This window comes from Electrona antarctica (genome assembly GCF_951216825.1).
Source record: "Electrona antarctica genome assembly, chromosome: 5".
Classification (NCBI taxonomy): Eukaryota; Metazoa; Chordata; class Actinopteri; order Myctophiformes; family Myctophidae; genus Electrona; species Electrona antarctica.
In genome coordinates, this window is record NC_136810.1 from 38009711 (window position 1) to 38081799 (window position 72089).

The 72089-nt window shown below is 44.0% G+C and overlaps 1 protein-coding gene across 1 annotated transcript; it reads left to right on the forward strand.

Annotated features, from left to right (window-relative positions):
- Positions 1 to 6005: 6005 nt before the first annotated feature.
- sema3d (sema domain, immunoglobulin domain (Ig), short basic domain, secreted, (semaphorin) 3D) lies at positions 6006 to 54123 on the forward strand. Its single transcript, XM_079501627.1, has 17 exons — positions 6006 to 6188; positions 11464 to 11624; positions 16005 to 16067; positions 16215 to 16334; positions 17298 to 17391; positions 19537 to 19665; positions 21410 to 21546; positions 23995 to 24109; positions 27778 to 27847; positions 28795 to 28939; positions 31198 to 31420; positions 33180 to 33268; positions 35454 to 35495; positions 38170 to 38327; positions 41061 to 41125; positions 43586 to 43725; positions 53287 to 54123. The coding sequence occupies exons 1-17, from the start codon at positions 6017 to 6019 to the stop codon at positions 53761 to 53763; spliced, it is 2400 nt and encodes a 799-aa protein (XP_079357753.1). The 5' UTR covers positions 6006 to 6016; the 3' UTR covers positions 53764 to 54123.
- The last annotated feature ends 17966 nt before the right edge of the window (positions 54124 to 72089 follow it).

Sequence of the window (72089 nt, forward strand, 5' to 3'; positions counted from 1 at the left end):
TGATAGGTGCGTTGTGCAATAGAGATAAGGATAAGGACTCAGTAATGTAATGTTCCTGATTAAAAGCCAGAACAATTTCTCTCTCTATAAGAGACACTTTGCTGGTTTGTTTTTTGTTAAGATTTGAGTAAACAAGGCAAAGTATTGCGGGAGACTGATAGTCTATAAAAGCCTTTGTATCATGCCGCTCAAGGCAGTTTCATGTCCTGATCTGAGCCCAAAATAATTCCTACAGAGAGCTTATGGCAACACTTAGTAACTCTCAGTCAAACATGTGGGATGAGGGGAATTATATGTCACCATGCCGATAACCACAAGATCACTACTGTGGACAGGAGTAGCACTCACCCACAGTAAGTAAGGACAGACGCACACTCGCACAGAAGAACACATGCACGCAAGCGCGCACACACGCGCGCGCGCACACACACGCACACGCACACACACACACACACACACACACACACACACACACACACACACACACACACACACACACACACACACAGTCAGAGGTTCAAGAGGTGGAATAGCGGACATTCAAGGTACATATTACTCAAGTGCTTCTGAGTGCCTTTTCGACATGTTAGCAACCCCAGCCGGTTTGGCTTTGTCAGTCCCATTCTAAGTGTATTTGTAAAAGGAGAAACAATTATCAGCCCTTTAAAATGTATATTGCAGCCTCAAGGCCATTAGAATATGGTATTTAAGTTACTGCAATGTTATTATGCTCTTCTGTACTGTTATGTTTTCTTCTTTACTGCTGTCTATAAGTGGAGCTGCAGCCAATAGAGACAATTTAACGTTCCAGTTTATGCCTTAGTTTATGTTTTGTCCAAACACAAAGAGTACAGTCTAGTGCATTTTCCCTCCACTAGACATGAACTCACACAGACTCACAGGGGAGCATGCTTGCTTAAACCCAAGGTAGAAAAGAGAGAAAATGGATGATTGACTGTTGCCAAGAAAAACAACTAATGTCCTGAGAGCCAGAAACAATTACCTAAGTTATTATGCCAGGGCAGCGCCTGTGGTCTGGGAATAAAGACAAATAGTGGGACTAATGTGCTCTGTCCTGCGGAGATGGAGGGATCCGATAATGGCGTACACTGCAGGCTACCTCAGTGGTCGCTAAATGCCTCATTAAGGGTGGTCTGTCTGTGGGTATGCCCCCTGGATAGTACACATCTGCCCCCATCTGCTCCTTCCTATGACCGCTGACAAAACAGCACGGATCCTGAGCGTTCATTTTACTCGCGTAAAAATGGGCTGTATTAGCACTCAGCAAAAAAAAGAAGAAATGAGCACTCAGTATTTCGCTGTGATCCTCTGCTGGCATTTCAGTGCCGCGGCTCCTGGGAAGTCGGGAGGCATTTCAGTTTCCTCTGCGTCCACTGGGTCTTGCTGTAGGTTGGCTAAAGGGCTGCGTTGATGAATGATTGTGGTATGCTGCTTGAGCCAAAACTGAGAATGTCTAAATCTGAGGAATTGTCCACTGAAAAAGAGATACTATCGTGTTCAACGAGAAGCCAGCAGCACTGTAATTGGTTGTTACCGCCAGATCTGTCACCATGCAAGGCCATCGTGGTCGATTCCCCCACAGAGCGCAGCCCGTTCTGCCAAACACAACACACACTGTAGACCTCCAGGAAACAGGGATGTTAGCTTAACACACTAACTATAGCTGCCTAAATGTTTCTCCTTTATCTCACCTTTCTTTCTGTCTTTCTTTCTCTCTCTCTCTCTCTCTCTCTTTCTCTCTCTGTCTCTCCCCCCCTTTTTTCTGTGTCGCTCACTCTCTTTTTCTTCATTGTCTCTATAATCCTTTTATTTATTTTTGCTCACTCCCCAAAAATGTCTCATCCGAGCTGCGTGGCAGTGCGTCTTGCCCATATTTCCAGTTGATCTCCGGGTGTCAACTCTCTCACAACAGATGGAGTGTGTTGATAAGCCCCCCTCCCCCCCTCCTCTCTAACACTAGAGCCGGCTCCTTTGTTAGGGGCCCCAATCTTCTCGAGGGCCACTGCACGGTCTGTGTTGCTGATAGATGTGTGTGCGCTCAGCGGTGGTGGAGAGAGATACATTACATGAACTTTCCTCACATGGGCGCAATCGTGTCACCGTTTCCACCCCACCCTGACCCCCACCCCACCTCATGTTAGGGAGGATGGCCCTCATTAAAGTTCTCAACGGGCCCAAAAATTATGGCCCGGCCCGACCCTACCCTAACTGGGTCGGCCCGAGGCTCGGCCCGACCCTAACAATTACCATAATGTTAAGCCCGAAGCCCGACAAAAGCCCGACAGAAAAAAAAGAGAGAAAAAAAAAGCAGCGCGACGCGCTGTGAGCTTGTAGATCGGCGTTGCGGCACAGCGGCGCCGTGTCTCAGTGTGAAAGTGAGAACGGAGATCAACGGATTTATCGAAATAAAGGATGTATGTAACTCACGTTAGAATAGGCTATTAATGTTCCATAACTTCCATTTCCAATCATTCTAATGGATTCCATACAGTGGTGGTGCATGGTGACTGACTGGTGAGTAGGCTAAACACGAATAGCAGCTGCAGCTCCCTCCCTTAGTTTCCTCTGAAGTGAAGTTGCTATACGTGTAGCGTGTAGTTATATATCACCATGGATCGTTTGGTGACGTTGATTAATAATTAGGTTTTATTTATCGCAGCCAGCTGGGTTAACGAGACTCAGTGCAACATGACGAAAACCTGACGCTTCTTCAGCTGTGACTATCCGATTGATTTTATAAAATATTTAAGCATATGGCAACTTTGCAAGTTAACTGGTGGTTAGTAGCTCGTTTGGTGCGCAAACCAGAGGGAAACCAGCGGTAGCAAGGCAAGCAAGCAAGTCTCACACCGTTCACTGTTCTCTCTACTGTACTGCCTGCGCGCAGTGCAGGACTGCGGGGCAGGCTGCAATTGCTGCTCTGGCCTCGTACACACATGCCGGACGGACATGATCTGTTCTGTCTGTGTTCATGGCCGCCTCAAGCTCAATGCTTTTCCAATGGAAGTCACGTGGTTTGACATGTGTGTAAGAGGCCTCTGAGTCTGAAATGCCAGTGCGATGCGACCCCCGTCTCCAGTCCTCCTCCTGTCACAAGTGAATCGACTAGCGCAGCCCTCTTCATAATAAATACATACAGTACAACACAATAACATTACACAAATAACAGAATTGCTATTTTTATTATAATAACTCTTTTAAAAAAAGAAAGAAAAAAGAACAAAATCGCGGAAAATCACCGAGCCCGAGGCTCGGCCCGGCCCGACTAATTAGCATAATTGTTTGGGCCCGGCCCGGCCCGAAAACGTCGGGTCGGGCCGGGCCTGGTCGGGCCTGGTCGGGTTCGGGCAGAGTTTGAGAACTTTAGCCCTCATAACCTCACCATCAGTCTCACACACACAAATGTGCCCTCTGCGGAGACGCATGGATGCCCATATTTAAACATCGCACGCACGCACGCACGCACGCACGCACATACACACACACACACACACACACACACACACACACACACACACACACACACACACACACACACACACACACACACACACACGTAAGTGCACGCACACACACACACACACACACACACACACACACACACACACACACACACACACACACACACACACTCAAACACACAGTGCTAAACAGTTGCTGATTGACCATTCATCAGAAACAGCCCTGTATCTCTGCTCTCTAACCCCGAGGGCTTCTCAATTTGTCTGCCTAAATAAACACAAGTCTATTTGTCAGCGTCTGATCCTCTTCAATTTGTGGCTAGCAGTGTGTAGAACAGGGGTGCCCACACTTTTCTGACTTGAGAGCTACTTTCAAAATGACCAGCTCAACAAGATCTACCCACCGAAATAATTATTATACCATTGCTGAAAATAGTTTAAATATGTACCTGAGGGGGCTTCAGAATAGCGTAGCTGGCGTTACAAATGCAGAGCGGGAGAAATGGAATAGGTAGGGGTTTTTATAATTTTATAATTTGTAATGCTACCAACGTTTTTGTGCACAGCAACACTCTTGAAAACGAAATATTGAGCTGATAGGCCATATTTATATCCATCAAGTCACCTTGATTTAAATTAAATATTCTTTAGGCGCATGCCATGTGATCTACAGTATACCTGCACAGCCTTTGTGATCTACTGGTAGATCTCTCACGTGGCGTTGCCTATCATGTTCTCTGGCATGATCTCTGATCTCTGTCACGAAAGGGACCAAATGAGAATAAATGAGGTGAAATGGTGTCTCTCTGACGAGGGACAGCGTACCAGTTTCATCATGAACTGCAAGCGTATGCGGTTCAGTCAGTGTGTGCTGCCTGGTGTGAGTGCCTGTCGTGGTCGATGTGAGTTTTTTTGCGGGCATGCCGGGCAGAAGTTTTTGAACATGATTATATCTGGCCACCTACCATCATTTCCCCCAGCCACACACGCACACTATTTGTCAGAGGTACGTGTGTGCATTTGACATCTCTGGCCCAAGTGTCAAATTTCCTTAGGCGTTTTCCCAAATACAGCTAATATTTGAAACATGTGAGCCATTAATTTAGTTTGGACACTGTTTATGCTGTCCATGGACAGGTTGATGTATGTTATCTATGCTAGAGGGGTGGACAGAGAGGAGTGAGGGCAGAGAGGAGGGAGGACGCGCATTCTTCCGATGCATTCATTCCGTAATTCCTCACCCTTGATTGGCTGGTTAATAAGTAGCTCGATAGGTCATGCGGAATGTGTGGTGATGCAGTTCTATAAGCCAAGCCAAGCCAAGCTATACTGCAATTTTGCACAGCAGAAATTGTTGGACAAATTGGAGAAAATGGCAACGGTATAAATTCACGTTATCAATTAAACTCCCTCCAAAAAAATCGAATGAAAATGTACCTCACTGTTTTTTCCATCTTGTAATTCCTCATACGTGTGGTGTAGTGTGGCCATTACTCAAGTTGAACATGCTTACAAAAAAGTCAATGTCCCTTTACAGAGCATGTGCTGCTTGCTCCATTGATGCTGGCCATTTTTCAGACAGTGTTGACAAATGCGGTACTGCCGGATCTAATGCGGCGTGAAGCCCCAGGCAAGACCCGTCCCATTTATTATGGCACATAAAAGAGGAGCTGACGGGGTCATCGGGCTAACGCTGAAACTATTAGCCAGAATCATTTAGGTAAAGAATTTAAAAAGCGAGAGAGTATAAGAATGAAAGAACTGGCATGGTTTTACCATGTGAAAGGAGGAAGAGGTGCCAGAGACGGATAGAGAAAGCGCCTGTGAGAGAGAGAAACCCGTGAAAGAGCAACAGTTGTCTGAAGGATGGTAGAATGTCGGCGTTTTGTTGGCCTGACCTTTTGTTTTGAGCAAACAGATTTAGACGCGACACAAAGGGAAAGTGGGCAACCGGCAACAGCTGATAGGTCTGGTTGAAGAGAGAGGCATGCCTATAGGGAGCCATGGTGAAACAGCTGAATGAATGCTCACAGCCGAGATGGTGTGTACATATCCTGCTAGGGGTTAGAATAGACTTTACCCTGGCTGTGTGAACTCACCACACACGCACACACATGTGCACAGACACACGTACAGTACTCAGTAACATGTACTGCACGAAGTGTCCTTGAGCGAGGCACAGGAACTACTCCTGATGAGCAGCTTGGTGCCTTGCATGGTTACTTCCACCGCAGTTCTGCTGTCGTGTGCATAGGTGAATGTCATACACTTTCTAAAGTGCTTTGGAGAAAAACACTATTTAAAAAATGAACCATTTACGTTTTACGCATGCACACACACACACACACACACACACACACACACACACACACACACACACACACACACACACACACACACACACACACACACACACACCACAGAGACACCACACGCCACATCAGCACCTCCCTAGCGTGACCCTTGACTGATGTTCTCCTTTCCTCTACCAGGAACATAGACCAGACTGAGAGCGCTCTCTCTCTCGCCTCACCATGAAGACAGATGACTCCGAACGGAGTCACCAGAGAGGTGGAGGGAGGAGCCAACAGGCACCATCCCACCCAGCAGGGATACCGTTGATGGGACTGATGTTGCTGCTGGCCACCCTCCCTGCTGAGGCTAGCATCCAGCAGAGTGTCCCCAGAGTCAAACTCAGCTACAAAGGTACGAGTTGAAATACTGGACATTTTGGATGTATTTAGGATTTAAAATGAAACATTAAAAGTCTTAGAAATGTAACATCATTCACGGGTGGTGTGGTTAAGATAACCGTGTTGACTTTTTTTTTCTTTCTTTTTTTTTGCTCAGTTGGTCTGTCTCTCTCTCTCTCTCTCTCTCTCTCTCTCTTTCTCTTTCTCTCTCTCTCTCTCTCTCTCTCTGTTGCACTCTCTTTATGCATGTCTTAAGTACCAGGTCTTATTACTTAACTTAAGACCTGGAGGCGTGATCAATGCCATTTGTCTATTCTGAGTGGCCAAACAGCATTGACCACGCCTCCAGGTCTTAAGTTAAGTAACAAGACCTGGTACTTAAGACACGCATAATACTGCCCTTTGTCTCTCTCAGGTATTAAAGTTCTCAGTTGCTGATTGTGTGTGTGGCACACCCGAAATAGGCGATACAAGCTATGAGCTTGCTATTTTGGGTGCATGTCATGGCACAGACCCAAGAATATATCATGCATAAGTTTAACCTCTCTCTCTCTCTCTCTCTCTCTCTCTCTCTCTCTCTCTCTCTCTCTCTCTCCAGAAGGAAAGGGAAACAGAAGGAGATAAACACACATTAATGTGTGATTAAAGTAAATGGGGTTTAAAACAGGACTGTAAAACAGAGTGAGAGATTTAAGGCTGCCAGTTGGGTTAATATGCTAACCCCCCCTACTAATTCTTCTGTCACCGACTCCTGATGGACCTGTGAATGTTCTCTGGGCTTCTCTCGTATAAAAAAAGAAAAGTACGGAATCCCTTAATCCTCCATGGTGATGTAAATCTTCATTGCGTAAACCTGCAGTCAGGTTTACGCTTTGACATATTTATGTCGGCACTGACCGAATGGCAAATATTTGTTTTTAAATAAATATGCAGCTGATGTATTGTGGTGATATATTTCTGCGTTAATGTACACACACTCAGTGTGCATTTCATTCTGATGCTCCCGGCTCCCGGGACCCTGTCTGTTGTTCAGTCTGTCATAGTGTGTGTATATCAGCCTGTCCCAGTCTACGGTGGCAGTGTGCATGGTGCCATATGTGTTCAGTGTTAAGTCAACGCAGTCTGTTTGCTTTGTGACACCATGGGAAAGATATGTTATTGGTCCCCTAAAGCCTATTCCAAACTCGGGTGCAAACTCTCCATCCATCACTGGCCACAATACAAACTCTTCATTTTTTTCGAAAGAAGAGGGCCGATCTGAGCACTCAAAAAGAAAAAAGGAGAGAGCGGGTGTAAAATCAGGGTACTTTATTCATATCAAAAAGGATAAAAATCCAACATGTTTCGACCCACTGGTCTTCATCAGGGCAAGTATAAAGCAAGCAAACAAACACTGGTCCATATATAGGCCTACGTGAGACAGGCTAGTCAGGCAATCTTGTCCTGGCCCGCCCTCTCCTTTTTAACCTTTTTGCGTGCTCGGATGGCTCATTTTCTTTCAAGTTTTAGTCTCGTTGATCCTAGAAGCACCAACCGTATGTTTCTAACTCAACGTGTAGTCGTGTACCTCCACTGAGCACCTGGTTGTTCTCTCATTTTTTTACTCGTCGTGCGTGAGCCTGATTTATTCTTCGTCATGCGACGGAGTATAAATTAAGCCTTTAAAGTAGCGCCTAATACGAAGCACGCAAATGAACCGTACGGCCCTGCTCCGTGAAATTGAATCCATGCTGTGACCTAAAAAGTAAACTTGCTCTGACTGCAACCTCCCGACTCGACGGTCGACGGCCTCCCAAACCCAGCAGGTCTGAAAATAGATGCACATTTACGTCCTAAGCGTCCATTGCCGTCCAACATAAATATGTTTAAGTAGCAGCAGGGAATAATGGAGTTAGTGTTTATTCAGCAGTTCAGGCCAACGTCTAAGCTCTGTGTGGTTTGTCCCATTTCATGTTGGTTCAAAAGCAGAGAACTCGATAAAACAAAGATGATTATTTGTTCATTTCACATATGATTGCACACTAATGGACCCAACGTTCCCAGACAAATTTGTTTCTCCATTATTCTATTTGGAATGTTCCTCAACAGTGAGGAACTTGAATTTCTGTGCCGAGAGGTGTTCTACTGTATATCGCCCATTCATTTGTGAGAAAAGGCCATCGAAGCAAGTAAAAGTTGCACGCGGACCTCATGGGCGCTACAGCAACAATCTCCATGTTTGGCGCTTGCAGTGTGGTTGACCGAAGTGCAGAAGAATCCATCCAAAGTGAAATCATGTCTGGCCCGGTGCACACATCATGCGTATATATACGTCTTGTCATCGTCTCGTCAGGACACGCTCTTCAAAAGCCAGCACCCGCCAGTGGGGATCATGCACTTCAAACATCACATCAGCCGCCTATGGAAACAAGGCTCACGGTGAGTGAAGGGCCCAGTGATCAAAGTGTGGAATCATCCCTGATTGAGTGAACACCTCCAAAACAACCGTGTGGACCTAGAGACGGATGAACTTTCCTCTGGATAACCCTGCATGTCTCACCAGTAGAATCTTTTAAGAGCTGTCCAAGTTCAGGATTTTTCAGTAGACATGACGTTGCAAAATTTGGCAACGAGCCTTTGAAAGTTTCAATATTTCGTGTGTGGGCTGTGCCTACATAGAAAGCAGAATCATCTGGTCTTAATGTAAATATTTTCATTATGCAGCTCTGCGCAGTTGTTTTTCATGCCTTTGTTCTTGACGTGCAATGAGAGGAACAACGTTCGACCACATGTGCACATATGTATATGAATATAGGCTCTGTGGCCTATAGGCTATATTAGACCCATAAACCATGGCTCAGAAATCATAGGCTATATAGGAGGAGACAAATAAGATGAAATGCGGCTTCTTCCTGTGAACTCGTTTCAATCAGCTGTTCAATAATAACTCATACTGCATAGGTTGACCTCCATCCGGCATACCGGTTTGCTTGTAGATATGAATTACATGCAGTAAATCCTGTTTCGTAACATATGGAACATTTCGAAGCATGGGTAAAAGGGAGGGAGTGGCATTCACTCTAAATTCTTTATTTTATGTACTACAGTAAATGCAGAGTGAATTATTAGAATATATAGGCTGCCATATTGTTTGAAATGAGACCAAATACATTTATCATATACTGCCTGTTCTTAAACCAGGCCAGGACAACGGCCTGGTTTGACATCAGAGGCTATAGCACATGTCAGCTGCCTGTAACGTTACATTGTTTATTTTTCTGAAACCGTGGACTGAACATCTTACACTCAATATTCATAACAGAGCCAGTCTGTGTGCTCATATGGAACATGGCAACAGGTCTGTCGTCTCAACTTTGCCTGAATGCAGAGGGCTCCAATTTCACAACAGCTACATCTAATAAATAATATGCTAATGTATGTTAAAACCTTTGTCCCGAGGACATGAGATTGATCCATACACTGCATCATTAGAGTTGTTGTCTGTATAGATCATGCATAACAGAAAAGGTATAGCATCATGTGGCTTGATCGAGGCCTAGTTTTCAACATCAGTAGCCACTGATTCCTCCTTACTCAAACCAGTGGACGATCGAGTGCTCTCGATCAGGAGATCCAACATTGAAACTATCAAACTAATGAAGAGCCTGAGGGTTCTCCTCACCGATGAAAGGTGTGCAGCTCTAAGCTATGGGCTAACGGCTCAGATGGCCGTTTCAATGGGCTCACAGTGCTAGGTGTTTACAGAACAGATTAGCGTTAACCAAAGGCTAGCACGGCTAATCTCTCTGTGAGGTTTAGCATGAGAGGGCACGGGGGGATATGTGTGTGTGTTTGTGTGGGTGTGTGTAGGCCATGCGCATGTGGAGGGGGTGAAAGATATGAGCATGCGGGGGTGATGTGTGTGAGCGTGTGTATAGGAGGAGGTATTAAGCCATGGCTGCGTAGGGTGGGGGGTCCCTAGAAGTTCAAATATTGAAGGTTAGTAACCTCACCGATCCTTCACGCGGAGAGGGCAATCACAATGTCAATCCTTTCAGAAAGACTCCCACTGGACCCCCCCACACTGGGCCAGTGTTTACTCTAGGCATGTTGCTATACTGCCGCAGTGAATGGAGTCTGGTGATTGCAGAGATTTCCTCAGATCAAGGACACGGGGGTCTGTGTTGAGAATGAAGTCCGCACTGAGCTCCCACAAAACTCACCATCTGTGAATAATGGACCCTTGAAGTTGAGGACCAAAGGCCCCTGTTTACCACAAATGAAAACATATTGTCATATATTGTTAATTTGTGAATTTAACATGTGTGTGTGTGTGTGCGTGCGTGCGTGCGTGCGTGCGTGCGTGCGTGTGTGTGTGTGTGTGTGTGTGTGTGTGCGAGTGCACACGTGTGTGTGTGTGTGTGTGTAATTGGACATTTCCCGAATTCTGTATGTTTTTTCTTTTAAATATCAAATCATATTTTTGCCATATAAGTCATAAGATAGATTTACATCATACCTTAGCTTAGAGTCACAAGATGAGGTATTCAAGAATCCCTATAGCTTGCCCTGACCTGCATCTCAGATCACGGTTTAATCTCACATTGGTCTTGACAGTTACTGTATATTCCGTAGCAACTGCTCATAATGTTCCGTCAACTGCAGGCGAGGTCTTGCTAGGGGCAATAAGGGTGTTGTGATGTGGTTTTAGAAACACTATCAGCCCATGAATCTAAATCTCCCTCATTTGCTTTTCACCAGCTTGCCAATCAAAGAAAGATATTTTCTTCATTGTTATTATTGTAGCTATGATGATGACACCTTGATGATACCTGCTAATGCCCCCATTGAACATGTGTGATACTGAATCCTATTTTGTCTGTCTGCCTGTCATTGTGTGTAGCAGAGGTGTTGAACCACAGAGGATTAGACTGTTTTTTAGCCAAGCCAGGGCATGCTTCATCTTCACGCAGAGGCCACATGAGGCTCTGCATCAATAAGACAACTTTGGCAGAATCTGCAAAATATTTTCTCTTCACCTAGGTTGTTAATCGTGTTGCGGGTTGCGGGTTCGATTCCCAATCCCGACGACCTTTGCTGCATGTCACCCCCCATCTCTCTCCCCATTTCCTGTCATTCTACTGTATAATATCAATAAAGCAATAAAGGCAGAAAATACCCCAAACATATAAATCAATACAAAATGATCTGTGTACACAAACTGCAATGGTTCAATGATGTCTTTCTTTGTCTCTGTATGTGTCTCTTTGTCTCTCTGTCTTTTGTCTCTGCATGTGCCTCTCCATCAGAGTTGGTAAATGGTGGCAGTGTGTCTGTGTTCCTCGGACCCTCTGATGGCCTCCACTCGCACACTCTGCTTCTGGATGAGGAGAGGGGTCGTCTTCTTCTGGGGGCCAAGGACCACGTTTATCTGCTGGACCCTGACAACCTGGCCAGGAGCCCCAGAAAGGTACAGTACTGATGATGAGAAAGGCTCAAATGTATCACTTACACAGGGCTCCATTGGCCTATATAGACTGAAAGCACATTCACTTTAGATCAGCAAAACCCAGACCTAAAAATAAGTACAACACAAGAAAAGTCCACTTTTGGTGTCAGATTAGGTCACTATGGCTGCACTCAAGAGGTTGTTTAAGTAGTAGTTGTTTAAAATGTTTATGCTGTGTTCACATGGGCAGATGCAAAGATACCAAGTCTACCATTCATTCTCAATGGAAGTCAGTGACATGAAGATGCAAAGATACATCCGATGTCTGTAGCTACTGCAAAAGCCACAACAGCTACAAAGCTACATAAAAGTTGAGCTAGTTTCGACCTCACCTACAAAGATACAAACCTACAAATATGCTGTGTAGCTTTATATCTTTGTATATTTTGTCAGTATATCTGCCAGTGTGAACGCAGCATCAGAGTCACCCTTCCGACATAAGGGAGATTCTGGAAGAGATTCAAGTCTGAACAGCTGAGTTGGGAGTGTCTCCCCTGCGGACAGTAACTGTCCCGATCCTCAGGCATGCAGACTCATGCTTAATGGAGTCACCCGAGACATCCCAATAACCTCAGCTATGCGTGCTGAATGGCTCATTATGAGAGAGCACCACTTAAGTTCTCATCATGGCACTTAAACATGTCTGGCAATCAGCAGAGGGCATAAGGTCTTATATGCCAGGTATTATATTCTTTCCAGTGCCCCGTGAATGAGGAATGCAATCAGTCATGTATTGTTTTTGGAGAAGCACCCATTCACCATTCAGTCAACAACAATAATGCAACTGATCTGTCTGCTTGGTGAAGGCCAAAGGTCATGATCTCGGACTGCTACTTTCTCCTCATGCCGCGTTTGTACGCCTTTCAAACATGAAGGCACTCACATGCACGTACATAACAGCATGTATACGCACACACAGACTCTCGCGCGCACACGCCACAGGATTCGGAGGGAACCCATATGTTAAAGTTTGTGGATGCGAGTGTGTGTTTACGCAGCTGCGGTTGATCCGCGAGCGAGACGACATAATGTTTATTTGATCTTTATCTTGTTGCCTTAACTCTTAGGCCTGCTCTTAAAGTGTTGCATTTCTGTTGCCTCTCTGGTCACCGATACCGATGCCGGGGGGAGATAGCCATATATATACGTCCAATTCTCCTCTTCTCTGGTCACCGATACGATGCCGGGGGGAGATATACGTCTAATTCTCCAAATGCTTTCTGAAATTGACATTGAACCTGATAAACAGTCGGAGACCGGTTCGTTACGGAGCCTACCTACAGTGTTCCCCCAGGCACAGAAAAAGCAAGTCAATTAGTATCCTATTACGTTGTGTGTGTGGCCTTATTCCAGGTAGATACATGCCAACAGCATGATGCAATGAAGTCAATCTTATTCCAGGTACGTAGATACAGGCCATCAGCATGATGCAATGAAGTCAATCTTATTCCGGGTACGTAGATACAGGCCATCAGCATGATGCAATGAAGTCAATCTTATTCCAGGTACGTAGATACAGGCCATCAGCATGATGCAATGAAGTCAATCTTATTCCAGGTACGTAGATACAGGCCATCAGCATGATGCAATGAAGTCAATCTTATTCCAGGTAGATACATGCCATCAGCATGATGCAATGAAGTACATCTTTAAACTGCGGTCAGTGCATGGTGAGAGTATATTTACTTAAGGTCTGTACTTAACTCTTATGATGCCATCAACAGGAAAACAAGATTGATTTGATTATGCACAGGTAGCCATAAACGAGAAGGTGAGATTTGATTAATCCAGAATTAATAATAATATTTTTACCCTATTTTAGCTTCCGTCGCTAGCCCCCTTAGGGCTTCCAAGGTAGAAACGTCCAAAATCATAATCCTCGGTGCACGCGCCCGCAGTCTTTAGTGCTTTTAGGGCTCATACTGGTATAAAGTACCATAGTATATGTTCGGAGCTTAATAAAACATTAATTCGAGCTGCCGCTAAACATATCAATGGATCAATCTCTAAAACATGGCCGTGACCCATAGTAGAACATGGACGACTAACACTTCCGGTTCAAAACACCATTACATGGCTCTTCTTCTTTGCTTATTTCGTGCATTTCACTGACACTGCATGGGCACTCATCGCCCCCTATGGTAACCAGCGTTCAGTAAAGACTTTTAGGTATTTGTATACTTGAGTAATACTTTGACTTCTACTCCAATCTCAATGAGAAATATTGTATTTTTATTTATTTATTCCACTACAATTGTTTTATTAAACTTTAGTTATTAGTCACTTTGTAGATTTAGATTATTATTACAAAACATACATTAATCACTTCAGCCCTATATACATTTTGGCCATTTTAAAAATAGCCAATCTACAAGCTCACAGCTTGTAGATCTGCTATTTTCAAAAGTTTTATATACATTGGAAAACTTGAAATGAGACATTCTGCATAATGAGTATTACTTTTGCTTTACGACAAGCACAATTTGATGCCAATACTTTAGCACTTTTACTCAGGTACATTTTTAATTCTAAGTTATTATTCTAAAATATTAATATTTACAGAGTATTTCTATATTCTATATTGCAGTATTGAACTCAAATGTTCAATACATTTGAAGTCAGTGGTGGGAATACTTTTCCCACCACTGACTTCGGCCTGTGCAATCTCCACACAGGCTGTTGAGAAACTAGGCCATTGATCACTTTCATGTAATGTAGATCTGAGTCGGAAATCTGGCTAATGCTAAAGTCCTCTCACAAGCCTCGCACTGTGCTCGATCAATACATCAAACCATGAGACTGATTTTCTTTATGAAGTATGGAATCATGAGACGTAGTGTGCGTGTGTGTGTGTGTGTGTGTGTGTGTGTGTGTGTGTGTGTGTGTGTGTGTGTGTGTGTGTGTGTGTGTGTGTGCGTGTGCACATGCGTGTGCGTGTGCCCACGCACGCATACTTACATGTTGGTGTGTGTGTTTGCATGCATGCATGAAGCTCTGTTGACCCATGAGCGAGTTTGGCGATAGCTCCCCTTGGTAGGATTTAGGGGTGAACACGCTAAGCACATAAGCCTGTTATCACACATGTGTGAACGTGGCGGGGTACACAGAGGGGACAGACGGCGTTATCCCCTCCATTATTCCCCTTAATGCCAATGACTGGAGGTGTTAATTGTTGTGCGAGTGGGATCACTGGAAGAGTAATCTGCACAACCTCAAAGATGAGAGAGAGAGAGAGAGAGAGAGAGAGTAGTGTGTAGACTAGCGAATTTAGTCCCTCTCTCTCTCTCTCTCTCTCACACACACACACACACACACACACACACACACACACACACACACACACACACACACACACACACACACACACACACACACACAGACACACATGCGCGCACACACACACACACACACACACACACACACACACACACACACACACACACACACACACACACACACACACACACACACACACACACACACACACACACACTTTGCCTTTTTGTCTCCACCAGGCCGAAGGCATGGGGAGAGAGTATGTTTTGCACTCCGTCCGTCCGTCCATGTGTCTGTCCGTCCGTCCGTCCGTCCGTCTGTGAACAGCTAATCTCCGGCACCGTTAACCCGGTCGATGCCAAACTTTGCACACACACTCCCTGGATGCCAACGAGTCTGCCCCAACATTTCCAGAATGGCCTGTAGTGCCACCAGGAGGCCGACTTTTGAAAAACATTTTTTTTGATATTACTCCTCCAGATTCTGTCCAAAGATCCTGCATCGTTACACTGTATCTAGTCATGTGTTCAAGATGGATCTGTCCGACATTTCATATTCCATCCTAATTGGCTAACATTGGCTTTCAAAGTTTGTAGGATTGGCACTTTTGAAACAAAAAGCCTCAAATCATGAACGCAGCGTGCATGCAATTTACGTGAAATCTATCAGACTTTCCTACTAGGCTGAGGAATATATCCCACCCTTTTCACATTGTTTTTTATTTATTTTTATTTTAATTTTTTTTTACAATTTTGAAAAACATTTTGAAATTGTTCAATTAGCTGATCTACATTGACACGTTGTGAGCTTGTAGATCGGCTATTTGAACTATTCAGAAATGGCAAAGAAGTTTAGGATATGGGTTAAGGCACTCGCGAAAACAGGGCCCTGTGACAGTGTCTCTCTCTCGCTCTCTCTTTACACTCTTCCCCTTCTCTGTCACTCGCTCTTTGCATATTAAACTGGATATTCAAAGCCCCACATCTGTGCCTGCCTATAGTGTTGCGAATGATCGAACGTGTTTCTTGTAACTCACAGAGTCTCCCTTCATTTATCTGCTCTCAGATCAGCTGGCCTGCTTCCCGGGACCGAGTGGAGATGTGTAAACTGGCGGGAAAAAATGCAAATGTAAGTCTCCAGGGGAAAAGAAGACCAGAGGGTAATATATCTAGCAGTTTGCAGAGCACTGTTGAGCTGGAGTAATAAGAACGGAATCAGACTTTCTTTTTGGTTTCTCTTGGCTCTGTCTCCCTCTCCCTCCTCCTTGCCTCCCAGTTGGAGTGTGCTAACTTTATCAGGGTGCTCCACAACTACAACCGTACACATGTCTACGGCTGCGGGACAGGCGCCTTCCACCCGAGCTGTGCTTTCATCGAGATCACGGGCCACAGAGAGGTATGTCGCTGTCTGGAGGAAACCACATAACTCCATTTTGTTTTTGTTTTTTTCATAAATCAATACTATAGAGCGTCGCAGTCCTGCCCCCTACCAGGGCCCAGGAAATTATTCTCCGTTCATTTTCCTCATAGACATTTCAATAAGTATTTATTTGAAGACCTTTTAAGCCTCGAACAAAGCCAACTTGTCACTTGTCGTGACAAATCATGACAACAAACCAATTTTTTCGGGCAGAACAAATAATTAGAAAGAAGAAGAAAACGGCAGGTTACAACACTTTTTTGTTGTTTTTCTTCTTTGTAACTATTTGTTTGGTCCAAAATATTGTGTTTGTTGTCATGATTTGTCACAACTCGAGTTGGCTTTGTACGACGCTTATAAGGTCTTTAAATAAATACATTTTGAAATGTCTATGGAAAAAATGCATTGGGAATTATTTCCTGGGCCTGGCGTCGTCATGAAAGGGGGCGGGACTGCGACGCTCTATTGAACACCCTTTATGTCTGTGTGTTGGCTATACAAATTTGGAACCAATGAAGTATTAAAAAGTGCTTTGGACAAAACCTTTTAACTCCATTGGAACCTCAAACTGTCTGCCAAAACAGCTAACTGCACAACCTCTCCCCCTCTCATGCAAGTAATTAACAATATATAAAGTCACAATACCAACTTTCATGAGGCAGACAGGCAGTATTGCTTTGTCTTAAAACAAATATAAGGGTTTCTTCATCTCCTGAACAAAAAATATATATTTTTCATTTCCTGAAAAAAATTGATTTCCACGCAACTCCACTTATTGTTAGGAATTTGCTTTTCAGCATCCTCATAAAGACATTCTATCGCACATTCTTCTCAATGGTGGACAGTGCATTGGGTTGCATGCATTCAGTGCACAGTACAAAGGTGCAATATCATTACATCTGCTTTGTCTCCCTCTCCTTCTTTAATGCCTACTTTCAGAATGGTGTGTTTCAACTGCTGTCCGGTACAGTGGAGTCCGGCCGGCTCAAATGCCCCTTCGACCCCTGGCAGCCATTTTCCTCTGTCCTCACAGGTCAGAATACACACCACGTCACCTTATCATCACTTATAGGACACTGGTTCTCAAACAGTGGGTCGGGTCGGGACCATTGTTGGGTCGCGAACCACGAGTAAATAACTCCTTTTTCCATTTCCTACAGTATGTTTAAAACACACGCACGCACACACGCATGTACACACACACACACACACACACACACACACACACACACACACACACACACACACACACACACACACACACACATACACACGCACGCACAAATCAAAAAATGAAACGACTCGTGAGTTTGTAGATCTGTAACTTTCACTAGTTTGAGTCCCGGGCAAACGTTTAATTTCTCTTTTTGTTCTCGAGCTAAAACGTTTGGGAACCAATGACTTCCCAGCAAGCACGGTCAGGACGAATTAGTGACGTCTCGATTGGAGCCAGATCAAGTCAAAACAAGACTAGTCACATCTGGCCCAGAATATCACCTGCTTTTCAACATAAATTCTACCCACTAAGACGGACGTCCCTGGATGAATCAGAGAGAGTCTGATCGAGGCCAGATCAACTTAAGTCATATCATAACTAGTCAGATCTGGCCCAGAATAAGCTATATTAGATCACAGCCCATATCCCCATATGGGCTGTGATCTGGCCTAGTCCTGAACGTCACCGGAGTCACTGGAGGACGTCATCATAACGTTATCATGACGTTATTTGGCTTGCTGGGTTAGCATGTACTGTGCTTACTGTGCTGCAGCATCAGTATCATTCCTATTATGTCAAATCATGTGTTCATTTCATTTAACTCTGAGAGTACACAAACGGAACCAAACTCTCTCAAATCAACACTGACGATTACCTTTCTGTGTAATAAAGGAAAATATGGTGATCTCACCCAGTTGGTGAGTGAATATGTTTTCAAAGATCTGTTTTCCTCTATTATGGTCATATACGCGGCCAGGCGCCCCTCTGTTCAACAAATGAAATAAACAAGATGACTTGGCGGGGATCTGTAAACATATTCAGACATATGATTCGGCTTGCATGTTTCTGACCTTTGTCTCCCCGTCATTTGCTTTCGTTTCTCGAGAGCACTCTCTCTCGGTCTGTGTTTGTGTATTGTTTTAATGAGCTAAACTAGTGAAATTAAATAGATGATCGTATTGCATCACGTAAAGGCCAAATAACCATCTAAAACCATGGCCGTCATACATATTTCCTAACACATACAGGGAGTGCACTTGTAAACCGAGAAGAATTGTAAAAACATAAACTTGTACCCTCACACAGTTCCAAATTCATGACAAAGTGTAAAAGCTTTATTGGTGATTACATTTTTTGTTGTTTACATTATAGACTCAGTTTACATTTCCAAGTGAATCTTTGGCCCACTTTACAGTGAATATTTGGCCCACTTTACAGTGAATCTTTGGCCCACTTCATACAAATACCTACTCAGCAATATTCAGGTTTCCCCCTATGATTTTTGTTTATGCCATTTAAGCTGATACTCTTATATGCTGTGACGTACAGTCATTGAGCAGGGTCCATTTGGTTCCATCCATACTCCCTCAGAGTTAAATGAACACAGTATATTGTGATCCCAGTCATACGAATCACATCAAATGGGGGTCCATGGTCTAATTGTTTTTTAGCTCAAGACCCAAAAGAGAGAAATGACGTTTGATGCCCGGGACCTAAACTACCGTATAGTGAAAATAGCAGATCTACTGTACAGGCTCACAACATGTCGCTTCACGCAACAGTGTGAGCTTGTAGATCAGCTATTTTCATCTGTTCTTAAACAGTTTGGTTTTCTAATTCATGGAATTTCGGTGATTTATTTATTATTAGCTTCATGAAATTACTGGGGAAAAAGTAATTGAATTTTGTTGAAAATGTCATGAATATTTTAGCTTTTTTAGGAACTTGAAACTAGAAGGGTGGAGAATCACTGCTGACTACGATTCTGATAAACCTGTCTGTCTCATTCTGATACACCTGTCTGTCTCATTCTGATAAACCTGTCTGTCTCATTCTGATACACCTGTCTGTCTCATTCTGATACACCTGTCTGTCTCATTCTGATACACCTGTCTGTCTCATTCTGATACACCTGTCTGTCTCATTCTGATACACCTGTCTGTCTCCCTCTCTGCCACACAGACCAGTACCTGTATGCAGGCACGGCCTCAGACTTCCTGGGCAAAGACACGACATTCACACGCTCGCTGGGTCCTCCTCCTGATCAGCACTACATACGCACTGACATCTCCGAAGACTACTGGATAAATGGTACGCACGCACGCACGCACGCACGCACGCACGCACGCACGCACGCACGCACGCGCATACCCCCCCCCCCCCCCACACACACACACACACACACACACACACGCACGCATACACACACACACACACACACACACACACACACACACACTGACACACACACACACACACACACACCCCTCCCCACAAAGGCACGCATGAACATACATTAATACACGCTTGCAAACATGCCGAGTGCTGTCATAAGTCATAAGCTCTTTCCTCTCATCTTTATATGTTTCCGACCTCTCTCTGCGTACATACAAAGGGCTTCTCTGTGCTCCCAGGGTGGGATGTAGAGTGTGGTTATTGGCATTCCAGTCCAGAGGAAACAGCCCACTTATTCATTTGACTGCTGGAGCTTTTATATGAATGCCACTCTGGGACGAACTGGGACCACCACACCTACTGGAGGATTTACAGTGTGCCACAAGGTTCACCCCTCTGACTCACATATAGACACATATACATGTATAGACATACAGCCAAATGGGCATGTGCAAGCGTGCGTGTGTGCGCATGTGTGCGCATATGTGTGTGTGTGTGTGTGTGTGTGTGTGTGTGTGTGTGTGTGTGTGTGTGTGTGTGTGTGTGTGTGTGTGCGTGCGTGCGTGCGTGTCTCCAGTCAGTTGAGACAGTTTTACAGCCAGTGGTTGTCGTGGATCAACAGTTGTCACCGGGATCTAAATCCTGACACATGGCCTCCACATTTCACAAGCTCAGAGCCGTGGTGCACAAGAGAGGGCTGGAGTAATTATTCCTGACCTTGTGTGTGTGTGTGTGTGTGTGTGTGTGTGTGTGTGTGTGTGTGTGTGTGTGTGTGTGTGTGTGTGTGTGTGTGTGTCTGTGTGTGTGTGTGTGTGTGTGTGTGTGTGTGTGTGTGTGTGTGTGTGTGTGTGTGTGTGTGTGTGTGACTGTGTGCGTGCGTGAGGACTGTGTCTTTCCCTGTGAGTCTGTGGAACATCTTAGCAATGCTCCAGCATTAACAAAGGGCCTCTATGAAGTGTGTGAGCAGCCCAGCATTAAGCTGCTCCAGCCAGGGAATCACCCGGGGCTGGTTGGCTTGACTTCCAGGGGTTGAGCTAATGTTGATGTAACGTCGCTGTAACACTTCAGTCCTTTAGACCGGTTTCCCCTGTGTCTCGGGACACCGATGACAGCACACTGCATGATAGCTTGCTCTGTTAGGCAATTCTTCCAGAACTTATTTTGCGTTATGTCTTTCATTATCAGCATATGTCTTTTTGAAACATATTGTTCTTTGATCGTCCGTCTTTCCGCTTTTGTATCCCCACATCTCATGCGTGTTTGTTGTGCTGTGTTGCAACTTGCTAGCATAGCTTGCTCCATTGTTGTGTATGTGACTTCTGTTTGTAATTACATAGTGCTAAATAGAAAGAAAACTCTCTTTCCATATGTCCTCTCTCCCATCTCCCTCGGCTTGGACCTCCAGGTTTTCAGCTAAAAAGTCTGATAAATCAGAGCTGTCGTTGAATGCAGAGAGAGTAAATACTTGTTATGCTAAGGGATGCATGCACATACTGTATAGTTACATACATATACAGTATGTACAACTCCTCGTGGAAGTCTATGTACGGTCGGGCTGTATAATGACGCGTGGTCCTTTTTTAACACTCATCTCCCTCGTTTCTCTTCTCCTCCTATCTCCTCCCTTCTCTCTTCCTCTCTCTCTCCATCCTTTCTTCAGAGGCCAAGTTCATAGCCGCTCACCCCATCGCAGACACATACAACCCGGACGATGACAAGATATACTTCTTTTTCCGCGAGGTGTCACGGGAGGGAAGCGACAAGAGCATCCTGTCTCGCGTGGCTCGCGTCTGCAAGGTGAGACATTACTGTATAAATACGACCGGGATGGGGAGAGGGAAGGGAAGGGAGGTTGGAGGAGAAGAAGAATTAGGGGTACGAGAGGGCAGGAGAAGGGAGTGAATAATCGAGGCGCGGACAGAGGGGAGGGCAAGCCTCGCACAGGATACGTGGATATTGCGATGTGGCAGTAAGTGGAGTGTGGCTTGAAAGGGAGTAGGGGAGGAGAGGTGAGGCACCTGTGGGGGTGGGGCATCAGCAGGGGGGTGACATCTCTGACAGGGTGTGTGGAAGTTGTAACTCCTCAGGGCGAGCTGATAGATTTCGCCGTCGGGCCGCTACAGATGTGCCCCCTCACCCCCCACCACCACCACCACCATCACTGCCCGGGGGAAGGGATGGATCCCTTCCTGGTGCATTCCTCTTTTGTAGTGTGCTGAAAGAGGACCGGTCCACTGATGTCAGGAGGGCTAAATCACGGACGTAGGCTCCCCCTTTGTGTTGTGCCGTCGGGGGCAGGGCTGCGCACTCTGCTCCCCGGACACTCATTGAGATGAATGGAGCGGAGAGGGACCCTGTGCCAGCTCCCTGTCATCAATTTGGTCCCTGCGACCCTGGAGGGATTGCGTGTTTTCTGTGTGTTAGCCAAAGGAGGGATTGAATAAAAGTCAGGTCGAGGTAACTTGTTTTCTTTCTGCGGACACTATACAGCCTCCTTGTTTGCTGTTGCTCAGCACATTCATAATACAGTAGTAAGTTATAAAATTAAACTAATAGAGCACCGAAGACTGACGTCAATATCCCTAGAGCGCGCTAAGTCCACGGGTTCTACATGAAGGCATCTGTAAATGTAGATCTTAAGAAGTGATATGGTACGCGCACTGGCTGCCATTTCGACGAACCTCTGAACTGTCTCCATGGTATTCCTAAACGTAAAACTATGCCTAAACCTGACCTTATTCCTAACCTTAACCTCAGTAAAACTATAGCGTCATTACCTGTGCTATATATGCGGATGGAAGCAGGAGAGACGTATGATGGGAGAGCTCTGTGGTGACTTCCATTGTGCACCATTGTGGTTCCACATAGTATAACTGAGCGCAGCAGGGCCCTATAAGCATTCAGAGGACTGCTGCTACATTCTCAGAGAAACGCTCACAGAGCATTTATGACTTGGGAGTAAGCTGTAAGACAGAGGAGGAGGCGATTCCTTAGAATTTCTGTTCTCTCTCTCTCCCGTTTCTCTTTCTGTCTTTCTCTTTCTGTTCATGTGCACGTCCATAATTGGATACTTGAGTGTGTCTGTGGGGGTGTTTTTCCTGCATACAAGTAAAGAATGTGTGTCAGGAAAAGTGCGTCTCTGGATATAGACAAATTCAGAAACGGGTCTCATGGTCGCAGCAAACGTATTTCCTGTAGGCGGAGACGACATATCTGCATATCTGCATAACGTCAGAACTGCTTCGTCTAAACCATTACTCTCTGGCTCTGTGCTCAGCCACCGCGGTGTATTTTTTGACATTCCGTTTTTCTCCAAAGTTGAATGTTGCCACTACTGTTGGAGCAGTCATAAACTACACAGGTTCATCCTGATGTTCTGGGCATCTTTGTAAAGTTAGAGTTAGTAAAAAGCAGGTAAAAGAGTAACGTTTGAGCAGACTAACTCTACCAGTCACTCTACCATTCAATGTAGTAGAAGACCTGCGAGTTTACACAGCAGATATGTCGTCTCCGCCTACAGGAAATACGTTTGCTGCGACCATGAGACCCGTTTCTGAATTTGTTTATACAGTAGTAGTGGGTCGGATCCAGCGTTTGCTGGATTGTGATAATAGCCTATACTCTCCATCGCCGAAGGTTATCAACATTGAAATACACCCTCGTTATGTGCTTAAGGATTCTGCTGTTCTTCTGGGCAAGTGTGTTTTGGTGCTATTGGCCTGCAGTATAATAGTCTCTCCTTTAGTTAAATAAGCCCCTGAGCCAAGTTTGATAAAGTGTGCACTTGAGTACACTTATCCGTACACACAGTCAAAGGCTGCCTCTTGGAAAAGGTATTCATATGCAAACAAACTCCCTGCATAATTAACAGAGAGCCTGGGTTTATCTCTATGACCCCCTCGCCTCTAGCCATCTCTCTTATACATTATTTTCTTTATCCTTCTCCTTACCCTGGGTCTCTGGTTCGTGCTCGTTAAATAGCAAAATAATCAGATCCTTACTAGAGTCATGCGGTTCACCTGTTTATTTTCCTAATTAGTCCTGGAAATAGGAGACAGACTGGAAGGGTTTTATATTGTCTGCGAGCATGTGTGCGTCCTTCTATAGATGGATTACACACAGACTGTGGTTTCGGTGAGCGGTCCATGGGAGCTTGATTGCGGTCGCGGATGTGGCCACGTTAAGACATCTGCATTAATAGAGAGGCTGTGATGTGAATTTCTTGGTGTTTTTCTTTGGTTTCAGAATGATGTTGGCGGGCTGAGGAGTCTAACCAACAAGTGGACCACCTTCCTCAAGGCCAGGCTGGTGTGTTCCATCCCCGGACCTGATGGAGTGGACACACACTTTGATGAACTCCGTGAGTGGAATGCACATGAAATGTACACAAAATGTGCTCTCTCTCTCTCTCTCTCTCTCTCTCTCTCTCTCTCTCTCTCTTTCTTACCGAGTCTGGAAAGGTTACAGTAAATCTCTATAAGAGAATACCGGCACTCACGGCACTGTCCTTTTATTTAAGGCACTTTTATGCAGACATGGTATATTATAAATATAAGTGCCTTAAAGAACCGTTCTGTGAGTGCTGGTATTCTCTTATATCTGGAGATTTATTATAAAGTATAACTCTCTCATTCTATCTCGTGTTCTTTCCTTCTTGTCCGGCATATCCCTCTACTTGGAACAGTGGTGAACTCTCTAAACGTGAGTTTAGAGCAGAATGTTGCTCCTTTGAATTCCTGGACCAGTCTGTATAATCTTGGAAATCATAGTAAATAAGTAACGTCTAATTCCTGAAAGTGCAATGTACTATGGTACCCTTTAGCAAAGTGCTAGATGCTGCTAAGCTAGATCAAAGTAGGCCTATTTACCATAGAGTGCCAGCTGTGATCATGGTGCCTATACGTCTGTCCTGTTGGTCAGACCTATAGCTAGTATTATTCAGGTCTACAAATTTAGATGTGAAACAATTTAGTCTATGTCTAGTTTAACATTATTTAGGCTATATTAATGAAATGTGGTTCCACCAGATACCACAGTATTTTCCCAGTGGAGCTGCTAACTTGCCAACAAACAATGATTTGCAATATTGTTACAGTACCTGCTGCTTGTTGTGCGTGAGACAACACATTGAAGCTTGAATTAAATAACAGGTGAAAGCATACAAAACAAAATCCAGGAAGTCTTCCTTGATAAATTGTGGTGCAGCCAAAAAACTAATTAAGCAAAGACACTCCATCTTCAGATTAAAACATATTTTTAATTATTATTCGAGCATAGGCAATCAAACAGACTAACATGTCAAAATAAACTTAATTTCCACGGCACATTTCATACACTGGGAATCGCAAAAGTGCTTATTATACAGCACATATAACAATACACAAGAAATTGTGCAACGTTTCCTTGCTAATAAATAATACAGAACATACATACACAATAGAGGGAGGGGATTAGACAGTAACCATGGGAACAGTAGGAGTTAAGTGGGTTGGTGTGAACTCCAGCTGGATATGCATTTCTTTCAAGGTCTGTACATGCTGGGGGTGTTTTCTTTACGTAATTAATTAGCTGAAAATATACTGTTGAGTACCTGTACATCCACACAAAATGCAAGTATTGGTGATAGTGGCGGTGAAGCAACCCAATTTGTATTCGGAACAAGGTCGATGTTTCCCCACAAATAAAGTCATAACCTGTTATGAATGAAGCATCAACTGTATGGTTTAGTCATTCCAACCCCGGTACAACCAAACAGACCCGGGTCCATTTGGGTTCATCTCCCGGAGTAAATTAACACTACATACAGTGCAGGGTTATGTTAACACAGCAAACTATACATCAGTGCCATATATTGTATGATTTTGAAGTGCTTTAAAAATAAACTAGACGAACACAGATAAGCGATCAGATAAAATGTCTTTATCCTTGAGGGTAATGCATGGAATAAATAGAAGGTGGAGAATGGAGCAGCATCAATACGGTGAGAAAAACAGAATTATGGCAATTTAAAAAAATCTACAGTATGTTATGTTCACAACAAGAAGAGCACAGAAAACAAAATGTGAAAGTACACAGTACTATCTGAAGCGTGCAGTTTATTGGTTCTCAAAGTGGCATCCGCGGACCCCCAGGGTGTTCCAGGGGGTCCCCGCATTAGTTAATATAGCATCTAAACCCTACAGTATTTTATACTTCAGCTATGAAAAAATAAAAAAACATCTGATCTAGAATTTTATTTAAGCTTTATTTAACCAGTAAAAACCACATTGAGACTGAAGTGTGAACTGGCCAAGAGAAGAGGCAAAATAACTGACAGCTCTGCCAGTAACAATAAATACAAGACAATAACAGGACAAACATGCAACACTCCTAAATACCCACTACCGAAGAAGCTCAAAGGGAGAACAGGAACGTCTAATAACGCAACCAATAAAGGCTAATATATAAAACTAAGCAACGAAATTTGCTATTAAACTAAAAAGCAAGAGAACCAATATTTGCTATATACCGGTATGTCAAAGCAGGAGCAATGTTTGGGAAGTGTGCCCATGGAAATCCTTTTAAAGCTCACTAGGGGAATCACAGAAGCCAGTTTGAGTCTGGTCTGTAGACTGTAGGTCATTCCAAGACCAGGGTCCAAAATAAGCAAGGCTTTTTTTCCCATGCATCTGATCTAGAAGGTCACAAGAAAAATACAAATCTTTGGCTCTGTGGCCAAATTCATAAAACTTTGGGGGCCCTTGACATGGAAATGTATTTCAACCACTATAGTGTTAACAGTCCAGACTTCAATGTCTTTTAACCATCTCGTTTCTATGTGATATGTCATGTGTAGAGGACATCTTTAACCATCTCATTTCTATGTGATCTGTCATGTGTAGAGGACATCTTTAACCATCTCATTTCTATGTGATGTATCATGTGTAGAGGACATCTTTAACCATCTCATTTCTATGTGATCTGTCATGTGTAGAGGTCATCTTTAACCATCTCATTTCTATGTGATGTATCATGTGTAGAGGACATCTTTAACCATCTCATTTCTATGTGATATGTCATGTGTAGAGGACATCTTTAACCATCTCATTTCTATGTGATCTGTCATGTGTAGAGGACATCTTTAACCATCTTGTTTCTATGTGATGTATCATGTGTAGAGGACATCTTTAACCATCTTGTTTCTATGTGATGTATCATGTGTAGAGGACATCTTTAACCGTCTCATTTCTATGTGATCTGTCATGTGTAGAGGACATCTTTAACCATCTCATTTCTATGTGATCTGTCATGTGTAGAGGACATCTTTAACCATCTCATTTCTATGTGATCTGTCATGTGTAGAGGACATCTTTAACCATCTCATTTCTATGTGATGTATCATGTGTAGAGGACATCTTTAACCATCTCATTTCTATGTGATCTGTCATGTGTAGAGGACATCTTTAACCATCTCATTTCTATGTGATCTGTCATGTGTAGAGGACATCTTTAACCATCTCATTTCTATGTGATATGTCATGTGTAGAGGACATCTTTAACCATCTCGTTTCTATGTGATCTGTCATGTGTAGAGGACATCTTTAACCATCTCATTTCTATGTGATCTGTCATGTGTAGAGGACATCTTTAACCATCTCGTTTCTATGTGATGTATCATGTGTAGAGGACATCTTTAACTATCTCGTTTCTATGTGATGTATCATGTGTAGAGGACATCTTTAACCATCTCATTTCTATGTGATCTGTCATGTGTAGAGGACATCTTTAACCATCTCATTTCTATGTGATCTGTCATGTGTAGAGGACATCTTTAACCATCTAATTTCTATGTGATCTGTCATGTGTAGAGGACATCTTTAACCATCTAATTTCTATGTGATCTGTCATGTGTAGAGGACATCTTTAACCATCTCATTTCTATGTGATATGTCATGTGTAGAGGACATCTTTAACCATCTCGTTTCTATGTGATCTGTCATGTGTAGAGGACATCTTTAACCATCTCATTATGTGATCTGTCATGTGTAGAGGACATCTTTATGCTCCCAACCAGAGATGAGAAGAACCCCATTGTGTATGGAGTCTTCACCACCTCTAGGTATGTCCACCATGCACTCATCACCTCACCACTCCACCACACACACACACACACACACACACACACACACACACACACACACACACACACACACACACACACACACACACACACACACACACACACACACACACACACCACCTCCAGGTGTGTCCACCACTCATCACCTCTGTCCACACCACCTGTGGCGTAATTACTTCTCTCTCTCTCAGCCCTCACGATCCTGTCACTCTTCACCCTAGCTATCTGAATACCACAGAAATACTGTTGTTTTAAAGGAGCATTCAGTGATTTGGGTGATTTGGAAAAAAACCCGGTCCGCCCCGGTAACAAGATGTGCACATGCACGCATTACAGTGGGGGAGGACACGACCAGCCAACAGCACGCACACCAAGGCCCGCCCCCGCTCGATCATGATTGACGGAAGGCCCCTCTCTATTTTTTTACCCCAGGGGTTAAATGGGGACAGGGATGAACTACTTATATGGTCAGCACACTCTATAGTAGGGAGGATTATCACAACAAAACAAAAAAAGAAGTGAAAGTGAATTTGAATTAAGTGAAATCACTGAATATACCATTCACTGGCCACCGTGGTGGGAAATATATTGCTCAATGTTGGGGGGGGGGTAATAATTTACTATTCTGTCCATATCGGGTTGCAACTCGAACAGGGCTGGGTCGGCTAAGCGAACTTTGCAACGTTCGACACGGCAACTCGCACGCTTTGGCACGCTCGGTGGTGTCTCTCGTAGCTCAAGTTCGCTAGAGACGGCGCCCGTAGGGGCCCCTCTCTACTACTAGTAGGAGGGGGGCCAATCAGAAGCAGGCGTGGGGCGGGTCTTTACTGGACCCTACCGTAGTCTAGACTAGAGAATTAGGCGTCCCAGCTCCATCTTCTGGTTTCTTTATGCTGTTCCTCTGCTCCTCTGCTCCTCTCTCCCAGCTCCATCTTCCGTGGCTCGGCGGTGTGTGTGTACAGCATGGCGGACATCAGGGCAGCGTTCAACGGGCCCTACGCTCACAAAGAGGGACCCGACCACCGCTGGGTGGAATATGAGGGCCGGATCCCCTACCCCCGGCCTGGGACGGTGCGTTGACCACCACACGCACGCAGGCACGCACGCAGGCACGCACGCAGACAGACAGACAGACAGACAGACAGACAGACAGACAGACAGACAGACAGACAGACAGACAGACAGACAGACAGACAGACAGACAGACAGACAGACAGACAGACAGACAGACAGACAGACAGACAGACAGACTGGCACTGTAGGAGTTTATTTATTATTAGCATTGCATGATGTAATTTTTATCTCAGGTAACATAAATATGATCTTCAGCTTCAGTGCTGATTAACAATAATAAACGCTCTCTATTTGAGGTTGGTGTCTTAAGTGGATGCAAGTGTGAAGCATTAATTCTGTGTAACGCGCCATAGGTCAAATTGTGCGTGTGCATGTGCGTGCGTGTTTGTGCTTGTGTGTGTGTGTGCGTGCGTGCGTGCGTGTTTGTGCGTGCGTGCGTGCGTGCGTGCGTGCGTGCGTGCGTGCGTGCGTGCGTGCGTGCGTGCGTGCGTGCGTGCGTGCATGTACGTGCGATTATTCATGCATACATCTAATCAGCGCAGCCTGGTTCATAATGTGTTTGACCACCCAGGTTAACTAGCGTGTCCTGCTAATCATACAGGAATCCATTCTGCATTGTTTGGAAAGCTAATTATCAGTGGTGCATAGAGAAGGTGGTGTATGCTTGCTTAACACTTGCATGTCTGTAGTGAGGCCAGGTACCACACAAGCTGACTTCAGGTCATGACTGTAGTAAGGCCAGGTACCACACAAGCTGACTTCAGGTCATGACTGTAGTAAGGCCAGGTACCACACAAGCTGATTTCAGGTCATGACTGTAGTAAGGCCAGGTACCACACAAGCTGACTTCAGTTCATGACTGTAGTAAGGCCAGGTACCACACAAGCTGACTTCAGGTCATGACTGTATAGTAAGGCCAGGTACCACACAAGCTGACTTCAGGTCATGACTGTATAGTAAGGCCAGGTACCACACAAGCTGACTTCAGGTCATGACTGTATAGTAAGGCCAGGTACCACACAAGCTGACTTCAGGTCATGACTGAAGTAAGGCCAGGTACCACACAAGCTGACTTCAGGTCATGACTGAAGTAAGGCCAGGTACCACACAAGCTGACATCAGTCAAAAATACCTTTTGTCCTGCAATATTAATATTGGCTACTGTCTCATCTCCAGACACTTTGACACCTTCAACCCCCCAGCGGGGTAGAGCCATTGTCTTTTACATATTGACTACTTGAACAATGGGCTGTCTGGAGGTGTGAAGTCAACTCCCGTGGGGGAGGAAGGGTGACAGGGGTCAGTTTGACCGAAAACGAAGTATGCCTAAAGTCATATTTAGAAAATGTTTCAGATAAAAAACAGAGATGATTTTAATCGAATATTTATTTAGGAAGGAGAACCTTCTGAGAGTTTCATTGGCAAAGATAATCAACTTAAAAATCTCAAAATGGGTCAGAAAGACCTCTAAGTGTTAACAACTTTCAACCTGGCGCCCTTGTTTTTGGTATAGCATTACAGGCGAAAAAGTAATTCTAGGTGAACATAGCAATCTGGTGTGAGCTTGTAGATCAAGTGGTTAAACTAGACACTGAGGCAGTGTGCTTGAAGTGAAGGGCAGTGCATAGGCATGCAGGAAGATGTCATCAGCACTTGCGGTTCTCCAGTCTACCACCAGAGGGAGACACACCCCATGCAGTTTATTGACAGACAGAGTCCAGCGTTTCAAAATGCATGCATAAAAGTTCCAACATTTACAAGGAAACAAAATGCCAACATGTAGATTCCTATGTTAGATAGGCTACAGGGTATACATTTTATTAGGCCTACAGGCCTTTGACAGGCCTTCACTAGACATTTTAATTATTGTGGCGCAGGGGAAGATAAAGAGTTGTTGTCGTGTGGTACTTTTGGTACTTCAAGTACATTTTGATGCCAATACTTTAGTACTTTTACTCAAGTCTATTTTGAATCCCAGACTTTTACAGGGTAATTTCTACATTGCAGTATTGACACTTTCAGTAAAACATTTGTGAGAAAATAGTCTGGAGAAAATAGACAACTGTGAAGTTCAGCAAATTAGCAAAATAGCAATGGGTTTGGATTTTTCGTGTTTATTTATCCTTGTTTGCTATATTATCTAAGAGTGTATGTCTGAGAACCTCATTGTAACAGATATCCGTTTTAGAGTCATTAAATAGGGTGTAAATAGTTTAAATTACTATACTTTTTCCACCCCCCCACCCCCACTGCAGTGTCCCAGCAAGACGTACGATCCGAGGATCAAGACCACCAAGGACTTCCCGGACGAGGTGGTCAGCTTTGTGCGCTTCCACCCTCTGATGCATCGCTCTGTGCGTCCGCTGACCGGACGGCCCATCTTCACGCGCGTCCGCGTTGACTACACCCTGACCCAGATAGTGGTGGACAGAGTGAGCGCCGAGGATGGGCAGTACGAGGTCATGTTCCTGGGGACAGGTGAGATCTGGAGCATTGATTAATTTCAGAGGACTAATTCCGGGTATGTGCAGTTGTTGTGCAGTACAAATAACTGAAATAAACATTTTTTTTAAAAAGTTGATTGAAATGCATACTCAGTGAGCCACTGACTCACCAAGCACAGCCATGCATCGACAATAAAAGTCACTCAGACCCCTTTTCCACCAGTTGGGAACCGCTTCAGTTCAGAACCAGTTTGTAGTCCATGAGCCAGACCTCCAAAATTGGAACGTTAATTATGAATTGAGTGGGCAAAACCATACCTATATTTAATTGTCAATATAAGTAAATTAATGAATTAATGATGTAAAATAATGATAACCCTTCCACAGTAGCCTTTTCATATTTTCGTGCATATTTTCCTACATAATGCCTAATTTGCATATTTAAATATAGGCACAATTTCAGAAAACGTGTAATACAATAAATCATTGTCTTCGTGTAAGTAATCAACTGGGGAAATGTCATGGTGATAACTAGAACATTTTTACCTATTCACCTATCACGTACAGGCATACTGTAGGTGAAAATTAATGTGTGATAAATATTAAAAAGCTACTCCTGTGGAAGGGTTATCATATATTAATTTACTTATATTGATCCTATAAACAATTAAATATAATGTTTTTTCCCACTCAATTCATAATTAATGTTCCAATTTTGGAGGTCCCTCTGGCTCATGGACTAAGAACTGGTTCTGAACTGAACCGGGTCCCAACTGGTGGAAATGGGGCCTCAGACTCTTGATTCCGATTACTGCCTTCCAGCTGTTATTCCAGAACTCACCAGAAGATGGTGCTTTATCATCAGAACAGGAATCAACTGCAGCCAAACATAATGTCTGTGTGTGTGTGTGATCCAGATTCCAGTGTTCTATTCCGTGTTTAGTTCCCCACCCTGTCTGTCACTCTGAATAACAAGAATATTTTAAATCATCTTGTGGCCAGTGGTGTAAAGTAGCTCAGTACATTTATGTACATTTTGAAGTATTTGTACTTTTTGTTTTGCAATTTCCAATACTTTTACTTGTACTCTACTCCACTACATCTCGGATCCAAATATTGTACTTTTAGTCCACTACAATTATTTGAAAACATTAGTTACCAGTTACATTGTACATTTTCATTATTATTACAAAACGTATATTAACCACCTCAGCCCTATAGTAGCGTCGCGATGTGATGCATTGTGACGCAGTGTGAGCCTGTAGATCTGCTATTTTCAAAAGATTTGTAATTTTCTAGACATTAACATCTGAAAACTTTGTTTGGTCCTTAAAGTATACCAGTACTTCTGTACTGACTTTTACGTATAACAGAGTATTTCTACATTGCAGTATTGACACTTTGCACCACTGCTGAATAACCAGACTATTTTAAATCATCGTGTGGCCTGGAAATGGCCAGAGGAGTGGCTTGTCTGTCGGATTCAGTTTGAAACAGAGCTGCTACCTGCATGGGCTGATTTGCATTATTTAGTATTCTATGGTCCTCTATGAAAAATACATGGCTAGTGGTTTGCTTGATTCATAATTTCCATCACTTTGTTTTGTCTTCTCTCTGTGCGTGTGTGTATGTCTCTCTCTCTCTCTCTCTCTCTCTCCCACAAAAACACATCCATACACGCACACGCGCACACACACACACACACACACACACACACACACACACACACACACACACACACACACACACACACACACACACACACACACACACACACACACACACACACACAGATGCTGGCTCGGTTCTGAAGGTAGTAAGCATCACTCAGGAGAACTGGTCCACAGAGGAAGTTGTGCTTGAGGAGCTCCAAGTGTTCCAGGTGCTGCACACGCACGCACGCACGCACGCACGCACGCACGCACGCACGCACGCACGCACGCACGCACGCACGCACGCACGCACGCACGCACGCACGCACGCACACACACACACACACATGTGCGTGTGAAGGCTGCAAACATACACGCACGCACTCACATACTAAAGTCCTGATTACTGACAGATGCAAATTCAGCGCCTTTCAGCGCGGTCCTCACTGGGCGAGTTGACTCATCATCATACGGTGAAATATTCATCACATCTCTATTCTAAAACATCCGTAGGGCCCGTGGCCCTGCTCCGGTGGCACGCCACGTATTCTAAAACGTCCGTAGGGCCCATGGTACTGCTCCGGTGGCACGCCACGTATTCTAAAACATCCGTAGGGCCTGTGGCCCTGCTCCGGTGGCACGCCACGTATTCTAAAACATCCGTAGGGCCCGTGGCCCTGCTCCGGTGGCACGCCACGTATTCTAAAACGTCCGTAGGGCCCATGGCACTGCTCCGGTGGCACGCCACGTATTCTAAAACATCCGTAGGGCCTGTGGCCCTGCTCCGGTGGCACGCCACGTATTCTAAAACATCTGTAGGGCCCGTGGCACTGCTCCGGTGGCACGCCACGTATTCTAAAACGTCCGTAGGGCCCGTGGCACTGCTCCGGTGGCACGCCACGTATTCTAAATGTCTGTAGGGCCCGTGGCACTGCTCCGGTGGCACGCCACGTATTCTAAAACATCCGTAGGGCCCGTGGCCCTGCTCCGGTGGCACGCCACGTATTCTAAAACGTCTGTAGGGCCCGTGGCACTGCTCCGGTGGCACGCCACGTATTCTAAAACATCCGTAGGGCCCGTGGCCCTGCTCCGGTGGCACGCCACGTATTCTAAAACGTCTGTAGGGCCCGTGGCACTGCTCCGGTAGCACGCCATGTATTCTAAAACGTCTGTAGGGCCCGTGGCACTGCTCCGGTGGCACGCCGCGTATTCTAAAACATCCGTAGGGCCCGTGGCACTGCTCCGGTGGCACGCCACGTATTCTAACGTCCGTAGGGCCTGTGGCCCTGCTCCGGTGGCACGCCATGTATTCTAAAACGTCTGTAGGGCCTGTGGCACTGCTCCGGTGGCACGCCACGTCTGTGAAATGTTTGCCATCCGTCCGCTTCACTCACAGAGTACTTCACTAACTACACCGCCATGATGACATTTATTTGCAGCGGAGATCCACATTTATGTTGTTTTTGTCTATCCCAGCAGCGTCTAGGGCTGTCACGATTACACATTTAAGTTGACGATCACTTCTCACACTAATTGTGATTAAGGATTTAATTGTGTTTTTGGCATTGAACATTGGAACATAAGAATACAAAAATGATTTCTGTTTGCCTCGTAATAAAAAGATGCACATGGAAACGATTATGGCGATTATGGCAAAATAATTGCGATTATCTAAGAAAATTGCGACAGGCCTATAGCCAACGTGACCCTCCGAGTGTAATTATACAAATTAAACCCTATGCTCATTGCTCAGTTGACCGGAGTCCCCCCGGGCTCTGTGCTAGGCCACTTTATGTTTTTGCGCTACACGCTATCGCTTCACTGAAAATAAGTGATGTACAAGGTCAACATCGCCTCGCAGTGTGACACATTGTGAGCTTGTAGATCGATTTTCACAGTATGTTAATCCCAGAACAGGGATGCTGGGGTTCAAGTGGTTAAAGTAGCTAAAAGTAATAATATATTTAAAATGTAATGACATTTATTTATTGTTATTATTATTATTTGTAGTAGTAGTAGTAGTAGTAGTAATAGAGTAATAGTAGTATTCAGCCAGCTAGCAATGGATTAAATGCTCCCAATTGTTTCCTTCAAAGATAAGGAATAATGCATTGAATTTGACTGTCCACTTCCTGATTGGTTAGTCAGATTTGCCATCACCAGTGACAAAGCTTCTTAGGGAAATATTTTAATGCAGACCGTGGCCCCTAGAGTTGTCACAGAGACTATTTTTTGGGGGGGACCGTTTAATCCATTGCTGGCTGTCTGAATAAAAATAAATAAAAAAAAGGAAAAACAACAACATTTATATTTTGATATATTATTCCTTTAATCCTGCCTATCTAGTGTGAGCTGTGGAGCATCATCTCTGGGTCGGCCTGTTTGAAGCTTTTTGTCTGTGTGTTTCTCTTCTAGGTTCCCACTAAGATCCTCAGTATGGAGATGTCCTCCAAACAGGTTAGGCCTCATTCACACATCTCTCATTCTGCTCTGTCTCTATCTCTCTCTCTCTCTCTCTCTCTCTCTCTCTCTCTCTCTCTCTCTCTCTCTCTCTCTCTCTCTCTCTCTCTCTCTCTCTCTCTCTCTATCTATCTCTCTCTCTCTTTCTCTGGTTCTCAGTGGTTCTCGAAGTGGGGTCATTGAGGGAGTTCCAGGGGGTCCCCCCAGCTTAAATGATAGTTAAGATAGGAACCAAATGGACCCTTATGGGTCTGTAACTCAGAGAGTGTACAAATATGGAACCAAATGGACCCATAGCCTAATGCATGTCAAACTGGGGGTCCTTGAGATGAAATGGTTGAGAATGCCGTAAATATTTTCTCTTATGGGCGGTCCCTGCATGGCATATCTTTTCAAACGGGGGTCTGCAGGCTGTAATAAGTGTCAATCTGGGGGTCCTTGGGGGTCTGCAGGCTGTAATAAGTGTCAATCTGGGGGTCCTGGACATGAAAAAGTTAGAGAACCACTGCTCTTAAAAGGCATGGAAACCACTGCACTTTTGTTCACATTGCGTTCTTCCTTTCTTTCTTTCTCGTCGTGGGTGTCAGTGAACGCTTCACCTCCAATCACTGCCTCTCTTCATCTTCTCGTGTGTGTGTGTGTGTGTGTGTGTGTGTGTGTGTGTGTGTGTGTGTGTGTGTGTGTGTGTGTGTGTGTGTGTGTGTGGGTGGGTGTGGGTGTGTGTGGGTGTGTGTGTGTGTGTGTGTGTGTGTGCGTGCACATGTTTTTCCACAACCATTTTGCACCTCCTTCTTCACACGAACCACAACTGTTTTTGTCTCTTGTTTGCACGTTTTGTTTTGGAATCTCCTGTGAGATGTGTTGCAAGCATATCTGTAGCGGTGGCTCTTCCCATTATAAAAAAAAGGAATCCATCCTCCTCCTCTTGAGAATTCCTGCCTGCTCCCCCGTGTCAACGGCAACGGCGGTGTTTATTTAAGGTTTTGACATTTAAATGAGCTTCAGAGTTATGACACTTCGGCTGTCACGGCGATGGAGCATTTTCTCAGCGCATACAACCCCCGAGGGCTTTTTCCTGTAACTGCCTTGGTAAAATATTTAAGAAGAACAACAACAAAAAGAAAGAGGCAAACGTCAAACAAATTGAGCTTTTTCCGGGTATAATGACTCATTACCACAACAACCATGAGAAGTCTATGATGTTGTTTCAGCTAAGCTATATTTTTCATTCGTTTGTGAGCGCTGTGGACGTTAAATCGAAAGCTCACATCCTGTGCTGTCTGTTTGTCCGTCTGTCTGTCCATCTGTCCGTCCGACCGACCGTCCTACCGTTCTCTGTGTGGTGCTGTCTGCGTCAGAGCCATTGAAGGAGAGTTACGACGTCTCTGTTCACTTCATGGGGCCAGTCCAAGGGCGGCTCTGTGAGGCTATCAGGGTCGGCTATGGGGAGCCGAATAGTTACAAAGTCCTGGACTGGAAGTTGACAGAATGCACTGGACTCAGGCAACAGCCCAGCTTAAATTACCTTAAATCCCTTTTTTTTTAGATCGTTTTTTAGTAATAGTACAACATAAACATTACAGAGACTTTAGTTGTCACTGTACAATACTTTAAAACGGTTGTCATGTTGCACACATACCTAAAATTGCAGATATTTGCGCCGCTCTCATTGCAACTTTTTTCAATGATTTTCAAACTCCTGCTTGTCGAACTCCACCTCATGCTTGACTAGCGCTCGAGCGCTGTTTTCTGCCCTCTCAATGGCGCCACTCTATTATAGTCTACACCACTCTGGTCTGTGTGTATACTGTAGCCCCAAAGGTATAGGTGCACTCACCAGCTACAGATCCTATAGCCTGTGGAGACCGTAACCATGACAACAGAGCACATTATAGCCCGTGGCTGTACCTACGCAGTAACTATGAAACTCCACTGCTTACAGTATGACCGAGGTCACAAAAACGCCAAGCTGGGAAGCCATTGGCCAAAAATGAAAAAAAAAAATAATAATAATAAAAATAATTGCCTCTGGGTGAACCGCCCAATTCCCGGTGTAGAGACTGGATGTCGCCTGCCCGTTGACTCTCCTTCAGCCATCCTATTCCGGTGGTGCGCCTTTGTTTTCATTCTTTTTTTTTTTTCTATAATTTTTATCCCACGATTTTGGAACCCATTTTTTCACACAGTGTCAATTGTCATAGTAATTCTGGGCTCTACACTCCAAGCCGCTTCTTTTCACCTGACAGAGGGGAGTTTCCCTGGTTGGACATAGCGCGTGGAAGGAACACGTTATTCCAACCAGTTCCTTTCCCCTCCATCAGGCGCCCCGGCGGACCAGGGGGAGGCAGTTTAGAGACCAGGACTTTGTTTTCATTCCTAATAACAACAACTCAACACGTTGTAACGGGAGATGCTGACTTCAGGGGTCTGCATCTGTCTTGAGAGATTACAATAATGCTAATAAACACCCTCAATTTTGAGAAAAGTGAAAAATGAGCTCCGTCACTCTCTTCGTGAGCCAATGGTCAATGCCTGTGTGCAAGTTCAGATAAAAATTGGTCAACCCACTGAGGAGAGAAATGCGATGGTGTTACGGTACTCCACTATACCAGTTAAAATAACCATATATTAATTGAAATGCACGTGCATACGTGCGTGCGTGTCTCCACAGCAACAGCTGTACGTGGGCTCCAGTGAAGGGCTCGCCCAGGTGTCTGTGAGCAGATGCCAGCTTTATGGCCAGGCCTGCGCTGAGTGCTGCTTGGCACGTGACCCGTACTGCGCCTGGGATGGACACACATGCTCACGCTACGTCCCTGCATCCAAGAGGTACGCTACTGTAGCAGACATGTCTGTCTGTCTGTCTGTCTGTCTGTCTGTCTGTCTGTCTGTCTGTCTGTCTGTCTGTCTGTCTGTCTGTCTGTCTGTCTGTCTGTCTGTCTGTCTGTCTGTCTGTCTACTCTATGTCTGCACATACACACACTCACACATGCTTACTTAATTACAAGCTTATGTAATCGCGGAATCATCTTTTTTAATTGCTTCCTCATTCCTTCACTTTCTCCTACTGCAAAACAAACATTTCCCGTTCATTTCTCACTGTCACAGAGGTATGTTGATATATTGAGGTGTCCAAATGATTTACAGTATAGTGAACCTGAAGAGTGTTGGTGTCAAAGGAAAGGGGAAAAAAAACAATTCAAACAAAGCTGGTCTCGGCTAAGTTCTCCTGAGTCTTGCGTGTGTGGCTGTGTGTGTGGCTGTGGCTGTGTGTGTGTGTGTGTGTGTGTGTGTGTGTGTGTGTGTGTGTGTGTGTGTGTGTGTGTGTGTGTGTGTGTGTGTGTGTGTGTGTGTGTGTGTGTGTGTGTGTGTGTGTGTGTGTGTGTGTGTGTGTGTGTGTGTGTGTGTGTGTGTGTGCGTGTGCGTAAGGCCTTCTAGTCCTTTATTGTTGCTCTGTCAGGAGGAGTTCAGGGTTCTTACTGAATATGTTTTCTATTCCAGTCCTTTTCACCTCTTCAGCGTTTTTTTGTTTCCATGCCACAGGGCGTTAGTCCGTCTGAGGACTGAGGCATTGATTGGAAATGCCGTTCCTCACATGATTAATGCTACTGCCATTCCAACAGCTCAGGAGTGCAGTCCTTGAGGGGCAAAAATGTGAACGCACGTGCATACATGTATGCCTTTTGCTCATGCGCACACTTTTCTATTGTGGATCTATCGGTTACAGATAGCAAGCTGTGCCCTGCTGTTGTGGGGGGTGGGGGGTCACACCACGGCATTTGGGGTCAGTGGGGATGCTGTTATTCGATGTGTGGATGGTGGAAGCGATGCTTTTAGCGCAGTGGGCTCTTTCTTTTGAAAGCTGATCTTCACATGTGTCATTGAGCGTGGGCTAAGAGATGACCCGTCGGTCCAACAGGGCTGACACACAGGGAGGAGGTGCTGACATGAAAACTCAGCGGAGGAGACCAAGTGAACAAAACCATAGAAGAGTCTGAAACCCTTTGTGTTGACACTGATTGCGTGCATTTTAGCCAATATTGCAGGGTCTGACGTCGTTTGCAGGGGAAAAGGAGACTTTGAACGTTGAGTTGTTCGAACCCATGCAGGAGCATGTCTAGTCAGAGCGTAACCGGAAGAGAATTACCCATTAATTTTTCCCATAGATGTTTCAGAAACTATTTATTTAAAGACCTTTAAGCCTCGGACAAAGCCAACTCGGCTCCTGACAAATCTTGACAATAAACACAATTTTTTGGGCCAAACAAATAATTGGAAAGAAGAAAAAATTGGCATGGTACAACACTTGTTTTATAGTTTTTCTTCTTTCTAATTATTTTCTTTGTTTATTGTCATCATTTGTCAGGAGCCGAGTTAGCTTTGTCCGGGGCTTTAAAGGACATTAAATAAAATACTTTTTGCAACGTCTATGGTAAAAATGAATGGGAAATTCTCTTCCGGGCCGCTCGTTGTTCTGAAAGAGGGCGGGACTTGTATATAGTCGGTATAGTCTGTCACTAACTGTGTTCCATTCAGTTTTGCTTAAATTGCAGCAACACTGGTAATTGAACGTCAGAATCAGTGAGTCTTGTTCCTATTAAATGAACCAAGAGCAGTCTTTGTTTAAATTGGCCGTTATTAAGAGCAGCTGTTGTGAAGATGTGAAGGCCGGGAGAGCCAGTGATGAGGTGATATCTGGAATGTATAGCGTGCATAGATTGGAGCTCTCAGTTTAACACATATCTCATCACAGACATTAAAACTAGAAAGACTTGAATGTAGTGACATACATTATCCCATTTAGGAGGGGAACCCCTGTTGGGGTAGTTGTTGCTATGTACCGTATATATATTTTTTTTTGTAATTTATTTTGTAATCTTTTTAAATAATCATTTGCCATTTTTAGAATCGGCCTCAGGTCTAAATGGGTTATTTACAAGTGTAACATTTTATATATGATTATTTATATGATTTTTATATAAAAGAAGAAATAAAATAACGATAGAAAGATCGTAAGTGCCCTACTTCGAGAGACTGTTCACATTGTAATGGCTGATTTAGTGTTTGGCACTCACTGCATTTGATTGAATTCAGAGTTGTAGGAAAAGATGCTTCGGTTTCACAATTTGTTCTCTTGTTTTCTAGTCTAAATGGCCACAATATACAGTTTGTCACACAGTATAAAAAACAATCTGAAACCATTTCAATTTAGGTGCATTTTTGGGGGTCATTTTGCATTTTTCAAAGCTTATTTTCATGCAGGGAACATGTGGAACTGTGGACATAGTACACTCGGTGGGTTATCAGTCTGGGAAGAGCTCCTTAAATGTTAACGACCATGAAACCCTGCTACCCCCACAGGCCATGTTGTCCTCATGCAGTCACACGTGCATAACAAATCCCACAGACAGAATGTGAACTTGTAGCCTCACTCAACTAATGTGTGTGTGTGTGTGTGTGTGTGTGTGTGTGTGTGTGTGTGTGTGTGCGTGCGTGCGTGCGTGCGTGCGTGCGTGCGTGCGTGCGTGCGTGCGTGCGTGCGTGCGTGGGGGTGTTCTCCAGGAGGGCCAGGAGACAGGACATCAAGAATGGAGACCCTGCCGTTCAGTGCTGGGACACAGAGGACAGTACGTAGATCTTGATTCCCTTTTTTATTCCGTATCTTTAGATAAAATGTGATGTTTATTACTTGCGCAAGCAGAGCGCGCAAGTACTGCGATCGACTGGGTATGTATACGGTGTATTCCATCGGCCAATCAGGGACCAAGAACAGCGATTGGCTGTTTATGTATGTTTTTTTGGCCGCGGTGATGCCAGTGATGAACGCATCTCATGGTCTGCTTGCACACAAGTAGGCCATACATGGCCTACTTGTGTGAAATGCACAAGTTGGCAGCTCAACAGAGTGCATTTATAGTTGTTAGGCCGTCATAGTCAATCCATCATAGTAAGTTGTCGAATAAAAACATCCATAATGCATGATAATAAATCTTAGAATAAGGGATCGGAGACCATGAGAATCCATCCGCTAGATAAGATATTGCACTTGGCCCAATAGCCCATATTATATTGCACTTCTGGCATCACAAACAAAGAGAACAGAGGCTGTGTGTATGTTTGTGTGCATTTGGTTACTATTTGGTTTGTGCCCCCCCCCCCCCCCCCCCCCGACGAGACAATGCGGCCGCTCGTTATTAATTTATTTTCTTCATTATGGCACATTTTGTTGCCCCCCTCAGCGTGTTGCCCTACTCGCTGTGTGTGTGTGTGTGTGTGTGTGTGTGTGTGTGTGTGTGTGTGTGTGTGTGTGTGTGTGTGTGTGTGTGTGTGTGTGTGTGTGTGTGTGTGTGTGTGTGTGTGTGTGTGTGTGTGTGTGTGTGTGTGTGTGTGTGTGTGTGTGTGTGCGCGTGCGTGCGTGCGTGCGTGTAGCCTACATGTATGTTTATTTGGGGGAGAATGATATTTGGGGGAGAATGAAGGTATGAGTCCATCAATCCATCACAGTTCTTGGAAAGAAGCTGTTGTTTTCCAGTCTCTTAGTCCTGACCTTTAAGACTGTGTAGTGTGTACAGAATGTGCCGTTTGAGAACTTCACGTGTCCTGCCACTGGCAATTCAGTAGAATGTCAGTGCATTGTCAGAAACAGAAAAAACAGAACAAACTCCACCACCTCTCCCCTTCTCATGCAAGCATAAAGTCACAATGATACCAATTTTGATGAGGCAGTTTCGTATTGTTTTTTTTAAAAATTTCATTTCCTGAAATCTTTACATTTTTTATTTCCTGAAAATAAATATATTTTGGAGTTAGATGGTTTCTTCCCGACAGCAGAAATATGTTAATTCTATTCCTCCGATTCCTCTGCTAGACACTAGAATTAGCATTAGCTAATCAGTGAATAATACCTGAAATAAAACACATTGGAATGATGTAAAGAAGCCCTGATGTAAAGAATCCCAATTCTGGACTAGCCGTATTCTTACCGAATTTTGCCAGTGGTAAAAAAGAGAAGAAAAATCCCAAGCGCACCTCAGCTCTGACCATGCATGGCGGGTTTATCGGTAAAGTCGCACAACATTTTTTATTTTATTTTATTATTATTTTTCTTCTGTCTTTCATAATGTCGGTGATGTGTCCACAGTCTCACACAGTGTTTTGTCCCAAATGAGCTTCCGTGAAAAGGCGAGCGGTCGATAAACCCCACCTCCCTGCTCAGAGCTATACAGAGAAGGATTTATTTTATATATTTGTTGCCTCTACCACTGGTTAATGGATATAATAACATACTGTATATCCATTATTATACATATTATAATAATTATATTTGATTATGGTAAGAAAACGTCTAGTCCGGAATTCTCCTTTAAGCAGCCACACCGGCCAAACTAATTGGACACAGAGCAGGTAAATCAGTGACCTGTAGTATCTGGCTCTTGTGCTATTTGTTTCCGCTGTGTTATTCGTTTCCGAATGCTATCTACCACAACGTTACAACAAAGGCCTTGCAAGCGGTTTGCGGTCGCGCGGAAAATAAAGAGTTCTTTTGTCCTTAAACCTTGGCTGTCGTTCGTCCTCCAATTGAGCCTGTCAAGCTGTAGCCTATCTGCAGATTTGTACAGCTGAAATTAATCAAATAAATGTTTCCTTCATGTATTGTGCCAAATATCGCTGATCCTTTTTTCTGTATGGGCTATGGTATAATAGCCAACTATACAACAACAGCGTCTACTCAAAGAAACACTACTGCTGTACCGGTATATGTCTGATATATACTGAACTACCGCATGTACAGTAGTAAACCACTGTTTCCCAAACAGTGAGTCCCATTTGTTTTTCACGGACACATTTTTATTTTTACTTTTTTTAAACATTCTCTGAGTCTAAATACTATTTATATAAATAGTATAATCATTAATAGTTTTTATGAAATTAAATAATAATTAATTTAAGTAATTTCTTGAATAAATGAAAGAAGATCGGCTATTTTCACTCATTTGGGTCCCAGAGGACTGTCTAATATTTTGTTTTGGGAACCAACTGCAGTAAACGATGCATATACAGTACATATACGTCTGATCTCCCTCCAGGTTCTGGCCGAGGACGGGTGGAGGAGAAGCTTCTCTTCGGAGTCCAGAGTAATGCCACCTTCCTGGAGTGCATTCCCAAAAGTCAGCAGGCACAGATCCGCTGGTACATCCAGAGACCTGGCTCCGAAGTCAGGGAAGAGGTCAGAGAGCGCTAACGTACGCACGCACGCACGCACGCACGCACGCACGCACGCACGCACGCACGCACGCACGCACGCACGCACGCACGCACGCACGCACGCACGCACACACACACACACACACACACACACACACACACACACACACACACACACACACACACACACACACCATCTGGAGTGTGAAGGTAGGTGCTTTTTTCGTTTGCCCTATGCATGCACGACAGTGCAGTGCGAGACACGAGACCTCTTAATGCAGGTCAAAAAGTGGGGTTTGTGCTTTAGGGCCCAAAAACAAAACAGACGCTCTCTATTGCATAATTCCGTCCTTACGTAAGCACACTTCAAAGCATCAAAGCGAGGGACTCCTCACGCCGCCCTCGTTTGATTTACATCGACCTCACTCGGCCCGTCAGGTACGAGTCTTAAACCAGTCAGCCACAGCGCTGCTGTGACACAAATCACGGTCAAAGTTGTCTTTGGGACGGATAGAGACGAGGCCTGAGTAGCGCGGCGGGGATGCACGCCTTGCACGGGGGAAAGGTAGTTAAGCAGACGTCAATAACGAACACCCACAGGCTTTTTTGCTGTGGAACGCGGGGTCATCGGAAACGGAGGAGCGACGCGGTGAGGTTCCTTCGCCCCAAAGCCATTATACTGATGTTTATGAGTGGTCGGGGGCTCTTCCAAAAAAAAAGCTCCCTCTACAACTCCTCTGTGTCGGCGTTGAGGCGAGGAGTGATTGAGACCATGCAGGCGCACACTGCGAGGGGGGGGGGGGGGGGGGGTGGTGGGATGGGGTGTTTGTTTGGGGGTGCGCTGGGGAGGGGCGGCTTCTGTCGCAGTGAAAGATGGGTAGAGGGTTGTTGTGGGGGGCCGAGGGACAACTAACGACTGAGCAGTGACGGTTTAGAATGGGAAATGTAGTGTTTGTTTTTTTATGTCTTTGTTTGAATGTGTGTGGAGGAAAGAGGGAGAAAGACAAAGAAAGGAAGAGCGACAAAGAGTGGGAGGGAACGGAGGCGGTGACGTGTTTGCATTGGAGGTGTGGAGAGGGGCTCATCGACAACGGGTCCCGTTTGCAGCAGAGCGACACAGAGGACACTCACCTAGTCAGCACCTCAAACCCCCCCCCCCCCCCCCCCCCACACACACACACACACACACACACACATACACACACACACACACACACACGTACACCTTCTTCAAACACACTAACACATAGCATCCACCTCTCCTCCTACCGACGTGCTGATCCCTCACTCGCTCCCACCACGTACACGTATACACATTTACCCCCCCCCCCCCACCCCCACCCCTGTGTAAACACACTGACAGGTGCAAGAGCCACTAAAAGACCCATGTGTTCCTTTATGAGCCCCCACACAGCGGAAAGCGCAGTTTCTCTGCGTGCGTGTGTGCGTGCGTGTGCGTGCGTGTGCGTGCGTGCCTGTGTACCTGCGTGAGTATATATTATACATCATATAATACATATTTATAATATCTGTGCACATTAGTCCGTATACATGGAGCGTGATTGTAGATGCAGGTCTGTAAGTGTATTTTGGTCCAGGAGAACAGGCATGTCTTTGCGTGCGTGCGTGCGTGCGTGCGTGCGTGTGTGCGTGCGTGTGTGCGTGCGTGCGTGCGTGCGTGCGTGTGTGCGTGCGTACTTACGCGTGCGTGCCTCCCCGGGGAGAGCCATGTGTTTTGGAGCTATAGCGAATCACAATGGGGGTGTTTTCTGTGTCTGCGTGCCTCAGTGTGCAATAATATGTGAGCCATTGTACTGGAGACAAGGTGACGATGGATCCAATGGAGGAACTTCTTCCTCCCTCAGGAGTATGAAGGAGGGGAAAAACTCTCATACCGCAGGACATGCATTATTCCACAAATCAATACGGAATTCAATGGAGTTGATTGTGTGGGCAACGCACTTCATCATAGTAATATATCCCCCACTTCCAGTGACCATTTCATTTCATTGTTCCCGTCACCATTCACCACTTAAGACGTGTGTTATACTTACAAGATGATGCCACACACTTTTTTTGTTTGTTGTTAAACTTTGGAAAATGTTTGCTCATAATGACAATGCCCGAAATATAGACAGGTTGAAAGCAGGTTGAAAAAAAAAGGTTAATGAACAGGAAGTCTATAGAAGAGATAACTAGCTGGTCTAGCATAAACTTTTCAGCTCGCCTGGGTTTTGTATGCGATCTGATGTCACATCAGGCTTTAGGCCAGGTTATAGGGTTAAGAGACACTTATTTCGTGTTCACACGGGCAGATGCAAAGCTACAGTCTACCATTCATTGTCAATGGAAGCCAGCGACATGAAGATGCAAAGATGCATCCGATGTTTGTAGCCGCTACAAAAGCTACAACAGCTACAAATACATGTGTAGCTTTGCATCTTTGTATCTTTTGCATCTGCCCGTGTGAACGCAGCATTACAGCCCGAAACAAAATGTGTGAGAAAAGTGCAAATAGCGCTATTTGGTAGACGGTTGGGATGGGGTGGGGTTCTGCAGGGTGGTCTGGCCGACCTCACAGCTGAGACCGTGGTGTGTGTGTGTGTGTGTGTGTGTGTGTGTGTGTGTGTGTGTGTGTGTGTGTGTGTGTGTGTGTGTGTGTGTGTGTGTGTGTGTGTGTGTGTGTGTGTGTGTGTGTGTGTGTGTGTGTGAGAGCAGGTGATGTCAGAGGTGTCTGCTTAATGTCAAACGAAACGTCTCCCTCCGTCACTTCGCGTCCTTGTCTCGGTTCACCTCATCTGCCAAAAGACGGATTTGTCTCCCCCAAATTCCCCATCGACTCGTCAGCCACACCTTATGTTCCCTTCACGTGTCCTCGCTTCCTGCGTCCTCCTTTACTGACACTTTGTTTCCTCAGTTTAATTATTTATATTCATGTTGTGCCCTCTTTTGTTTTCCCGAACATCCCTGCAGCTAGCTCTCACTCTCTCTCTCTCTCTCTCTCTCTCTCTCTCTCTTAGTTTCTGGCATGAATAGCAGTAGTCGGCCGCCCAGCTGTGCATAGCACCTGCAGTCCCCTCCGATGCAATCCTCCTGTGTTGCTCACGCACACACATTTCCCCCTCAAATCCCCTTGTAAAAGGCAGTGATTAAAGATATGAGCTGGGGGAGCTCTCACTTGTTTTTTTTGTTTGTTTTTTTGCGTAATGGTGTTGACTATAGGGACCACGTTTTTTGCTCCCGATCCCATTCCCATCATTTGATTTTGAGTATCTGCCCATACTGATTTTCCCGATCCGTTATATATACCTACATTATCCAAAATCACAGACAATAATCCATGGCAGTCTAATATCATGATATGGATATAATAAAGATACTAGGGATGTCCCGATCACAATGGTTTTTTTTAATTTGCGGTATGAACAAAGTTTTTGACCAAATATCTCAAGATCAATATTGTGGCAAGCACTATTGGTGCAGGTTTTACAAAATATATAATATAGAACAGCTAAAACAATGAGGTGATATACAATCACTTTCCTGTATTGCAGCCTTTAAAACCAAGAAAAGACAGTTTTGTAAAAAATCTGTAACAAGGTTCAAGGTTCAAGGTTGTACTTTATTGTTACATCTTGTGTACAGGTACATAAGAGTAAAACTTATTTTTGTTGTGGCTTCCTTACAGACAATGCAGCAGCATAGCTGCATAACATATAGCATAACATTCAAAACAACAAAACCACAGAAACCACAGCAAACAAGAATAAAGAGTTCAAGAAATAGCAATCAAAGTGTACAAAATAATAGTTACATGTGCATGTTTTCCCTGTAGTAGCAAAGTTAGGTAAACCTTTTGTGAACAGCTTCACAGTAAGTTATGTTCCATATAATTTAGTTTAAGAAGGTGCAATTGAGGCTATGTTCCATATATACAGCAAATTTAGTTTAGAAAGGTGCAAAAATGTATCATGATAGTGCAAGAAGAGGGCGAGAGGGTTGGGAGGCTAGCGTTTTCCTTTGCCCGGTTCCGCTTTGGTTCTTATCAGTTTGTTCATGTATCTGATTGTTCGGGGGAAGAAGCTTTTTTGCAGTCTTTTTCCAATGGCTTTGAGACTGCGAAAACGTTTTCCATGCGGCAGCATCTCAAACAGCCTGCGGTTGGCATGTCTTGGGTCCTTCATAATTCCACAAGCTTTGCTGACACAACGTTCGTCATACAGGGCTTCGATGGGGGGGAGTTCACATCCGCTGATGCTGTCGCACAACCCTCTGCATTGCTTTGCGGTTGAGGTCGGTGCAGCTGCCATACCAGGCATGGGAAGCAGCCAGTCAGGATGCTCTCTGTGGTGTCTCTGTAGAAAGCTTTTAGGACTTTGGGGCCCATGCCAGCTTTCTTAAGTCTCCTCAGGAAGTACAGGCGTTGTTGTGCTTTCTTCACCACCCGCTCTGTCTGTACTGCCCAGGTGAGATCCTCAGTGATGTGCGCCCCCAGGAATTTGAACTCTCTGACCCTTTCCACTGCAGCACCCCCAATCTGGATGAGAGAGTGGTCTCTGGGAGGTCTCCTGTAGTCGAAGATCAGCCCTTTTGTTTTGTCAACGTTGAGAGCCATGCAGGTTGTTCTCCTGGCACCATTGTGCCAGGTTATCCACTTCTCTGCCTATGACTGTGGTGTTGGCTGCAAACTTGATCACTTTGTTGGAGCTGAACAGAGCCACGCAGTCATGGGTGTACACACACTGTACAGGGAGTAGAGAAGGGGGCTCAGAACGCAGCCTTGAGGGTCTCCTGTGCTGAGGGTCAGAGGGCCAGAAGTCGTTGTGCCCATACGCACCACCTGACGTCTGTCTGTCAGGAAGTTGAGTATCCAGCTGCAGAGGTTTATGTTCAGACGCAGACTCTTTAGCTTGGTGTCTAGTATGGTAACAAAGTAGATGTAATTTCCAGTATTCTGGTGGATTTGGGGAGTTTGATACTTGTGTCAGGCTTTACTTATGATCCATTAAAAAGCTAAAAGTAGTACAGTAAGCCCACAAAAATTGATTTGATGACTGAAGCAATAAAAGAGCCATCTTTAATAATAATAATTACTTAAAAGTGATCTCTTTATAATTGCATTCAATTACAATTTATACGTATATGTGTACAACACTGTATGTGGGACTGGAATTTATCCAGACATAATATACTTAAAAAGCGAGAGTAAGAGAGTAACATTCCCACTCTCTCATTGATGAAAGAGAGTTTGACCGGGTTGAGCACACAAAAAGGGTGAAATCCCCCAAACGCAGGAGAAATGCTGGCGTAGGAGAAAATAATGGTCAAAAAAGGAGTCTCCTGCAAAATGCAGGAGGGTTGGCAGCAATGCTTATGCCATATCACGATATTTATTAAGAATCAGAAAACTAATCAGAAAAAAATGTGACTCTTTTAGTTTTTAGTTTTAGTTTTTTTAATCCAAAATGAATGGCACAGGCAGACTCTTCATATACTAAAGAATGTCTGAAATAAATGTAAGGGCTGAAATCGAAATCGAATGTAAATATGAATAAATGCTTAAACATGTAGCGAACCAATATGTCAAGCTATGATTCCCTGGGGGCCGGCCCGGTTCCGACGAGCCGCCTTGCTTTCCGAAATGGTTGAGAAATGACAGTTACCGTGTGGGGGTCCCCAGGGGGTCCCTCTACTGTACTGTACTGTACTGTCACTGTACACCCAAAATCAACATATACAGTTAACTGTGTGTGTGTGTGTGTGTGTGTGTGTGTGTGTGTGTGTGTGTGTGTGTGTGTGTGTGTGTGTGTGTGTGTGTGTGTGTGTGTGTGTGTGTGTGTGTGTGTGTGTGTGTGTGTGTGTGTGTGTGTGTGTGTTAGGCTGCGCAACAGTAAAACGTGGTGGTGAAAACCAACCAAACGCTATTTTCGTGCTGGGACACAGCCAGCCAGCCAGAAAGGGACCCATAGGGACACACATAGCTGTCTATAGGAGTGGTTGCACCACTCAAAAAACGAAAATGACAAAAAATCCAATGGCAGTCAAGGTGGGTCACAAATGTTTAAGAAGTAGTGAAAATTGCAAACTTGTAGATCTGCTATTTTCACTATAGTTTGAGTCCCGGGCAAATGGCTGATTTCACATTTGGGTCTTGAGCTCATACGTGGATCCACTGCTGTACATGTGATGAACAATAGAACTTGGTCCTTGATCGGCAGCCAACAGACACAGGACCTGCATCCTGCAGCATGCGTGCTAAATAGAAGGATTTCTTGGATTCGTGACTCAGAACATACATGTTGCGTTCTGGAAAGCGGGCAGCGTTTCAGCTCTCGCTTGACCCGGTGACAAAATCTGCGTTTCCTTCCGCCTAGGATTCTGCTCTCAAGCTTAACGAGGGATCAAATGGTCTTCCTGAAAGCATGAGAAACGCTCAACCTTCTCTGTTTTATAGAGCCTTGATGTGTTAAAAAAATACTATTAAAATCTGCCTTTCATTGTGCGTCTGGCCACGGATGCATGTGTACTCCTCCAAATGCATACATGAACAGCGAAGAATCTGTTACAGCCTTCTGTGCATGAGTTTTGTGTTCGCTTATACACACAAGCGTGCAAGCAAACACACACACACACACACACACACACACACAAACACATCATGCACGCGGACACACGCACACGCACCATCTGGGTGAGTTTAAGTGTTTGGCAGTGCAATTTAGTCACAGATGTCATGATTTTTGGACTGCAGCGGGAGAGGGGTTTGCAAGGCATGCAAACAAACATACAAACACCACTGAGATTATATTGAAAGATGCCCTTGTTCCCAACAGAGGCGTTGCGTAAGCACGACTTTTGTGCCTTTTACTGGAATGAACATGTTGCACTGCAACTTGGCGAGCGAGTCCACGGATGAGAGGGATGAGAGAGAGAAGGAGAAGGTGATGGGAGACATAATATTGATCCTGATGTGGGCCAGGGTCAGAGTTCAACGCAGAGTCTGTGCCATATAGGGCTCTGCCTTTGGCCACGAAACACATCATCAGTGTCAGAGCTGAAAAAAACATCCCCAGGTTCTGCACACATGTCCATGCACAAGCACACACACACACACACACACACACACACACACACACACACACACACACACACACACACACACACACACACACTGTCAAGACTATTATGCATCAACACCCACTGACTGCTCACAAACTCATGCACGCGCAGTCGCACACATACATTCCGAAGAACAACACATGCATGCGTTCACTCACCCGCGTGCGTCACACGGATGGTATGGGCTTAACCCATTAAAAAACACATAAGCATCTGTGTCATTTTAGATTTTAATCCCATTTTTCTTTTCTTTTTTTGTTTTTGGCTTTTCTGACTTTATTGATAGTTGATTTGTGAAGATGGACAGGAATGAGGGAGAGAGAGAAGGGGAGAGACACGCAGCAAAGGTCGTCATGGACGGGACTCGAACACGCGATACACTGTAGCAGATATACAAGCTCATAGCGCGTCACTTGTGCCGTGATATGAGCTAAAAATTGCAAATATTTGAATATACAGGGTTTGAATATACATTTTTGAGTGGTGCAACCACCAACTAACAGCAATGTCCGTGTTCAACTATGTGTGTTTGTGTGTGACTATGTGTGTGACCAGTACCAATGAGTACCAAAAGTGGCGCTGTTGTGCCAGAAACGGAGAGAGACAGATAGTGCTGCATGTTGCCTGCTAATGAGAGAGAGAGAGAGAGAGAGAGAGAGAGAGAGACAGAGAGGGGGGAGGGGTGGGGGATTTGCACCACTCAGTTCACACGGGTGTGATTTTTAACTCAAATCTTTGCTTCTGGGGGTCCCTGAAGATGGGGATCGGCGGCCAAATACATATAGGTTTGGTGGTCGTTGACATGAACATGTTTGAGCACTGCCAGAAAACTGTTAGGATTTTAGAAGACATAACATTTTGTAGAATCGGCCTCAGGTCTTAATGGCTTTTAATGCACAGCCCAGATAGCTCGTTTCCTTCCCAGAGCCTCCTAAACTATATCTCCATTATCAGTTTCACCTCTGGCCAGGGGGTGGAGGTACACGAGACCTGGAGGTATGCTTTGAAGCATAATGCATACATGCACAGATGGAAACACGCACACACACACACACACACACACACACACACACACACACACACACACACACACACTGTGTCCTGTTGTTGTGAATGCATGCAGCTGTGTTTTTTCAGGGTCCGACACTGGCCATGCCCCCTGATGAATTGTGGGAGATGCTGGTGTGCATGAAACAAGAGGAGCACAAACATTATAGTGCTCTACTCACCCTAAACCTCAAGTACAAATATACAAATGCACGCACGCACACACACACACACGCACGCACACACGTGCACGCACACACACACACGCACACGCACACACACACACACACACACACACACACACCACAAGCATACAGTAAAATCCCGAAAGTCTGAACATGTACAAATTTAACCAAACACTCATGGGTACATTTGGTTCCTTTCGTGCACCTCCCAGAGTTAAAAATGGGTACATGTTTACAGGCATCACAGCTAAATATCTCAACACAACATTGAATGATCTCAGTCCCTTGACACCTACCACTCTGTGCATCCTGTTTCAAGGGTCATTACCATGGTTAACACTCCTTGGCTGCAAATCAGCCATGACAATTTATGTGTGTGAACAGGGCACTAGGTAACGGACAGGTGTTTGGTGATAGCCTATTGAGATGATTGACGAATTGGTCAGAATAGTAACATTTCACCTGTATTTTTGTGTTCAGGTCATGATTATTATTTATATTTCAAGTCAGAACTACAGTACTATTCTACCCACAAGTTGACAACCCAGTTGCTTATATTATCTGATTTGCTTTTGAAACAGATACTGACAAATGTAATGCCTGTAAATGTCCCTACTGTTTGACCGCCAGGATTAATTAATCTATCTATCGTGCATTGCCAAGGTTTTATAGCGCGCAACCCGTATTTTGAAGAGCCAAATATCCGTAACCGGATGTTACAATGACAACATGCTGTGTGTGGTGTCATCATTAGGGAAGGGACCCATAAAAATGTGTCTGCGACCCACAAATGGGTCCCGAGTCCCGACCCACTGTTTGGGAAACATACAGTTTGGTGAAAATAGTTTTAGTGGATAATACAGCTTTATTCGGTGGGGGCAGTGGTGGCTCCGGGGTAGAGTGGCTGGATGGTAACCGCAAGGTTGCCTGTTCGAACCCGGGCTCCCCTTAGTGTCGAAGTGTCTGAACCCCTAATTGCTCCTGATGTGCTGGTTGGTGCCTTGCATGGTTTCCGCCGCCATCGGTGTATGAATGTATGTGTGAATGGGTGAATTGATGCACAATCTATGTAAAGCGCCTTGGATAAAGGCGCTATATAAATGCACCATTTACCATTTATTCATTAGAATGTAGAGTAATTCATTAGCTTTAATTGATTTGAATAGAATTGAACAATTTGCTGGAATTTATCAATTTGCAGGAATTGAACAGTTTTGTATTGTTGTCTGCAGGTGGGACTCGATGAGCGTGTGGTTCACACGGACCGAGGCCTCCTCTTGCGCTCCCTCCACTCCTCCGACGTCGGCACGTACCTGTGCGTGGCTCAGGAGCACACGCACTTCACGCACACGCTGCTGCGCGTCACGCTGCGGCTTGTTACGCACGGCCGGCTGGACGGGCGGCCCAAGCCCAGCGAGGTCCCCGTGCATGCGGAGCCTCCGCCGCCGCCGCCATCACCACCACGCCACGGGGCGGAGTCTCGCCAGCGCTACAAGGACTACTTGAGGGTAATGAGTTCTCCCATTGGCTCTCTGGAGGAGTACTGCAACTCGCTGTGGCTGGAGAAGAGACCCCCGCGGGCGCGGGGGAAGGGCACGGCGCCAGGCAAATGGAAACACATCCAGGAAATGAAGAAGAGTCGGAACAGGAGGCACCACACGGGGAGCCGGGAAGACAGGCAACGGCGGCCCGATAGGAGAGCGGAGTAGGGCGTGGGAGCAGACACGGAGCAATAACAAAGTCGAAGGAGGACAACCGGGTGTTGATTTAACTTGGTTAAATTGTGTTTTAGAGACTGTATGGTGTGTGTGTGTGTGTGTACTTCCTTCACTGAATGATTGTTTTTGACAGTCACAACTTTTCAACCACTCTGACTATGTAAGGCTCTTCAGACTCATAAAATACACAGCAGTGGTTCTCAAACCTTGACATTTCAAGGACCCCCAGTTTGGTATGCAGTAGACCACAGACCCTCATAAGAGAGTGTACAAATGGGAACATATAGTTACAGACCTGTATAGGGTCCATTTGGTTCCTAACTATCAGTAATGTAGCTGGGCAACCTCTGGAACTCCCCTCTCAAAGTGGGGTCACTAGATCTACTTTGAGAAATAGTATCCACATTTCAGTGGGTCCATTAAACCACGCCCACTGCTATGCCCTATTGAATAGGGCATACTGGGCGTGGTTTAATGGACCCACTGAAAAATCTGCCATTCCCATAGAGATTTACAAAAATATTTATATCAATTATTTTAAGCCTAGAATCCAGCCATCCAGTATCCTGGTGAATCATGAAAAATAAAAAAATAAAAAAAGTATAATAATTTATTACTAGGCTACATTTAAATAAATATCCTTTTTAGCACTTTTAATTTTTCTTTCTTCACAGAATAAAAGGTCATGATTCACCAAGATCCTGGATGGCTTGATTCTAGGCTTAAAATAATTGTATGTAGGCCTAAATATTTTTGTAAATCTCAATGGGACACATGAATGGCCAATTTTTCAGTGGGTCCAGAAAACCACGCCCATTGCTATGTCCTATACACTACTGTACATTTAGTAGGTATAAGTAAACTCCATCATTGGCATTTTTAGGAGCTTTCCCCTGTGTACTGTTGTTTGTTTGTTTGTTTGTTTGTTTGTTTGTTTAGATGAGTGTTCAGGAAGTGTAATCGAGCAGAGGAGAAAGAGAGGGATGTGCCCATCTGACAATGTTTGTTGTTGTTGTTGTTGTTGGTTTGTGGTAATGGGAGATTGTGTTCATGTTGAATGACTGTAAATATTTATATAATGTGTACAGGAGCTGCAGAATGCTCGATTTAGGATTAGCAAAGACCAACTTTACTGACTAAACGGATAATCATGTATTATTGTCTGCGGAAAGAAAGCAACGTTATTTTTGTACAAAAGTAATTTTACTACATTGTAGGTACAGTAGGCTATAGTAGCTGTTCTTTTTTATTGTCTTTTGCGTTGCCTTGAAAGTTATTTAAATAAAATTTCTAGGTCTGGCTGATTTGACAATTTCTTCCAAAAAAAAGTGAAAGAGCAAAGAGCATCCTTTGCTAGATAAAACACAATCGGGTGAAATCCCAGTTGCAGCTGGCCACCCATGTGATGTAAATCAAATTGATTCGTTTCATTAACTGCTGCACCCCTACTTTTCCTAAACCCCTATCTCCTAGCTTTCCTTGACAGACACTACACGCACGCATGCACACACACACACACACACACACACACACAAACACACACACACACAGCCAGTGTGTAGAGCCAGTGTTTACAGTGTCTATAAAGCCTAATTTATGCTACGAAAATTGTAGAGTTTAAATCCCATATAGGGGACGGGACAGTCGGCTTGTTGCACCCCCATCACTGTCGCAAACTTGGCTGGGAAGTATTCCTGACCATGTTTCACAAGCATATACATTATTATGGTGACAAAAAGCTATAATTAATTTGCTCTTTAAACTAAACCAATTAGTTGTATCCACCAGGCCGTGAAATTATGCATGCACATTCCCACTAGGCAGAGGGAAAAAATGCCACTTGCCTCATGGTGGTGCTATAACTGGCCGATTTGTGTTTTTATACCTACAGTATAACTGCACCGATTTGTGTCAAACTTGTATTGAATTCATTCATTATTGTGGAATGTCAATATAATGCAGAGTAATCACTCATACCCATAGGTTTCAGCACAAATGCCATATAGCTTTTTCCTATTATATTTGTCACTAACATCAGTACCAAGAGACATCAGTACCCCCCCCCCATGTGAAAATATATGTTACATTGCCAAAGCATATACAAATGACAACATTAGAGAAAGATAAACTGAATAACATACATGCTAACACTAATACATGAATAACAAGCACTATACGGTAGTTTAATAATGAGAACAAGTGAATAACAATGATATTCTGCAGCCTGCAGTGAGTTTGTTTAGACAGCTGTCCTTGGCTCTTCTGTCCACTGGCGGTCCCTCAACTGATGACACCTCCACACATACTGTGCAGGCAAAATCGACTTTTCTCCTAGAATATTATTGAAGTGATGACTTCAATAATGAATGGTGGATTCAAATTATTTGTCTCACTACTACATCTCACACGGGGTCATGGAAATCTAGCCTATACAATCAAAATCTGGTTGTGTTTAAAACAATGCCACTGCGCATCTTTGCACTATTGCTAAATTGGTTCTGGGAAATCTTGGATAATCACATCGTTACCAATCAATTGAAAATAGACTGTGAAGTATTTATTTTACTTGTGAAAGACGCTGGCTGCTGTTCACACAGCTTGGCGTCAAGGGCCCTGGCTCTGAGCTCACAGACAGCAGCAGCCTATGGTTCCACAACACCATGTTCTCTGTGCAACACAACATGAAAAGCATGTCACTGACACACTAGTGCACGGCTTCATAATTGCACATAATAGCACATAATATAAGCCACTCGGATGTTTTACTGTGTACTATTATCTTGGGACAGCAGAGGCTCCCAACTATTCAGCATAGCATTTGAGTTTGGAAACCTTTTCAGAGAGAGAGCGAGTGTATTTTCCGGCAGCGGCATCAGCCACGGAGTCTCCGCCAATTGCCGACAATACCCGCGGCAGGCGGCAGTGTGTCTCGGCGGCATCGGTCCGACACCCTACCCCAAACCCAACCCTAACCACAAGCATGACCAACGCACTGCCGCGGAACAGAGCGGCAGTGGAGTGTCAAAATCCCCCCAACTTCCCCGGCAGCGCCGCGGCTGTTACCGGCAGTTGCGGCGTCTGGAGCGGCAGCCGCGGAACGGACCGACACTGACAGCTGTCATAATCCACCCACCTTCAACGGTAGCTGCCAACCCTCCACCCAGCGCCACGGCTGTTATCGGCTGTTGTGGCATCTGGACCGGCGACCGTGAAACGGAGCAGCACGTGACATAATCCCCCCCCCCAACTTCCTTAGTAACTTCCTCCTGGGGGATCCCGAGGCGTTCCAAGGCCAGTGAGTCGATGTGATCCCCCCCATCTGCACCTTGGTCTGCCCCTAGGGAGATCCTCGAGGCACGTCCCACTAGGATGACTCCCAGTGGGACGTGCCTCGAGGACTTCCCTAGGGAGACGCCCGAGAGGCATCCTAACCAGATGCCCGAACCACCTAAGCTGGTTCCTTTCCAGGCGAAGAAGCAGCGACTCTACTCTGAGTCTCTCTCGCGTGACTGCACTTCTCTAAGGGAGTCTTAGCGTCCCTATTCTTGAACGCTAGCATCCCTATTCTTGAATGCTAGCGTCCATATTCTTGAACGCTAGTGTCCATATTCTTGGGCAAACATTCGGCAAAAGTAGCAGCGCATATGGGCTTGTAGATCTGCTATTTTCACTGAAGTTAGTCATGATATAGAGAATAAAGTGTGTGTGCGTGCGTGCGTGCGTGCGTGCGTGCGTGCGTGCGTGCGTGCGTGCGTGTGTGCATGCTATAACATTTGTATATCGTGCTACGTACATTGAAGGTATAGGGTGAAAAGAATAGCTCTAAATTCTGATAGTAATAATCGCAAAAGTGTTCGTTCTCTCCGGCTTTTTAGAGTAAACAGAAAAGAATATACAATTTCAGGTCGGGATACAAATGTTATCCAATCAGGAGAGAGAGAGAGGATAAACACGTGAAATTGGAAGTGATGACACAAAGACATAAGACAGACAGAAAGGATGACAGTGGATTCATTTGAGTGGAACTGAATGTGTCCAGATGTTAGTGCCTGTATGGGGACATTGGATAATGGATGATCCAACCGCAGCTGGTCTCTCTCTACTGTGTGTGTGCGTGCATGCGTGCGTGAGTGAGTGAGTGTACACTTGCATGCATGCATGGACAAGATTTGCGCCTTACAACATTTCACTTTATGTGCATGACGTGTTGTTTGTAAGGGAGAGGCCAATATAACCAGCAGGATATTTTCTGTGCCATGAATCAAGCTGCCAAGCATGGCAGGCAGTACCGTTCTGAAAATGCATTTTCAGACCCCATGATGATCACAGACATTATGCAACCAATACGTTGTCTTAATAATGATGCCGCTTTCTTGGCATGCGTTGCACAAACACCACAAATGTGACCAGGATGACATGATACTGACATGATACTGATACTGATTATTACGATAATACAGGCTGATTCGTGTTTAACTGCACCGATCTGTGTACAACTTCACAACTCCCTAGACGCCAGACGTACCTTTGTCCTGCTTTTTTCACATCTGCCACCAGGGATCAAGACGGATCTGTTTGCTATTTCATATTCCTTCCTGATTGGCTAAGATTGACATCTAAAGTTTGCAGGAGTGCCCTGTTTTTTCTGAACATCGTTGGCCCATACCGTAACCTATATCTGAACTGCCAGAGACCTGTGCTCCAAGGATCACTTTTTCTCGTTTCATTATGAGTTGTGCACGTATTACGGTGTGCACGTATTTCACTTATTGCTCCCACTGTTGGCAGCGGCAATGGAAATATTATACTGTTGTTTCTGAGGCTTTGTTATTGGCCTGTGGTCGCATTTTTGCAAAAGTAATATGGTTAATTAGTTTTACAGTAGCCTACTACTGTAATATTTAGTCTTGTTCTTGGTGGATTGGGTGGTTCTTAGACTGGGCTGAAGATTGTCCATCTGATCTTCCGTTCCAACCCAATTTGATGTCAGGACTGCAACTGCAGCCATGCTAAAGTATTGGTTCGAGTCAGCCTGGACGATACAGTATATTTAACTGCCGGCACCAGAATTGTATTGGGGATAACATGAACATTGCTGCCGTCGTTTAAAAATAAAAGGCCCTTCAGCATTTCATATATACACGCTCAGCCATGCTTAGTTATTTTTGTACTTGGTCTTGTTTTTTGTTATTCCTATGCTATTCAGAGTCAGACCAGTTTTTGCCACCAATTTTGTTATTTTCTACAGTGATTTCCAGGGAGGAATGAATATTTCAGGCATTCTGCGCTTCCTTGCCTATTGTTTATTTATCAGATTGCTGTACATGCAGAACAAACTATATCTCCCCCAAAAAGGAAACAGCAAAGCAACACCATACTGACCATAGTATGTCGTTTTTCATGATTTTTGACGATGATTTAAAAAAAAAAAAACATGAAAAACGACATACTATAGTACATAGTAATACAATTATGTACTGTACAGTAAACCACTTTTTTAGGACCAGTTATAAATTGCAGACATGCAATCTTTTATGGCAGTTTTGAAGAATGGAGTCACATTTGGTCTGTTGGTATAGGGCATTCCACATTTTGGTGGCACATTGGTTTAAATGCATAAATAATTTGGATTGGATTGGATAGGAAAGGTGATGGGGGCACGGTTGCCTGACCCTTGTTTCGAGGGAGGCCCTGCACTGTCTGAGACTTCATTTGAAAAGCACTGACCTAGATGATTCAAACCAGCTTTGGGTTTGTGGATGGCGCCGTGAACCCCCAGCAGCTCCATGGCTTCCTCCACTTCAGAGTCCTTCATCACATAGAAACTTTACAATTACAATGTATGCATTTAGCAGACGCTCTCATCCACAGCGACTTAACCACATGAACCTCGAGTCCCTGTGGGAAAGTACACGAAAACATGTCTAAGCTCACATTGCAACACGTTGTGAGCTTTAAAAACAAATTTAAGATATTTTTGGGGCTTTTTGCCTTTATTGATAGATTAACATCATTTAACTGGGTACCACCTGGAACCCCCTCAAGGACCACTGACAAATATAGAAAGTATAGTAGGCCTATAAGTAAATAAATACATAAGTATATGCTTAGGATAGAGCCCTGTGGGACCCCCTGGTCAACTATGAACTTTCTAGTCAATCAATAAATAAGCGGTTAAAGTAAATAGACTTTAAGGGTGCCAATAATTTAAAATTATTCAAATGTATATACAATTGTGGCACTGTGTTGCTAATAAAGTGGTATACAGTCTCAAATACAAATAAAGGTCTGCACCTGCCTTTACAGCTGAGATTACAAATCGACAGTGATATCAGTTGACCAACTCGACCATATACAGTAAGGGCGGGAAGCACGCATCCGCCTCATTGCTGGCAGACTGCTGGACGAGCACTGGCACTTTGGCATGGGGGTCAGATCAACTTATGGAATGAATTCTGTACTGTCCATATAAGGAGCATGTCTACGTGTACAGGGTTTGATGAGGTCAGATCAACATATGGAATGTTAGAATATATATTATATATTTCCAATCTCCTCAGGGTTTGATGAGGTCAGTGTCGTGATTGTCTGCGTGTCTTGGAGACGTGATGTCTCGATGTCAGACTGACATATACGTGACCATATATGGAGATGTGATGTCACGATATATGACCATATATGGTGGCTTGGGTGACTCCATATGGGGCATTATGTCACGTGATGTCACATGCTCTCTCACCTGGGGTGTGACAAAACACACACACACACACACACACACACACACACACACACACACATACACTCACACACACACACACACACACACACACGGACGAGAAATGCACAATTCCATAGTTAACTACGACCTTCGGTCGCAATAATAGTTTATTTATCATAGTTTTTACAGGTGTATTTGAGCGTACAAATCAAAGATAAAAAATGTTTTCTAATAAACACCTTGCCTCTGAAAACCAAATAACAAAAGCCGGCGCTCAACTCAAAATATCAAACAATCTGACAGAGGAAGACTGGAGACCGAAGGGGGGGAGGACTGGGAGGGAGAGAGAGAGCGGAATTGAGATGTCAAGGCAGGACAGCCAAGGTGTTCTTGCCTCTATATTACAGGGTATTTACTGCCTTGCAGATGTGTCTGTTTGTCAGGCGTTGACAGTGAACTTCTGGGACCCGGCGGAGACAGCGAAGGCTTGTGTGGGTGCTGTCGGAGCTAGCCGGTATTGATGGCTGCCCGGGGCTATGGGGGAGGCTGGAGGTATGCGTGTGCGAGGCAGAAACAGTTGTTTCCTAGCCGGGAGTAATGACTACCTGTGCTCCTCTCTGCCTGATTTACTGACGTACGTGATCTGTCCGCGCTGGTGGGTGAGTGTCAGGACACGCAGGATGCAGCAAATGTGCCCTGAAAACACATGCACTCGCAAACATGCACGCGCGCACGCACACGCACACGCACGCGCACACGCACACGCACACACACACACACACACACACACACACACACACACACACACACACACACACACACACACTAATATGAGAGAAAAGTCCCCTAGTTCCTTAGCTCCATTTGGAACCTCAATATCTACGCTGCTATCCTACGCTTTAACTCCGAGATGAGGTTCCGTCCTGTGATATCCCCGTGACATCCCTGCACAAGTGGATTTAACCCTTTTCGCAGTATTGATTCCAATACTTCTGATATGATTCCATATCAGAACCGAGATACAGTTGATAAACTTAAAGCTGGCACGTAAAACTTTATGTCTGGGGTAAAACAACCGCTTACAAAGCGGTTGTTTGTCAGCCAGTACCATGTTTTCCCAATTAACTATAAAAAACATCTGGGAAGTACCTGGGACGTATCCTCAGTGATGTATCCCATGAAGGTCATCGTGGTTTCTAGTCTCGCAACATCATACCCCTCACTCAGGTGATGTAGCCGGGGTGATCGAGTCCCGATTTACGTCCCAGTATACGTTACCCACGATCAGTCCCATCATGGAAAGACAGGGTCACACAGTCTGACGCTCCCGAACTACTCTGCCGGGACTTGGAGGTCTGGCTTGTGGAAGGACTAGGCTCTGTGGGTTGACTCCTGTCCGGTCCCCTCCTACGTCTCACCAGGTCCACTCCTGCTCTCACCAGGTGCAGCACAGGACCTGTGCGTTGCACCAGACTCCCAGCACCAGACACTTCATTCAGGAGTGGCAGATTTTTGAGCCGCAATGGTTCTGCAGGCTCCACCGGCACCGAAACGGTGGTGCTGCAGGCTCCACTTGCGGCTTGAATGGCCCTCCTAAAGGCCTTACCGTGGGTCTGTTGGGCCTCCTCCTCACGGAAGACACAGTCTGGGGCGCCAACCATACTGCTCCCAGCTCCCGGGTGCAGTCTACAGTCCTAAGAACTAAGAACTATGCAATATTATGGAAGCAGTACTGCGCATGCGAACTGGGGCTGACTGGACTACATTTTTATTTAAAACCTGATTTAAGCACTTGTTTATGTGTATGTCATAAATGTGGAATAGTGTGCCTAACCCATCTAAAAGAAAACCACTTGAGCAACCCACTTGTCCATCTCAGATTTCACCTTGAGATGTATGATTTGATTTATTTTGAATGCGAGGTCAAGGATGAGACACAATGCATCTGAAGTCATTACTGCGAGTTACTACACAATTTCAACCCATCACTAATAGTTTAACTCCCAAAACTGAAACACATCTAGCTTAATATTATAGTTCTCGCGTTTGTACGTGTAAAATACCTAGCCCTCTTAAATTATACTTTCTTTCTCTTAGTTTAAAGACGTTGATTACAAGCTGGAAGGATTTTACTATTAGCGCAAAACATGATTAGGGTATGCTGCCTCCTCTCCTCTCTTGGTTAACCACTTGACCATTTAACCACAAATAATTCCAAATAATTTTGTAAATAGCTGATCTTGTGTTAGGCTTCTTTTTTACCAGTGGCTTGAAAAGCACTGGTCTATGAATAGAATACCCATGAAAACGTCCACATGGAGGTTGACATATGGTCATACTGACGCGTACTTCTGATTGGCTGCCTTTCTACAAACCCATAGAGGGGGGGGACGCAACAAGACACATTTAATGCCATAGTCGAAACGGCCGCGCGAGCACAGCACACCGGAGCACACCTGCTGATTTAACAGTAACACATTCGGACCCCCACGCAGCCTATACCGCGGAACCCCGCGCTGATTATGGCGATTTTTTTGTTTGTTTTTTTACTATAGTCCTAATAAACCCCAGGATATCACATCTGGCCACAAATAAATCACAGGATCTACTGAATGTGAAGGTAGCCTACTGGGGGGAAGCCACACTGTGTGTCATAGGCTCAATGTCAGTTTGACACATTCAGTAGATCTCGTGATGTTTTGTGGCCAGATGAAATTTCCTGCGGTTTATTAGGACTATAGTAAATAATTAAAAAATAAATCGCTTTAAAATGTTGTAAAAAAATACATATTTAGCCCCATGCTCGAATGCCCCTGCCCCCTGTCCAAAACAGCTAAAATCCCTAAAACGAAAGAAAGCAGAAAATGAAAAAAAAATAACACTCATCTTTTAGTTTCTCTAATAACAACCTAAAACATGAACCTTGGTTGAAAAAAACTAAAGTTGTCCTTTAAACAGAGTGCAAAAAAAGAGCAAACAAAGAGTAAAAAGAGTATCACATGTGCATGTTTTCCCTGCAGCAAAGTTAGGTGAATGTTGTGTGAAGAACTTCACAGTAGAGGCTATGTTCCATATATACAACAAATTTGTTTAGAATGTTTAGAATTTCTGCCAATAATGGCAGGTCCAAAATTGTCCAGGGTTAAAGTGGTGGTCTTGCGGCTGTGGCACGTGATTGACTGGCGGTTGTGAGGTCAGTGCCGCTGATGGAGTATTCGGTGTCACAGAGGCATTGTGCCTCCATGTGTCTCTGGTTTCACGCAGGGTCTGATCGTACCCATGTTCATCACATTAGGGGTCAAGGGTCACTGAAAGGCTGCTGGGAAAGGGCTCGGATGTCTGTGGTATCAAAGCTCTGGCCTGATTACCTCAAGGGTGGCCAGGCATCACGCAGCATGCAGTGTTAACCCAGGGCTAATGGACAAAGCATTAGGTAATATAGGCCCACTCTTGACCCCTTCTGCACCATACCCAAAATGCTATTGGCACAGTCATGCTTAAGCCATGTGCTGATTGTACTCAAGATAAAACAATAGAGTCAAATAATAGTCAAATATTAAAGTCTGAGTTTCCCCCCCACACCCTTTTTTCCCCATACTGTACTTGTTTTTTCCTTCTTTTTTTTTTACTTTGTTTATATGATGATGTCCTGTTTTTATAGAAGTGTACATCTCTAAATGTTCTGATGAGTTGAAAATGGTGGACCCTGCAGTGGTAATGCTTTATCATGGTGTCGTCCACAGTAACAGTTTTTGTATTGACTTAGTTTGAAATGTACCCATTCCACATACTGTGAATAACATTTTCAATCAATCAATCAACATTTACGGGCATATAAGCAACATCTAAAAGTCCTATAGTACCAGCCAATGTCTTTTCTCCTTGACCAATCTGGGAACCAATCGGCAAAAATCGTTTTTTTAAAGAAACTCCTCAGGGGGAACCGACCAGTTCCCTGTGTAGAGACCAGCTGTCGGCCATGTTCACTCTCCTTCAGCCCTCCTCTTCCGGTGGTGCGTATTTGTTTACATTTCCTACTAACAACAAACTCTACACGTTGTAACTTGTAACGGGAGCTCTGATCCAGAGCTGCGGAGCTCTGGATCAGATTACTTATTGACTGACGAGATATTTTCTTGAAATATTGTCCTAACAAATACATGCCCCTGGCTTTTAAAGAGAGTGAAGCCTGATGTTATACTTTGTCGTAAGCTGCTGTTGCTCGATGTAAAGAGCAGATCTGCAAACCCTCATGACTGATGAATAACAAGTGTAATGCTTAATCATGTTGTCATCCACAGTAACAGTTTTTGGATTGACTTGTGTTTTCGTTTGAAATGTACCCATTCCATTCTGCATACTGTGAAATACAAATTGCAATCAATCAATCAATGACGCCGTACGCCAAAACATAAATGAAGCATCAGAGGGACAGAGGAAGCTTAGGCAATGGTTTTTGTCGTCTTCACATAGAGGGTGTGGAAATCTTAATCACATAAATCCAGTGACAGGACGTTGCAGTGTAGGAAAGGCATGCCGATAATACAGACTCTAAATGTGTGGTCTGCAGACTTTAACTGCATTCCTGTCAGTGATTTATTTTCTCTGCTAGTGTAATAATCACCACTGTCTCTCTTTTTCTTTCTTTTTTTCTTTTTTTTTACTCTTACAGGAAACACCCGTCGTTAAAAATGTCAGATATGACCTTCAGACAATAATCAATTAATTCACGATCATCAGTCCAAATGAGAGCAATAACAACATTGTAAAAGAACGGAGAGAAGGTGTGAAATTCGACAAGGGCATCAAAAGAGCATACAATATACAATATAATGTGTGATGGTAATATCTCATTTGTAATACATTGATTGAGACACACAGCATTACATTTAACAAATATTGTTAACTGAAGTGTCGATGCAGGGATGAGACGCTTCTGAAGCTCTTACAGTATGTAAACTGATCTTGTTTTTCTAGAACACATTTTCAAGCTAACAAGTAATAACGCATAATGTTGTGATGCATTGTGATTAAAAAAATATATATATATCATCTATCAATACTGTTATGTGATGGAGTATAACCCAGTGGTTCTCAAAGTGGGGTCCTTGGGGCGGTTCCAGGGACCCCAGGGGGTCCCCAGTAAAATGTGTTAATACAGTATCACAATCATTTAACCCTCGTATCCATGATTTAAGTTGGCTATTAAAAAATGTACACATACAAAATGCGAGCTTCAGGCCTATTTTCATTTTTCTGCATAAAAAAGGGTTTGGAAAATTTGGAATAATTTCTCAATTATTATAATTTTTTTTACACACATCGTCTCCTCTGGGGACCCTGGCACAAAACATTTTCAGAATGGGATCTGCAGACAAATACATAATGTATTTATGTGCCGTGAACTGTGAGGTTCACAATTCCAAGTGTCCTTGAGCAAGACTCTAGTCTGAACCGGTGAATAACAGTTAAAGTGGTTAAAATCTAACATGACACAGATACTTTCCGGGGTTGCCACCCATAAAAAATGTGTCCGCGACCCAGAAAATGGGTCCTGACCCATTGTTCAGGAAACACTCATGTAGAGAATCACATGCTATATAGACGTGAAACGTGAATTACATAATCATTGACCCCCACACCCCACCCCTTATGTACATGTGCTCAGTTATGTGCTGGGCAAATTTATCACAACAGAATGGTGTTTGTGGTGTGGTTTCAATGTATAAATACACCCTTTGACGTCTTCAAAGATTACATGTATACACTATCGGTAGCCTATACCATATCTGATTCCGGTAACGCTTCATTTTACGGTACGGTAATTACCAGGTAACTACCAGGTAATTACCTGGTAATAATAGGTAAGTACCTGGTATTACCTGGTAACAACCAGGTAGTAGTTATAATTATTTACCCATTAATTACCTGGTAATTACATGGTAACTTCCAGATACATTACTCAGTAATTACTATGTAATTACCAAGTATTACCCAGTATGTATAACTATTTACTGTATAATCTCTTGGTAATTATATGGAATTTACCATGGTAAATGACACACTGGTTGCCAGGTAATTACCAAGTATGTTCCTGACAATTACCTGGTATTTATACGTTTTTACTATGTAATTACCAGCTAACTACCCGGTATTTATAAGTATTTACTCTGCAACCAGGCACGATACCCTGGTTGCAGGTACTATAGGTATGTAGGTACTATAGGTATACCAAGTATTTTCAACAACTACCAGGTATTTACTCTGCTACCAGGCAAGTTACCCAGTAGGTACTAGGTCATTACCAAGTATTTTCCTGACAACTACCAGGTAATAACATGGTAACTGTATTCACTGTGTTTACATGGGTACTACCCATGAAACACGTGGGTAGTAGCCTACCAGGAAATTACCAGTTGTTACTAGGTAATTTCCTGACAACTACCATGTAATTACCTGATAGGTACCCAGTAAGGAAGGAGGAACTGTACTGTAAAAGGAAGCGTGCTCAATTTCCATGATATTACCATGTACCTACCTGGCAATTGTAGATTATAATCACTGGTAATTTCCTGGTAGGCTACCCATGCGTTTACATGGGTAGTACCAATGTAAACACAGTGATTACAGTTACCATGTAATTACCTGGTAGTTGTCAGGAAAATTACCAGATGTTACTAGGTAATTCCCTGACAACTACCATGTAATTACCTGATAGGTATCCAGTAAGAAAGGAGGAACTGTACTGTGAAAGGAAGTGTGCTCTATTTCCATGATATTACCATGTACCTACCTGGTAATTGTAGATTATAATCCTCCCCATTACCCATCAGGGTGTATTTTGAACTTTGAACTTTGAATTTTGAACTGGCAATAACTGTTAATTACCAGGTATTTACTGTATAAATTAACAGGTAAAACCAAGCAAGTTACCGTGTAAGAAAGGTGGAATTGTACTGTGAAAGGAAGCATGGTTTGTTACAGTGAAAGTACAGGGTAATATTATGGAAACAAACCACGCTTCCTTTCACAGTACAGTTCCACCTTTCTTACATGTTAACTTGCTTGGGTTTACCTGTTAATTTACACAGTAAATACTTGGTAATTAACAGTTATTGCCAGTTCAAAATTCAAAGTTCAAAATACACCCTGATGGGTAATGGGGAGGATTATAATCTACAATTACCAGGTAGGTACATGGTAATATCATGGAAATAGAGCACACTTCCTTTCACAGTACAGTTCCTCCTTTCTTACTGGGTACCTATCAGGTAATTACATGGTAGTTGTCAGGAAATTACCTAGTAACAACTGGTCATTTTCCTGACAACTACCAGGTAATTACATGGTAACTGTAATCACTGTGTTTACATGGGTACTACCCATGTAAACACATGGGTAGCCTACCAGGAAATGACCAGTTGTTACTAGGTAATTTCCTGACAACTACCATGTAATTACCTGATAGGTACCCAGTAAGAAAGGAGGAACTGTACTGTGAAAGGAAGTGTGCTCTATTTCCATGATATTACCATGTACCTACCTGGTAATTGTAGATTATAATCCGCCCCATTACCCATCAGGGTGTATTTTGAACTTTGAACTTTGAATTTTGAACTGGCAATAACTGTTAATTACCAAGTATTTACTGTGTAAATTAACAGGTAAAACCAAGCAAGTTACCATGTAAGAATGGTGGAACTGTACTGTGAAAGGAAGCGTGGTTTGTTTCCATAATATTACCCTGTACTTTCACTGTAACAAACCACGCTTCCTTTCACAGTACAGTTCCACCTTTCTTACACAGTAACTTGCTTGGTTTTGCCTGTTATTTATACAGTAAATACCTGGTAATTAACAGTTATTGCCAGTTCAAAGTTCAAAGTTCAAAGTTCAAAGTTCAAAATACACCCTGATGGGTAATGGGGAGGATTATAATCTACAATTACCAGGTAGGTACATGGTAATATCATGGAAATAGAGCACACTTCCTTTCACAGTACAGTTCCTCCTTTCTTACTGGATACCTATCAGGTAATTACATGGTAGTTGTCAGGGAATTACCTAGTAACAACTGGTAATTTTCCTGACAACTACCAGGTAATTACATGGTAACTGTAATCACTGTATTTACATGGGTACTACCCATGTAAACGCATGGGTAGCCTACCAGGAAATTACCAGTGATTATAATCTACAATTGCCAGGTAGGTACATGGTAATATCATGGAAATAGAGCACGCTTCCTTTTACAGTACAGTTCCTCCTTCCTTACTGGGTACCTATCAGGTAATTACATGGTAGTTGTCAGGAAATTACCTAGTAACAACTGGTAATTTCCTGGTAGGCTACTACCCACGTGTTTCATGGGTAGTACCCATGTAAACACAGTGAATACAGTTACCATGTTATTACCTGGTAGTTGTCAGGAACATACTTGGTAATGACCTAGTACCTACTGGGTAACTTGCCTGGTAGCAGAGTAAATACCTGGTAGTTGTTGAAAATACTTGGTATACCTATATTACCTACATACCTATAGTACCTGCAACCAGGGTATCGTGCCGTAAATACTTATAAATACCGGGTAGTTAGCTGGTAATTACATAGTAAAAACGTATAAATACCTGGTAATTGTCAGGAACATACTTGGTAATTACCTGGCAACCAGTGTGTCATTTACCATGGTAAGTTCCATATAATTACCAGGAGATTATACAGTAAATAGTTATACATACTGGGTAATACTTGGTAATTACATAGTAATTACTGAGTAATGTATCTGGAAGTTACCATGTAATTACCAGGTAATTAATGGGTAAATACTTATAACTACTTCCTGGTTGTTACCAGGTAATACCAGGTACTTACCTATTATTACCTGGTAGTTACCTGGTAATTACCGTACCGTAAAATGAAGGGTTACCCTGATTCCAGGTTCCAGGAAAATGCGTGACATTGGGGCATTTTAAATGGTTTTCATGCCCACTTACCGTGTGCCTATATCCGGATAACCTCCCCTGTCCAAACCTCTTCGATGTGTGCAACAAAATACTTCAAAAATAATTCACCCCCCCCTATGAGCATTTACTCAAGTACTGTACTTAAGTACAATTTTGAGGTATTTTTACTTTACTGGCCGTATGTCCAAATTTCAATACTTTTACGTCTACTCCATCTCAGAGACAAATACTAGATTTTTACTCCACTACAATTATTTGAAAACTCACTGTAGTTAGGAGCCCTATACTACTGTAGATTTTGATTATTATTACGAAAGATACATAAACCACTTCAAACCAAGATCACAATGTGCATTGTGAGCTTTTAGATCTGCTATTTTCAAAAGATGTTTATACATTTTATATATTTGAAAACTTCTGCATAACGAGTATCATTTTGACTTTAGGGTATAGTTTTTAAAAGTACATTTTGATACCAATACTTTTTTACTTTTACTCAAGTACATTTTTGAAGTACATTCCGGACTTTTACTTGTAACAGAGTATTTCTACATTGCAGTATTGATACTTTTACTTTTAACAAATTTGATACTATACTTCACAATGAGTGCATACTTGCAGCCGGGCGGTGCACAGCGACTGAACTGTAACTGTTAGCGTAACACCAAAATTAAGTCAAGCAAGATGTTGAATAATACCTGTAAGAGTCTGCAAGGTTCAAAGGAAATACGTCAACGTCTCAAAAGCTGGCTCTCCACGTTAGAGACACAATAAGTCACTATATAGGCCACTATTGTAGCTGTCTGGCAAGTTGAGCCATTGTACATAATGGGGTTTTGTGCAATAGGTGTGAATGTGCCGTCATGCCAGCAGTAGTAGGTACAATAGTTCCACTACAGTATATCTTTGTATCCCCAGGTGGTCAGGTTTATATAAGGTCTGCTGGCTATCAATGTCCCGTGAACTCCTCTCCTCTCCTCTCCTCTCCTCTCCTCTCCTCTCCTCTCCTCTCCTCTCCTCTCCTCTCCTCTCCTCTCCTCTCCTCTCCTCTCCTCTTGTTTTCATAGGGAATCCTGTTTGTCTTTTCTAGTTTCCACAACGAGAGAGTTTGACATTTTATGACTCTTTGCTGGTTGATCTCTATATGCGTCCCTGTGAGTGCCATAAAAGGCATTTGGGTGCCCTTGGGAAGGGCCAAGGTGGATGAAAGGTATGGAAAAGTAACTCAGGATAAAGGACAGTGAGAGAGAAAAGGCAAAAGAGAGGGGTGCTTGTCTTCCTGTCTTGTGTAATTTGCAATGATCTGTCATACGCTGCTACTGTTTTGGTTTGCGTGTCTGCGAAGCTGCACGCCTGCTCCATGTGTGCCCAGCACGTTGGAAACCCAAACCCACAGGAGAATACCTTTGGTCACGTCGAGGTTAATGGACTCAGAAAACATGGAAATCTCCCATAACACAGTGGGGCCCTGGGAGAGTTTTCCACCATTTTCCATAGCTGGGTGTGAAAGAAACTTCAAGCATGATTGTCTGTATCAGTATGCATGTTTTCTCAAAACATCCCTGTCAAAACAGCCAAGGTCAAGCTAGCTTTCAGGCAGAAAATCTGTATAATGGTTCCAGTCCACAGCAATTTGTATGACATGTGCAATATACTGTCCAGATACTGTACATTTCATACCAATCCAAATTCGTAAATACTGTACATTCATTCATACAAATATGCCGTATGTGGTACAATTTCAAATAGAATTGCACAGTAAATAAATATAACACATTTTGTCTGTTTTAGCCTGCATATCCTGACCTGAACCTTGCAGTGCATTGGGTTCAGACTTGGCTCTGAAAAGGTTTATTTGCCTGAATGATCATTTTTTAGGTTGTCCTGAAAACAATCAAGAGGATCATTGTGTTTGCTCAGTGTTGGAATGCAGTTTGCCTTGTGCTGTGTAAGGATTAGTCTCTCTGTCTGGGTGGAGGAGAGGTTGTGCACTATGCGGTGTTTCACACTTCTAGACTTTAAGTTAGACTCAGATGGTTGTATAAATCAGTATAGATCCATAAGCTAGGATGCAGATTTATCCTATTAATGTATAGTGGTTAGGGAATACACAAAACATGTGTATTAATCATTCCCTAACCAATATACAATAATTAAATTATACTACTCAGTGACTTAACAACATGTCAGAGTGATTCGATCTATCAATTGGTCTATCGATCGATTAATATTAGCAGGACATAAAAGTCTGCTTGGAGAATAATGAATTCAGATGGAATGAAGTGCAAAAACAAAATTTGTTCTTTCCAGAGATAATTTCATCATTCCCCCACTTTGCTGTTGACTGTTCTAGAAGAGAAATCTATCAAAACAGGTTTGTGTGTGTGTGTGTGTGTGTGTGTTTGTGTGTGTGTGTGTGTGTGTGTGTGTGTGTGTGTGTGTGTGTGTGTGTGCGTGCGTGCGTGCGTGCGTGCGTGCGTGCGTGCGTGCGTGCGTGCGTGCGTGCGTGCGTGCGTGACTGATATCAACGTTTCAATATTTACAGAGCAATATCGTGGGGATTCAGCTTGTGGATTGTTCAGATAGCTGCGTCTGCGAATGTGCATGTACGTGTTCCTGTGCTGAGTGTGTCCATG

Excerpts from the sequence above, each read along its gene's own strand:
- sema3d (XM_079501627.1), top strand. The coding sequence starts at position 6,017 with ATGAAGACAGATGACTCCGAACGGAGTCACCAGAGAGGTGGAGGGAGG. Across the intron at positions 16,068-16,214 it reads TGGCGGGAAAAAATGCAAAT|TTGGAGTGTGCTAACTTTAT; the intron begins GTAAGTCTCCAG and ends CTTGCCTCCCAG. Across the intron at positions 43,726-53,286 it reads GCTCCGAAGTCAGGGAAGAG|GTGGGACTCGATGAGCGTGT; the intron begins GTCAGAGAGCGC and ends TGTTGTCTGCAG.